At 38.0% G+C, this 72,089-nt stretch overlaps 4 protein-coding genes and 1 pseudogene across 4 annotated transcripts; 3 read left to right on the top strand and 2 right to left on the bottom strand.

Moving 5' to 3' along the window:
• The first annotated feature begins 1,400 nt into the window (after positions 1 to 1,400).
• Positions 1,401 to 8,867, top strand: LOC116112949 (receptor-like protein Cf-9 homolog). The gene is made up of 12 exons (XM_031399073.1): positions 1,401 to 3,857; positions 3,958 to 4,041; positions 4,938 to 5,189; positions 5,870 to 6,272; positions 6,474 to 6,610; positions 7,139 to 7,231; positions 7,409 to 7,542; positions 7,658 to 7,733; positions 7,826 to 7,902; positions 7,996 to 8,029; positions 8,465 to 8,614; positions 8,724 to 8,867. The coding sequence occupies exons 1-12, from the start codon at positions 1,428 to 1,430 to the stop codon at positions 8,865 to 8,867; spliced, it is 4,014 nt and encodes a 1,337-aa protein (XP_031254933.1). The 5' UTR covers positions 1,401 to 1,427.
• A 971-nt stretch (positions 8,868 to 9,838) lies between these two features.
• LOC116112975 (wall-associated receptor kinase-like 8) lies at positions 9,839 to 10,667 on the bottom strand. Its single transcript, XM_031399096.1, has one exon. The coding sequence runs from the start codon at positions 10,654 to 10,656 to the stop codon at positions 9,928 to 9,930; it is 729 nt and encodes a 242-aa protein (XP_031254956.1). The 5' UTR covers positions 10,657 to 10,667; the 3' UTR covers positions 9,839 to 9,927.
• Positions 10,668 to 18,171: 7,504 nt separating this feature from the next.
• Positions 18,172 to 18,777, top strand: LOC116112950 (probable E3 ubiquitin-protein ligase RHY1A). The gene has a single exon (XM_031399074.1). The coding sequence runs from the start codon at positions 18,172 to 18,174 to the stop codon at positions 18,775 to 18,777; it is 606 nt and encodes a 201-aa protein (XP_031254934.1).
• A 31,732-nt stretch (positions 18,778 to 50,509) lies between these two features.
• On the bottom strand, positions 50,510 to 51,079 carry LOC116112951 (secreted RxLR effector protein 161-like). The gene has a single exon (XM_031399075.1). It carries the CDS (start codon positions 51,077 to 51,079, stop codon positions 50,510 to 50,512), a length of 570 nt encoding a protein of 189 aa, XP_031254935.1.
• A 10,937-nt stretch (positions 51,080 to 62,016) lies between these two features.
• The window catches only part of LOC116112953, a 24,061-nt pseudogene continuing 13,988 nt past the window's right edge, over positions 62,017 to 72,089 (top strand).

The following is a 72,089-nucleotide window of genomic DNA, read 5'->3' on the forward strand; positions in this document are numbered from 1 at the left end:
CTGAAAGCTCCTGTCTGATGCTTGATAATAATAAAAACATCTTATTGGATTAACTAATTATAATTAAAACAATTAAAAAGTATTGATTCCTTTCTAACTTCAAAATTACATTTCTCTTCAAGGCCAAGAAGTATAAATAAAAAAGACGATAAGAGGATAATTCATTAAATAAAAAAAAGTTAGATAGTAGAGCATTGCCTTTCACTTTCAGTTAATAATTCAATACAAAAATACATCTTGATGAAAATTTTAAATTATTGCACTTATAATGGTGGGACTATATTGGAATGATGGAATCTTTTACGTAATAAATGTATCAAAACTTCTTGTAATACAACTACTAACCATTACCAAAAGGAAAAGTGTAACATCCTGACATTTCTAAGTTAAACTATTTTTATAAAAATAATTATCTATATATCTGAAAATCCATATTAATAATTATACTAATGAACCTGTTTAATTATATGCCTAATTTGGGAAACAAATCTCATATCTTCTCATAATTTAAGAGTCAATTACTACCTTTTTGGCTCAAGGAAATTTGCCCATTATTTTCCGTTCAGTTCAAACACTAAATTTCCATTTCTCTCTTTTTAAAATTTTTTTTTTTTCATTTAAATATATAATGGTTCCCATTCTATCCATATACGTTGTTTAATTATTATTTTAAATTAAAAAAGGGACTGTTCACACTTTAAGTGGGGATAAATAGCATCATTAGAACCAAAATATAATTAAATCCATCTTTAAAAAATAAACTAGCGTGGACCTTAAACAAATTAACAGCGCTTCACAAAGCTAATGCAAGCGCAGTAGGTCATGCGATGTTAACTACCAACAAAATCCTGAAGGCAAAATTTATCCTTATCCTTTCTTTTGTGACTGTGACGAGAAGACCTGACGTGGTTGCCCATTATAATTCTATATAAATTTCATGTCCATTGAATTAATTATCTTATCAAAAGGTTAATTCACACTAATTTCAAATCTTTTATTTTTAGAACCTGATCCTATCTTTCCACGCATATCTTCTTATTAAAGTCCTCTACTTTAAACTGTAATGTGATGGTATTTTAGAACCAAAAGGAACAACCTTGACAATTGTTTGTTTCCTCACAAATGCCACCAAAACTTTTACTGTAATGTGGGTTCAGATGGTTCACACTAACCCAACACAGAGTCCTTAAAATTTATTTCTTTAGTAGTCGTGAATCTTGAGTTGTAGAATTCGCCATTCAAAAAGTGCTAAATTATTGGAGGAGTCATCATACTGCATGACCAAATTAAAACTACTTTTGATTTTTTTTTGCTTTCTTACTTGTCTTCTTGTTAGTAAACCTGTTAGAATAGTTACAGAAGTGATCTACATTTTCTGGTCTATTTATAATCATCTCAGTTCTTCCAATTAATTACGGAAACACAAAATGGGTTGGTTAACTTTGTCTTGTCAATTAATTTTCTGTCTTCAGTTGTTGCTTTTGTATTCTCAAACTTCCGCAAAACTTTGCTCTCAGGATCAAAGTTTTGCACTACTACACTTCAAGCAACTCTTTTCCATCGAAAACAGTCGTTCTTCTTCCATCTGTGATGAGTACAAGACGCAGTCTTATCCAAAAATTCACTCATGGAAGGAGGATAGTGATTGCTGCTCGTGGGACGGAGTTGCATGTGACACAGAGACCGGTCATGTGATTGGCCTCGACCTCAGTTGTAGCTGGCTTCTTGGCGACATTCCTTCCAACAGCACTCTTTTTCACCTTTCTCACTTGCAAAGCCTAAACCTTTCTTATAATGATTTCAATTACTCCAAGATTTCCCCTGGTTTTAGTCAATTCCCTGATTTGACAGTCCTTAGACTTTCCTCCTCCAACTTTTCTGGCCAACTTCCATCAGAAATCTCCCGTTTGTCTAAATTAGTTTCGCTTGACCTTTCTAACAACCCTCAGGTGAGTCTTGGAACCCTTTCTTTGGAAGGGCTGGTTCACAATCTGACCAAGTTGGAGGAAATTTCACTTAATTACATAGACATGTCTACCACACTACCTTCTTCGTTGACCAATCTATCTTCTTCTTTGACATACATGAGTCTCATTGATTGTAGATTGCAAGGCTACTTTCCTGATAGTATCCTTCGCTTACCGAATCTACAAATCCTCTATTTACAGTTGAACCGCAACTTAACAGGCATCTTTCCGAATGTTAACTGGACCAGTCCCATTGAGATTTTGGACGTATCCATCACGAGTTTTTCAGGAGAATTACCCAACTCAATCGGCGATTTGATGTCGTTGAGGTACTTGAGTCTCTTTCGTTGCAAATTTGTTGGGTTAATTCCCCCATCACTTGGTAACCTTACACGACTTAACTTTTTGAGTCTTCCGGAAAACCATTTTTATGGCCACATCCCATATTCTCTTTCAAAGCTTGGGCAGCTCGATACTATGGATCTTTCATCCAACAATTTCACTGGTGAAATTCCATCTGATATTTTTGTCAACCTTACTCAACTTTCTTTTTCGTCTTTCCAAAGTAATAAACTACTTGGTCCAATCCCCTCTCATGCTAATAGACTTCAAAAGTTAGCTCATATTTCTTTCTTTGATAACATGCTCAACGGGTCTCTACCATCTTGGCTATTCAGTCTGCCACGGCCCACGGGTGGAATATATAGACCTTGGTTACAATCAACTAACCGGGCACATCGTTCAATTCCAAAGCCATTTCTTAAGTTTCTTTTTTTGGATCAAAATAGGTTTCATGGTTCAATTCCAGTTCTACCACATGACTTGAGATCCTTTTTGATCTCGAACAATAATTTGACCGGAGAGATATCTCATTTGATATGCAATATGAGCTCAATTGCAATTCTTGATCTTTATAATAACAGCTTGAGTGGCACCATTCCAAAATGCTTGGGAAACTTCAACAGTAGTCTTCAAGTGTTGGATCTGCAAAATAATATAATTTATGGAAGAATTCCTGATACATTTTCAAAAGACAATCATTTGAGGAAACTTTCCATCAACAACAATTGGCTGGAAGGGTCTGTCCCACGATCTTTGGTGAATTGTACGAGGCTTGAAGTTTTCAACATTGGAAACAACAACATAAAGGATACCTTCCCATATTTGTTGAGAAGTCTTCCAGAGTTGCAGGTTCTTGTTCTTCGTTCCAATAAATTTCACGGATTTATTCGAGTTTCTTCCGGCAAGGCCAATCATTCATTTGGTAAGTTAAGATTCTTTGATATTTCGAATAATAATTTTAGTGGTCCTTTGCCTGCAAAGTATTTTGAAAATATGAAAGCTATGATGAATGTTGGTAAAGCTGGAAAGAAGTTGCGATACTTGGGTGATGGGTACTATCAAGTTTCTGTGATAGTAACTCTAAAAGGGTCCGATTTTGAAATGATGAAAATTCTCAATCGGTTTACTATGATTGATTTTTCAAACAATAACTTCCATGGAGAGATTCCAAAACTAATCGGAAATCTTCATGCACTTGAGCTTCTCAACCTTTCTCTCAATAGTTTAACTCGTCATATCCCATCATCTTTCGGGAAATTGACAGCTCTTGAGTCATTAGACCTTTCTTCAAACAAGTTCGTCGGAGAAATTCCACGTCAGTTGACAAATTTGAACTTTCTTGAAGTTTTAAACTTGTCACATAACCATCTTACAGGTCCCATACCTCAAAATAATCAATTTAACACATTCCCAAATAATTCGTATAGTGGAAATTTGGGATTGTGTGGATTTCCATTGTCAAAGAAATGTGGTGATGACAGTGTGCCACAGCTCTTAGCATCAGAAAAAAATGACGTAGAGCCTGAAAATGGATTTGCTTGGCGAGTGGTGTTAATAGGGTATGGATGTGGGGTGGTGTTTGGATTAATTATGGGATCTTTTGTATTCGCAACTGGGAAGCCTCAATGGCTGGTTGTCATGATTGAAGGAAAACGTTATAGAAAGCTGCGAAGGTCCAATAACAATCGAGGAGGAAGAAGAAGGTAGTGCATGCATGCAAGAGGTCTGTTGGGTAAGTGTTGTAACAGATTTTGTATAATAAATAGTGTGGTGCTTGTTATTTTTCTGCCTTGTATCTCTTTAATGCAGTAATAGAATATCTCGCTACCATATATCTTTTGAATAATACCAATATGTCGACTAACTATACTTCCCCGTGCACTAAATTGAAGGATTAATTCATGCGGTGCATGGGTTGTATGCATGGATTAATTGATACTATGATGAAGACGATATAAATTGACTAATAGTACCCCCGGATAAATAATAATAATTTGGATTTTGGACTTAATACATCATTTACGACATTATTATATATTTCTTTTTAAAAATTGTGAATCAAAATTATGGTACTTGTTAAAAACTAATTCGTAAATTTGAAATAATATAATATTATCTAAGTAATTTTAGGAATAATAAATTAATACATTTAATCTGACTATAGTTATATCATAAAATCAATTTGTGTTTATCAAAACATTTGATCATAATAATTCCATTCTTGCAAACGTAAACTAGCTTAAACTTGAAACCAATAATCATAAAAAATAAAAAATAAAAACTACGGATCCCTGAATAAGCGTCACAGCCGGCAGACAAGGGTGGGCCCAACACAGTGTTACAGTTATCGTCTTTTTATAAACAGACGGATCAGATCACTCCTTCAAACACCAACGGCTGCGATGCATCCTTCTTCCTTTTAAACCAACACTTTTTCGCGCTCTTTAGTTCTTAAACTATTGCTCTATCAATCTCCCTCTAAAACCCTCCAAGAATCTTGAAATTGAAAGCGCCAATCTCAAATTAAGTAGTAATTATCCTCACGTTATCACAATTTCTTGATTTTCTTTTAACAACAACGCAATTCATCTATAACTGAAACCCTTTTTATTTTCTCTAATTTTGCAGAGAATTCTGGTTCTGGTTAGGGTTTGGCCCGAAATGTCGACGCGAAATCGTTACCAGTCAGTTTCTTCGTCGTCATCATCATCATCAATGGCCAGAAGGCTTCCATCTACAACGGAAGATTCCATCAAGAAAATTACTATATCGAAGCCGCAATTGGCCAAGAAGCGACCGGCTCTCAGTGATATTACGAACCAGAAAAATGGGTCTAAAGTCGGGTCGCGGGTCTTGGGGACCCTTCCTCCTAAGTCCATTGTGCGTAGTTTCTTTTTCTTTTTTTCTGGTTTGTGTATGTTTTTAATACTGGTCGATACTGGATTTACTTGTTTCGGATTAATTTTGCAAATCATTTTTTACTTGGTATTTTTTTTATTTTTTGGGTATTGTTTTGTTTATGTTAATCCTCATCTATTTCCTTGTAATTGTTAATTGTCTTTGTAAAGACAGATTAATTTATAAGGAATTGATAATCTTTTCAGATCATTTACTTGCTATAATTTGATCAATTTTATGGTGTTAAATATTGACACTTACGGTCGAATCAGTTGCATATTTTCCACATTAATAACATCTATGTTATTCTCTAGCTACTTTGTTCTTGATATATTTAATTATTTTGCCCATGAAGTATGAACAGTTGCATGTTTTGAAAATTATTTTGTGATTTATGACTGTCATGTTGTCATGAGGACATTGTAGATTTATTATTATGTCAATCTTTTCATAGAAAACTTGAACGTGTGCTTTGAGATGATATCTACCTTGTTTTCAAAGGATTAGGTTTCAATATGGCGCCCAAATGCCCCTAAATCATTGTGATAGTAATCATTCTGAGTGTTCAGAAGCTATTTTTTTTTTTAACTCACTCTTACTTTCAGTTCTGCATTTATTGATTTTGAACAATAATTGATCATTTTTTATAATTCAACCTAAAGGTGCCATGTTCAGCTAAGATTGCCAAGAAAAAGGAATCTTCTGCTCATGCTTATGATAAAGGGCTCTCTGGAAATACTTTGCCTGCAACCTCAAGTGTATCTTGTAATGATATATTTTCCCCCAGTAGTGATCAACCTACTTTTAGAGCCTTCTCTTCTCCAAATAGCAGTTTCATTATCCTTCCTGCTCCTGATAGTGCAGTTCTGGTACCCCGAAGCACAGATGTTTCTCCAAGCAAATCAGTTGTTGGTTCTGTTTCTTTGGATGAGACCATGTCTACTTGCGATTCATTGAGGAGTCCAGAATTTGAATATATAGATAATGAAGGTGATTCAACAATTAAATCCATTGAGATGAGGACTCATAGCTCTCTCAACATTTCAGATCATGCTGAAAGAGAAGGTTTTTTCTTTGAAAGAATTTGATTGCTATTAATCTAATTTATTTTTCTGTTGGGCTTCTTCATGTGTTCAATTCCTATCCCATGTGTGTTGCCAATGTGGGCTTTGATACTGTAGTTATTTCTCATATATTGCAATTGCAGATTGATAGAATTTTACTTTTATGGCCATCCTAATGCTGTTTTGGCTCTATGGATCGTAGGGATGTCTTGCAAGAGAGATATACTAGTGGAGATTGAATCGGTTGGTGATTTTGATGATATTGATTACAATGTCAAGGATCCCCAATTTTGTGCAACCATTGCTTCTGACATTTATAAGCATTTGCATGCATCTGAGGTTTGGCATCCTTATGATATTTAAATTGTACTTGCCTTTTGATTAACTTACCAAAAATGCTTAGTTGTTTTTCTTTTACTGGTCGGTTGAGTTTTCTGGCTTTTGCGATTTACTAATGTTAAAGTTCAGTAAATTCCCAATGGACCCATAAATGCTATTGTTCATTTATTTATTTATCTTCTAATTCTGTTTAAGGTTGGAATATGACACAGTTTTATATAATGTTTGAAAAACCGGTTTCAAGAGTAAGAAGGTTATATTAATATATTTCCATTAATTGTGATTTCCTGAGGTTAAGAATGTTATTAATGTTTTGGTAATTCTCTATCAATCATACTGCCATGTCAGTTTATAGCACAAACATAAGTGGTAATACTGGTTTTTTTAATTATGTAGTTTTTTGCAGTATGATAAGCATTCTCCAATAATAGATAGTTGGAATGGGAAATTGTCTTTGAGAAATATGGTCTGAAGTTATGTAATGTTCATCATTTTCTGCATCTAAGTTATTAAATTTCGAATTTTCAGGCAAAGAAACGGCCTTCAACGGATTTCTTGGAAAGGGTTCAGAAAGACATGAATGCCAGCATGCGTGCAATATTGATTGATTGGCTAGTGGAGGTAAATTGTTGTGGGCAATGATATTGGCAGGGCATTCATGACCCACTTCTCTGTTTCATGGTTGCATTTTTTAGGACAACTGCTTATTATGTTGATACCTGGGTTTTCTCTTGCATTATAAAATTTCTCTTTCTCTTATGAGATTTTTTATCCTGAACTTCAAATTTTTAATTGCAGGTTGCTGAAGAGTACAAACTTGTACCTGAGACTCTATTTTTGACAGTCAACTATGTAGATCGTTATCTTTCTGGCAATGTAATAAACCGGCAGAAGTTACAACTGCTTGGTGTTTCCTGCTTGATGATTGCAGCGTAAGTTTACGTACATTTTCTTGTTTCATATAACTTAGCAATCTCTATGTGCAAGTGCGTAAATATATATTATGATAAGACTATCGATAATAACTGAAAGTAATAATATTTGCAGAAAATATGAGGAAATATGTGCTCCCCAGGTGGAAGAATTCTGTTATGTTACTGATCATACATACTCCAAAGAGGAGGTTAGGATTCTATTTTCCAAAGTCTAGATTCTTATTTATATAGCTTTATTCCTCCTCACTTCAGAAGTGTTATGCAATATCCTTTGCTGCAGGTTCTCCAAATGGAATCTGCGGTACTGAATTACTTGAAGTTTGAAATGACAGTCCCTACAGCTAAATGTTTTCTGAGGTAAAGTTCATCTTTTATGTTCCTATTGAAATATTAAATGCTTTTCTTTTATACATCTGTGGAATTGACCTGCAATTTACAACAAATGTTCAGGCGCTTTGTCCATGCTGCTCAAGGAAGTAATGAGGTACCCTTTATTGGAATAGATTGTTTTAGAATTGCATTATCTTGTCTTCCCCCACTTATTTTCATTTCTTTTTCACTAAATGCATTAAAACACAGTGTGAATAATTACTTGTATCAGCTGTGGCGGATCCAGCCACTTTTTGGGTGGGCCATGAATTTTTTTTTTTAATATTAATATGTATAATTTATATATTTTGGCCCACCCTAACAAAAATATTAATGGGCAAAAATATTAATGTATAATTAATTTTTACTTTGGTCCACTCTAGCAGAAATTTTTGGATCCGTCCGCACCAGTAAACATTCTTGTTGTTGATGCCATCATGCTTTTGTTATCAACTTCCATATGTTACCACCCTTATATTTGTTTTTCCAATAATGGCTGTTGTTGGAACATTGTTTTTCAATGGTTTTAATATTTGCTTGCCTTTTGTAGGTCTCATCACTGCAGTTGGAGTGCTTGGCCAACTACATAGTGGAATTATCCCTTTTGGAATATAAGATGCTTTCATATGCCCCCTCAGTAGTAGCTGCATCAGCTACTTTCTTGGCCAATTTTATTATTTTTCCATCCAAGAAACCTTGGGTATGCATGAAAAATTATTAGTTTGATTTTGCCTGTTGCTAAGAGATCTCTATCTTCCCCGTTATTTTCAGCTAAAACATAGTAAAATTTTGCATTTCTTGTGATGCAGAATTCTACCCTGGGGCATTACACACTTTACCAACCCCCAGATTTGTGTGACTGTGTCAAGGCACTGCATCGTCTCTTTTGTAAGGGTGGTCACCCTAATTTGACTGCAATCAGGGAGAAGTACAGTCAGCATAAGGTGAGTTGAACCTCTCTTTTGAGGATAGGATGACTAACACAACTTTTATATACTTCTTTTCCGTTCGCACAACTTCCATGAACTTCTTTCCGTTCCACTTCNCAACTAATGAAAAAACGGGATGAATTTGCATGGTACTAACCCACTTATAGACGTGTAATCATTACCTTGAGTTCAGTGGGGTATAAATAGGTAGCTCTCCTTCACAAAACCGGGATTAGACATTCTAAATCCAACAAAAAAATATAACAAAAACACATTATGGGAAAGAGACTGTCTTAATATTCTTTAAGAACACTTAGAATATCAATTACATGTAACCCATATCGCAGTTCATAACCTCTTGTAATCTTGGCTAATAACCAAAAACACACTCATATAAAAGAAAACAGTGAATATAGGATTCGCTTTAAGCATCTGAACCACTATAAAAATATTTACTGTCTTATTTACTTTTACGTCTTTGCATATGTGAAAATAGTACCCCACCTATCCAACTCTCATAATTAATTATCTCACATGTAACTTCTTAGCATTTTACTACGTGCAAAGTTATTGATGTCAAAATCAAACATCAACACCGTGAAACACGTTTTGGATAATTTATAAGAATCTGCCTTTGATTAAGAAAAATAATCATACCAGAGCCATTAAAGCGCAGATTGCTATTTTCAGGGAAAAGATAAAGAAATTTTATTCAAAAAGATATTAAATTCTCCTTTTGTTTTCATATATAGCTAGTTCTCTTTTTTAATGCTAAACAAACTTAATTAAAAAATTTAATATCAGTTTTAAGGACAGGGATAACGATTCAATTTATTAATTAAAACGATGATTGTTACTATCAAAGTGAATATCAGCAAACGGGGATTGCCAGTGCCACTTTCACAAGATAAAAGATCAAAAGCCAGAACTTTGGTTTTAAAAACTCCAGGATGTTCACACTTGAAAATTATATAAATTCATGTAAAAAAAAAAAAAAACACAAGAAAAGATGAGTATTATTATTATATATACAAAACTCATCTTCATCAGTCTTACAAAGATAAACTCGTAGAAAATTAATGTTTTAGTTGCATACCGGAGGTGAATTTTGAATGCATTGCCATGTTCCGTATTCCAGTATTGCAGGAGCGGCCTTCTGATATTCTGTTTTTCTCAGAACAGTGCGGTCGTTTACGTAATTTGTCATGACCCAATTTTGGTCAAGAATGTAGGCAGATTTGCAATTCTGGGAGATCTTTGAATAAAGCTTTGATACGATTCCATAATCAAACGTAGTATTTGAAGGAACGGGGCATATGAAATCATAGCAACCTTCTGTGTTTCCTTTTAGAGGATCACAAGCAGAAATTGTCAGACACCCACCAGTTGTTGAACCACTCTCATCAGTTTTGTCGATCTTCGCATACTTTTTACAACCAGTGGCAATAAAGCTATTGTGCTTATTTGTAAAGAAAAATGGTGAGTCTGTAAGGTTAATACCTGTAGAGGTGTTTTTTAAAGAAATTGCAGGCATTTCGACGCCTATCCCGAAGCTCATAGCAGCGGTGTCTTCTGCTAGTTTCAGCTTCATCTTCGTCAAGAAAGGTTGTCCAGAGGGAGTAGAAGAGCTGTTGCAGGTTATTTCAAACCATTCATTGAAGAAGCAGCCTGCTCCAATTCCGAAGGGATAGTTTATTTGGACTTTACCACAACTCGTTGGACATGAAGCTTCTGATGCTTTGAAATTGATTGTCCAGAGTAACAAACTGATTATGATCTGCAACAACAACAAATGAGGATGATTAATGGCCATAATTAATTACTTTTGGCAGCCCCTCCTTTTCTTTGAGAATTGATATCGTGGAGATTCAACATAAACGATCGCTACATATAGAAATGGAAGAGTATGTAGACCACCCTTGAGGTTTTTCAACTTATTGTTTGGATGATAATTTTAACACTATTTACTAATGAAACCTTAAAGTTTGAAGAATGTATCTCTGATACCCCTTTATCTTGTCAAGTGGGCCCTCAAATTTTAAAAAACTTTATCAATGATACCCTTTTGCTCTGATTTCGTTACATTATAATTTGGTTTACAAAACACTTTCTTATAAGCTCAAAATTATATATAATATATATCTGTATTAAGTTCAATGTTTTAAAAAATAAAAATAAAGAATGTATTAATTTATACAATTAAATAATATATTGATAATTTAAAAAATTTCTATGGTTTAAAGGATATTAATTTATCCTATCTTAATTGTATATTAAAATGATAAACCTAGATTATAATTGACCAATAATTAAGGGTGGATTAAATCATTTTCTCTATAGAAATTTCAAATTCGTATTTTGATGCTCACATCACATCAAATGCATGGGGCCGTTCCACCATTAAAGTATGTGGGTCTCTGAATCCGGTCTCGACTCTTGAGAAGAAAAATAAACAAAGTAACAAATGCATGGGGCCGTTCCACCATTGAATAGATGATTTCATCCAAGTGATGTCATCCTTGTGACGTATGAATGGTTCTTGTGGACAAAGTTGAAAAAGACTGAACCATTGTCGGAGGCACTGTTTGCTTTTTCTTAGAAATTTCTGTTACTTTAGGGTTTTTTTAAGAATTTTGTGTATATGTATTTTTTATAATATTAAAAATGACTTGAAAAGATAAAAAATAAAAACATAGTATATTTTTCTGAAAATAAAATTTCAAAATGTGAAAAATAAAAATACATTCGACATACTTGTCTGAATATAAAGAAAAAAAATAAAATCTATCACTTATTTTATCCCTATCAAATAATTTATCTTAAATACACAAGTGTTTAATTTCTATTAGTAATTCCTTGTTGAACCGAAAGTTTTTACTTTAAGAGGGAAAAGAGTAAAATATAATATAAAAAAGAGAATATAACTTTTAATTGGAAAAAGTGTCATGAACTTTCTCTCTCTTCTGTCTTTCTTCCGATGTTTTTGGGTTGGATGTATTGAGCATTGTTTTTTACAATCTCAACAGGATAAGCCCGTGCTTGTTTAGGAACTCATATGGTGGGCTATGTTTGTTTCTGAAAAGTAATTATTGACTCTAACACAGTTTAATGGTCTAACTTTGATATCATAATAAAATTTGAGAAAGGTCTAATTCTTTATCCAATAAAATCTTATTAAATAAGAGAATTATCTCCTTTTATAAATCAGTAAATTTGAGCATGCTTAATCCGTGGTAGATCTGGCTGAAAAAGGTCATATCGACGTTATACCCGTCAGATCCGACCGATATGTATAATTATGTAATTTTTTTGCCAGATTCTGGTAGTGGTGGTCGGAATCTGGCACTGTGGATGATAGGGGTGTTTTTATGATTTTATAATTTTTTGCTATATTGGGGTGTTTATTAAATTAGTAAACCTAGGGGGTTTTTTTATAAATTTTTAAATTTTACCTCGTAATACTCTCCTATTCAACTACCCAATATTATTCTCAAAATACTATCGAAAATAATAAAACAAACGGACCCTTTTTATCAATTTACCCATCTAACACTAACGCAACATAACAAAGTTAGGGTAAAGGGGTATCAGTGATATAGTTTTCAAAATTTAAAGGTCCATGTGATTAAAAAAAAAAAAAAATTATCATTCAATTATAAATGTTCTCTTTATAGAAATAAATATTCTTAATATTGCTCAAATAACACATCCGTGGGTAGCCTAGACGGTTAGGGCGAATTGAGGATAGTGCAGATAGACACACAGTCTCAGGCTTGATTCCCCATTTGAGCATTCGCGATTTAAGTGGAAGGTCATGACGGTGGGTTGCTCCGTTAGTCTCTCACGAGGATTAGTCCAGGTGCTCGTAAGCTAGCTTGGACACCTTGGTTAAAAATAAATAAATAAATAATGCTCAAATAACAATACTGCGTCCACAATCAAGGGTACGTGAGTCTTTGGAAAAATACAATAATCATCAGGGCCCTTTAATAAAAAGAGTGAAACACAAATATTTGTTTAACAGAAACTAAAATGTATTTGTATAAAAGCTTCTATCTTTATTAGGTATGAACCTAACTTAATTTAGGTACATTTTATCATACACTTAGATTTTTATAAGTGTTAGTCGACAATTATTTTATTTTCTTTGGGCATGTTAATTTATGTTAATCGGATTTGAGGTGCATGAGACATTAACTAAAGGTTAATGCATTACATACTCTAATACAAACGATTTCTTGTTAAATAAAAACTAAATAGATATTCCTGTTGTACAAAGGTCACTAAGGCAAAAGGGTGTTATCTATAAGCAACTTCGAAACTATTGAAAGGGTGATATGATCCTTGTGATGTATCAATTGATCGTGTGAAGGTGTCTTGATTCTCCATTGGAAGACACCTGGAGGCTTCAAGAGGTGATTAATTTTCATGGAGGTGATTAATATATTACAATGCAAGACCTAGATTACAGTTGACAAAAAATTCAGGGTGGATTAAATCATTCTCAAATTAGTATTTTTGATGCTCAGTGCTCACATCACATGCATGGCGGCGTTCCACCATTAACGTATGTGGGTCTCTGAATCTCGGTCCCAAGAAGAAAGATACAAAAAAGTAACAAGTAATTGAGGTTGGTGTGTCAAAAAGCTTAGACAAAACTTTGTTTAACAGAAGAAAAGTATTGGAGAAGTAGCTTTGCTTAATTGGTTTTTTAGAATTTTCATTAACTTTACTAATGTTGATGCTGGATTCTTGCACCAACGAATTTATACGTGTACGACTTTGATTGGCAATTCAATACACATAAAAAGGGGATATCTGAGAATGGAATAAATGCAAGGAGAATTTTTTAAGTGGTTCGGATGCTAAGGTAGCAAATCCTACGTCCACTGATTTGTATTGAAATTAGTAGGTGTCAGGTCGCGGTCGCGAGCTGACTTACATCAGACGAAAAAGTCAAAAGAGAAAGTTACAAGAGAGAGAATGATTTCTATTGCCTCCTTGTAAAAAATGGTCGAATCCCCTTAATGAAGGGGTCTTCCCTATTTTATACTGAATCCGAAGTGTATAATCATCACTAAATCCGTGGTTTGGTGTGATTGTCAGTAGATAAATCTGGCTTTATGTCCCATTTCTCTTTTTCCCAGCTGACAGCGCACGACTTGTTGCAGGAGAATGGACGCGTGTGGGCTCCACATCACTTGGCAGGTATGACGTGCGCATGCTGCTCTGACGGGAGCAGGACGCCCATCACGTGACTTTCCCACGTCAGCCCTTTGTTTCCTTGGTCATAACAACTAAATATAAATTTGTTTGCACAATAAGTCTCCACGGTCAACCAATTATTCTCAGTAATGGTCATCATGTCCTGTGAATAGAAACTAAAGAGAGTTTGATTGAGAATAAAGTTATAAATAGAACAATTATATAAGAACAAACCATGAAACACGTTTTGGACAATTATGTNAAAAAAAAAAAAAAACTCAATTTTAACATAATTTTGAAATCATATATTATCTTTAGAAAAGTTTGTAAAATCCATCCTTTCTTTCAAATCAAGAGCATAACATGTGCTAAATTAACTTCCGGAATTAACAAATTAATACTAATAATAGCATAACATGCACCCATGCAAGGACATTTATTTCATACTTGTTATCTTACTTATACTAAGTTGACGATAATAATACTCGAAGCATATCAATATTAACCAGTTCTAGCTTTAACCTTCACTTCAATTTTGGAATGCTCCGAAATATTGTAAGCAGACAGAGTTAAATGATCTTTCATTTCCATGGGTAAACCACAGAAGAGGGTTGTATTCTCAATTGGAATCCCCCAGTGCCTTGCAATTTCAGCCCTCAAATCAGCAACTACTCTTGTTTCGTCCACCATGATATGAGTCTGTTCAGTGCCGAACTTCACCAAAATGTTGAATTTTGTTTTTCCAGTTGGTGCGATATCAAGAGCAAGTGTTGGAGATTGTCCAAACTCATAATCACCAATAATCTGATGGTCCATTAACTCTTCACCGTTAAACATCAGTGTTTGCCTCTCTATATCCACATTCATAAGCATTTTAAGCTGGCTCTTCAGATCAGAAATGGTTGCCGAAGCTTGCATTGCGATATCAGTGGTGAACCCTCCACCGATGATCTTAAGTAGCACAGTTTTGTTCATGTTAAAATCTCTCAAAAATGGTATTGACCTAATATCTTTCTAACTATTTTCTTTTACAAGCGTCAGGGCTTATAAAGTGAGAGTTCTGCTTCAACACATGCCCAAACTGAAACAAACAAATGCATGTTATCTTCATTCCACATACATTTCTATCTATCCATGCTTTGGCATGCATTTAGAGGATCCAAATACTTGATGAGTTTACCTACCACGCAATATATTTCAAATGTTAGAATTTTCATTTATCTCTAACAGCACTTGAAGAAATATTAATTAAATTTTTTATAACCAATTCGATTTTACCATTAAATATTAACTTAATTTGTTATTTTGTAGACACTAGCAAAATTTTCAATTATCTCCTGGGTTAGATTTCTTCTCATGATTTTCCAGCCATGGATTTCAAGTTTTAAATTTGTTATCATTCGTAGTCAATGTTTAATGTAGCATGCCAAATTCCAATAGTTCTGTGCTTACAATTGAGTACAAAGCGCTCCATTGTTTTGTGGTTTTTACTCCGCTCTAGGTTATAAATTATGGTAATATTACATTTGTAATTTAATCTCACAAACTTTTTCACACAATCTCAACGTGACAGTTCGTCAATGATTTCTAATGAATTTTCCTGTCTAATTAATTACAAACTGACCAATTTGTTAGAAAGAGTTTGTGAGATTAGATTTTGAGTCAATATTTATTAATTATTGTATATATTATATCAAAGTCTTTAATTAATAACATATATAATAACGGTAGAATTCAAATGCAAAATCTTTAAAAGTATAGGGTGATTTCGATTCGGTTTTAATTATTTTGAAGTTATTAATATTTCCTCCTAAAGGTTCCACTAATCATGCACAAATTTCTTCCTTCTAAATTATATGATTATCGTTTGATTAGCTGCTACATACTAATATTATTATAAATTCTTTCTTTTTCCTTTTCTATTGAACACTTGTTGAACCTTTTAATAATAGGAAACTTGCTTCTACTAAAACTATATATTATAAATTCTATATTCCTAATACTTTTAAATTAAACATTTCTTAAACCTTTTAACCATTGGAAACCTAAATCAAATCCATTTATGTTTATGACATTCATTAATATCTATATAAATACAGCTACCCTTTAGTATTTTCTCATTATCTCAAACTTGTTTCTATTTCTCTTTATAAGTTTCTTCTTAAGTTCTCTATATGGCTTCCAATTTTAGCATCACTTATAGCTATGAAATACATAAAGTCAACGAAATATTATTGGGAGACGGTGACTACTTCACCTCACCAGACGCTCTAAACAAGTTTCGTCAGGCCATGCCAGACGTCGACAATTACTTTGACTTATCATTTGTCCAACTTGTTGACTCTTTCATACAGAATATCTTCTACAAGAATATTGAACCTCCCGTCTTACTTTGCCGCAAGAGAGAATTCGAATCAGATAACTCATTCTCACTCTCCAAAATTGAAGCCCTGGAGGACCAAAAAAGCAGATTGCAACATGACATTACCAACTCTGTCAAGGCTGCCCTCATGGATGCCAAAGAACCGTGAAAATATTCAAATGCGAGTGATTTTGAAGGTTCGCAAGGTGGAAAAAATGCACCGTGAAAGGGAAAATGAGGAATCTGATTGTGCCATCTGCATCGAACCGTTGAAGGAGGAGGATGGCAGCGTTAAACTCCTTCCATGTCTTCATCTTTTCCATCAAAATTGCTATCGAAAGTGGTGGTGGAAGAGTCGTTTCTGTCCGTTATGTCGTTCCCCATTGCCTGTTAATTAATTTATTTAATCATTTGAAATTTATGTAAAGTAACTTTCAATTATTTATTAATATAATTTTGTTTCGATTTATGATATTATTTAATCTTTTCATCAATTTTCTGCCATCATATGTATAGAGTTAAAGCAGCTACTTTTAAGTTTCTATTTATTTATTTATTTATTTTCAACTAGAAGACAATATTTAATCTAATTCAAATAATATGTAAAAATAGTTAATAGTTTAGAAAACCAGTTGAACAAATTTGTAAGCCAAGAAATGAAACTATCCAGCAAATAAATCAATATGTTTCTTTCGATTTTTTTTTGGCTAAATTTTTCTTTCGAAAATCATTCTTGCATGGCTTTCTGTTTCCAGTTAACCAAACACAAACTGAATTACTCAACCTAAAAGTTTCCCATTTGGTTTCTTTTCGAGGAAAGTAAAAGAAAACAATACAGAACAAACTTTTAAATCCCGCAAACTAAAATACTACTGTTATTCCTAATCAAATGCTGTAAATTTTAAGAACCCTATTAACAAAAGGAAACTAAATCCTTTTATGTTCAGGACGATACGAATCATCTATATATACACTGTCTATGTTCTCTATTTTCACTCAACTAGTTTATTTCTTCCTCTTTCTTAAGTTTCTATAAAGTCTGCTTGTATGAGTAAAAAATCACCTTGGACCTTATTAGGCCCATGTAGGTATTTTCTACTACATGGGCCCAAGGCCACAGCCTAATTCTGGTTGGGGCCAGTATCAGAATTCATGGCATGGGTAAAAACAAATGGCTCAAATCCAATCTCTCTCCAAAATGGGCATCATGGGTAGCCCACCTAAGGTCAGACCTTCTAGACTAAGGTAATTAGGACTTTTCCTATTTGGGTTTCATCCTAATTTGCCCAAGATTCTGTATCTTCGATGAATTAGGACTCTTAGTACTAATGAGGCAAGTGAACCAGGATCTTTCCTATTCACTAAACGTCTACCATTATGGATTTAAAGATACGAAGACAACTGCTATATAATGAGGGGTTACTCCTCTGTTTAGGCATTCAATCTCAATAGCACCTACTTTAGACCCAAACTCTTATTCCTAAGAGTTAGACACCCATGCTGTACTTTTGATAACCCTTCCTTCCCTTAGCCTTCACTAAATTGTCTCATTCAACCTTATTGATTTGAGCGTCGGAGTGCCTATGGCAGACACTACCAGACACCACATCAGTGTTTACATAAGCTTCGAGCTTATTTGCTTTATGTGTAGGTACAATAGATTGTCAATGGCCTCAACCTTACAGGATCCATCATTCTTTCCGTAACCGTAGATTTTAGCATCTACACCGTTTCTTTCTCTTTTCTAAGCTCTCTCAATCAATGGCTTCCAATTCCAACATTGTTTACCGTTACCAGCTACATGAAGTTCATGATAAGGAAACATTATTGAATGATTCTGACCATTTCATTTCACCATATGCTTTCTACAAATTTCGCCATGCCATTCTTGACGTCAACAACAACTCCGACACATCAATTGATCATCTTATTTCCTCTTCCGTACAAAACATCTTCTACAAGAATATTGAACCCCCCATCATACTTGGTCGCGAGAAAGAATTTGAATCAGAAAACTCTTTCTTGCTTTCTAAAGTTGAACCGCCAGAGGACCTAAAACGCGAGCTGCAACTTGACATTATTGACTTTGTCCAGGTAGATGCTAATAGGCAAAACCGCCGAATTATTCAAACCCGTGTGATTTTGAATGTTCGAAAAAGGCAGGAAAAAAGAGATGGACGTGAAGGGACTGAGAAACGTGATTGTGTGATTTGTATAGATCCATTGAAGGAAGAGGATGGCAATGTTAATTATAAACTCCTCCCCTGTGGGCATTATTTTCACAAAGAATGCTATTATAAGTGGTGGTGGAAGAGTCGTTTTTGTCCAATGTGCCGCTCCAGGATACCTGTTAATTTATTTGTATAATTTTTTTCTTTTCTCCAATTACTTGTTTGTAAGGTTTTGGTTTAGGTATATAACTATTCGAAACTTCTTCTAGAATATAATATGAGTTTTTATTTTAATTATAAATTAGGATATTCCATTTTCTAACAATAGTTTTTGATCTTCTCAATTTGATTATTATTTCTAATGTATATATTATACTCTAAGGCCGAAATCTTTTAATTTCAAGTTTTAACTGAGCACATTCCACGGGACAATTAAACACACCACATACACTCACAAACAAGCATAGCGCAAACCCTGTCAGGATTGGGATACATCACTCGCGCTAAACAAACTTTCTTCTCCAATAAACTCCTACTACACCTACATCACTTAAGTTGCAGGGTTCACCCTAAAGAGAGGCTGTTACTGACATTTGAAAGGCCGCCCTGGAGGAATTGGAGACTTTGAGAATTGAGGGATTTTTAACTGAAAAAGAAGTGTTATATGGTTTGTAAAGTTGAAGTGTGAAGAGAAGAATAGGGGAATACCGTGTCATAGATGAAGTTCCCCACTCCAACGGGGATCGGAGAAGAAGCGGGTCGCAAAGCGCATCTGCGAATGCTACGTAAAAGCGGTACAGATGGCAGATAAGGGCATTTCGCGATGTGTGCCCCGCCAGGCTATGACGATCAGCTGGATCGAGCCACAGCCCGGTCGGGAGGATAACAAGATCGCGAATCCAAGAGATCCCCCCCAGCGGCCCGGTTGGGATCTGTCCGAGGTTTCGGTCGATCCGAAAGAGCCGAGCAGCGTGTAAGGATTGGAAGCTATCTCAACCCACAGCTGCTTCCGAGCTGGAAGCTTCTTAAAGGAGAACATGACGTGTTTGTGGGTCATACGCAGATATGGTCGGGATCAGCCGCGACATTATTTGCCATTCATTGAATGTCAGCAGTGAAGCCAAGCCAGTTCGACAAAAAGAAAGGGTGATGGATCCGGAGTCGTCGCGCACTAAAATCAGAGGTGGAGAACCTTCTCGGAATGGATCCATTCGCGAGGCTCTCTACTCGACCTGGGTTGCCAACCCGGTCCTGGTAAAGAAGCCGAATGGCAAGGGCGGACCTGCGTAGACTTCAGCGACCTCAAAAAGCTTGCCCGAAAGACAGCTTCCCCTGCCGAGAATCGATCAGCTCGTTGATGCCACCTCGGGGCACGAGCTGTTGAGCTTCATGGATGCGTACTCCGGATACAATCAAATCCTGATGTACAGACCGGATGAGGAGCATACGACCTTCATTACAGACCGGGGGTATACTGTTACAAAGTCATGCCTTCGGCTCAAGAAGTGGGTGCGACTATCAAAGGTTGGTCAAAGGATGTTTCTCCGACCAGATCGGGAGGACAATGGAGGTCTATGTGGACGACATGCTGGTCAAATCCCAGGTCGCCTAGAACATATTGCGCATCTCGCAGAGATGTTGACATACTCCGACTCTACAGATGAAGCTGAACCCTCTTAAAGTTTGTCAGGGTATGTCAGGAAAGTCCTGGGATATATGGTCAATCAGTGGGGCATAGAAATGAACCCCGAAAAGATTCAAGCACTGCTCGATATGAAGAGCCCGACCAGCAAAAAGCAGGTATGAGCCTGAACGGGCAGATAGCGGCACTTAGTCGCTTCATATCAGGCTAACAGACGCTGTTTACCATTCTTCAATGTTCTGAAGGCAATAAGAAATTCGAGTGCTCCCGAATGCGAGCAGGCATTCCAGAGTATAAAGAAAACACTTGGGAAGCCACCTCTCCTCTCTAAGCCTCTTCCACAGGAAATCCTGTCATCTACCTGTCCGTCTCCCAGTTCGCGGTCAGTTAGCTTTAATACGGGAAGAGGAAAGGGTTCAATGGCCAATATATTATGAAGTAAGCATTTGTCGGATGCCGAGATGGGGTATCCGGAAATGGAGCGACTAGCTTTTGCTCTACTGATCGCGGTCCAGAAAGCTGCAACCTTACTTCCATGCCTACAATCAATGTGATGACAAATTACCCCCTCAGGCAGGTCCTTCAGAAACAGAAGCCTGGGTAAACTCCTAAATGGGCCATGGAATTGAGTCAGTTCGACTAAAGTACAGCCAGGTCGACCATTAGGGCGGCTGTTGCGACTTCATTTCAGAATTTTCATCTCCAAGCGAGCAACAGCCTAGCGAAGCCGCCCAAGAAAGTATTCAGAACCTGTCGACTTGGAACCTTTACGTGACGGGTCATCAAACAGGAAAAGAGCCGGTGCGGGTCTTCTCCTTGTGAGCCCCGAGGGGCACCGAATTCATGGTATTCTCTGATCGGGTTTAAAGGACCAACAATGAGGCCGAGTACGAAGCTCTGCTCACCGGGTTGCGACTTGTCAAAGAAATGGGTGCAACCACGATCAACATTTACAGGACTCTATGCTGGTCGTCAACCAAATTCTAGGGGAAACCAAGCCCAGGAAGAGAACATAGTCCGCTACTTGAAAGAGGCTAAGACCGCACTGGGGACGTTTAAGCACTTTGAAATCACTCAGATCCCCAGAGACAACAATTCTATAGCGGACGCCTTGGCAAAGATAGCCTCCTCGCTGGATTCAGAGGCTCCGGACAACATTCCTGTTCGTTTCGTCGGTGCTCCGACTATCAGCTCGACCGGACAGGCCGTAAATGTGGTCAACCGGATTCTGGATGAACCATTATCCAGTACCTTAAGGATGGGACCTTGCCAAACCACAAGGTCGAGGCAAGGATCTGCGAGTAAGATCTGCTGTTCACACTTATCGGGACCAGCTGTACAGAAGAGGATTCAATGCCCCTTCCTCCGATGTGTAACCAGTGAAGAAGCAGATACATCATGAGGGAAATCCATGAAGGGATCTGCGGTAACCACACAGCTGCTCGATCCCTTGCGACAAGGTTGTTCGTCAGGGATATTATTGGCCTCGAATCCAGGAAGATACGCACAACTTCGTTAGAAAATGTGATAAGTGCCAGCGGTTCGCGAACATTTCGCGAGCCCCCTCGAGAACTGACTACAATGTCCAGCCCCTGGCCGTTTTCCATGTGGGGGATCGACCTTATCGGTCCCATGCCAGTTGGAAAGGGAGGGGTCAAGTATGCCGTGGTCGCGGTCGATTATTTCACAAAATGGGTAGAAGGAACCTCTGGCCTCGATCACGACCAGAAAGCTTAAGACTTCGTTTTCAAGAACATAGTGTGCCGCTACGGAATTCCCTACACCCTCATCTCGGACAATGGAAAGCAGTTCGACAACGAGGAGTCAAACAGTTCTGCGACGAGCTGGGCATCCAAAATTCGCTTCAGTCGCTAGACCGCAAGCAAATGGCCAAGTTCAAGTATCAACAAGACCATCAAGCACACTCTAAAGGCCAAATGGGGCAGCCAAGGGGAATTGGGCTGATGACCTCCCGAGGTTTATGGGCGTACAGGACAACTCCAAGAACTCCACCTCAGAGACCCCTTTTCGCTGATTGGTTGCGAAGCGATGATTCCTGTAGGGTGGGAACCGGTTCACTTCGGAGGGACTGTACGATGAGGTTGAAAACGAGCACTTATGAGGGCAAGTTTGGACCGTTGAAGAACGTCGAAGCAAGGCTTCGCTAAGGATAGCACGCCTACCAGCAGCGAGCAAAGAGGTTTTTTGATCAAAGGTCAAGCGAAGAGACTCCAGGTCGGTGACCTTGTGTTAAAGGAAGTTCTTCCGGAACCAGGAAACCAAGTGCGGGGGTTTAGGACCTAACTGGAAGGGTCCATATCGGGTCGTAAGGTGATCAGACCAGTGACTTATCATCTCAAGACTGAATGGTTCCAAAGTGCCCCGAGCTTGGAATGCCGAGCACCTTCGACCCTACTATCAGTAATCCCGAACTCATTCCTTGTTATAAGTTAGTTCGTTCTTGTTAAGTTCCCTGTATTTGTAAAGCATTATCTTGTTCGCTTAGCGGTTCGAGCTTACCTGTTCGCTTGTAATACACAAATGGCATTGCCTATGTATTTGAACTAAAATTGCGAACAAGTAACATATGTAGAAAAGCGAGTGTAATTAAAAAACAAAATGTATTTCCATTGTATGTACAAGCAAAAATTAAGCCACTTCCATGGAGCAAGGCCTATTACACTACGGCTGGTCGGGGGATCCTTCGAAGCAGAACCCGAACCCTGCTGCTGGACCCTTTGGCGGCCGCCGCTGCTGTGCTTCGTCCTCCTCTGCAAGAGCCGCAAGGTCTTTGCCAACTGGTGGGAGGACGGACACGTCAGACCGGGTTCATTGGTCGCAGTGTTAAAGGCCCGACGTCGCAGTCGGCGGCCTTTTCCTCGTTTCCTCCAACGAACCCGCACTTCCTCAGTCAGCAAAGCGACCTTTTCCTGACTCTCTTGGAGGTCGGCCTCGAGAGCTCGCCTCTCTGTTCGGAGGCCCCCCTTTCTTGCTGGCCTTCTGGGCCCATTTGGAGGTCGTTTGAATCACCTGATCCTTCTCCCGACCCTTTGGAGAGCCGGCGGTGTCCTTGCAGCACCTCGTCGGCGTCTGTCAGCTCCTTCACTTCTCCCGCGAGCTCATCCGCCTTCTGGAGTCCATGGTTCGCAAAGGGCATCCTTTGCATCAGGTACCTGTTCGCCGCATCGAATGCCCCTTCCTTTCAGCTTCGGCAGACTCCAGGCTTTTCTTAAGCTTGCGATTCCTCTTGATCGCTAGACTCCTTTGCGACCCCAGCGGGTCTTCTCATAGACCTCCTCATCGCAAGCAAAGCCTGCGAGCAAGAATGTGATAAAAAATAAGAACAGTTTTTAGAGTAGCCCGCTCACCTTAATTAGATGCAACTGCCTTACCTTGCCAAGAAGTGGAAAGACGTGGTCAACAGGTCATCGCCCGTGTCAGCGAACTCATCGTAAGACTCCGATAGTACACTCGAGCAGAGAATAGACTATTGGTTGCAGATACTCGGGCAGGCCCCAGTGAGTCGAGATGGTGAATCCTTTGCGATGCCTCGCCCGCAGGTTCCTTGCAACCTCCTTGAGTCCTGTCGCCATCAAGGGCTCCTCCTCGGACAGTCTCAGACTCGTCGGCCTGGACCTGTTTTCTCTTCTTCGACCTTTGAGCTGGAGCCTTCCGCTTTGGACGGGTCGGGGGCGCCTGAGCGACCTGCTCGCCTGGTCGCTCCTTGCAAGGGTTAGGGCCGTGAGGGCACGGCAGTTCGTGTTGGTTGTGCCGGGACGGGAGAGCAGCTTCGGTCGCCCTCTCACTCCTCGCGCGAGGAAAGACGAACGGTGCCCGACGAGACTGCCCGGACTCTTTCGGAGGATAGTTTCGCACGAACATGTGTTGGTAAACAAAACTATTCGGCGACCAGAAAGAAAACCAATGTAACTACCTTCGAGGGGTTCTAACGACGCGTTGCTATCGATAAAAACGTACTTCCGCAGGTTCGCGGTGGTCACCGCTTCCTCGCGTCTCGGCTTTCCTCAGGAAGCACTCCAAAGGATACAAGTCTGTCCGGGTCGTCGAGCAAGTCTTGGCTAGTCATTCTATTAACTGCAAAAGAAACAGGTCGTTATCATAAAGCACGCGAACAGACAATATACCTAACGAAGAAGGACCTACTTGGCGCCTGAAGTGGCAGTAGCCGTCGTAGCAGAAAAAGAAGAATTTGGTCTCGTAGGCTCCTAAGTTGCTTGGATAACTATGTATCCCCTCGGCAATGGTAGGTCGTCGGGACAAGTAGTACGAGTCCTTGTCCCTACTCTTTTTGAGATAGTAGGCGACGCCAAGCTCCATCGCGTTGGCTCGCCCAAGCCGCTCTCGCAGCACGCGATGTACATCGCTAAGACGATGACATACGCGTTCGGTGTGAGCTGCATCGGTGCGATCCCGAAGTGATCCAGGACGACCTGATGAAAGGATGGAAGGGAATCATCCCTCCACCCTGAAGATCTCTCGGAGATCGCAGCAAGGCCGTCGGCAGGATTTCGCAACGACCTGGTGTGGTCGAGGAACACCTTGCTGGACATATATTGCTTTTTAATCTATCAAAACTTTCTCGGGTGAGAACAGAGAAGACGTCAAGGGATGCGTCCGCGGGAACTTCTCGCGTGGACGAGTTGGTTCCTTCCTCGGGTCTGGACGTTGACGGATCCATTTGAGTCTGCAACATCGACAGACACGGTCATTTTCCTTCGTGTTTGCCCCATGCGGCGGCAAGGGACAAACTCCTAAAACCCTAATAGTAACTCGAGCCGCCACTCACGGCCGAGTCCGGCAACAGTGGCATGTCTCTGGTGAAACACCGAGAGACAACGTCGTTGCCACACAACCAAACAAATGCAAAAAAAAAAGAAAGAAAGAAAAGGACTCACTTTCTGGGATGCGTAATCGAGGCCGAAACTCGTTCCAATTGCCTGATAAGCGCCGATCGGGAAAGAAAGATCTCTGGTTTGCAAAGGTTTGTCACTCGAAGCAAAAGAAATGTCGGTGGCGTCATCTGAAAAACACGAGTTCTTATATGGGCAACGAATCGATGGTTGCAACCCTTCGGAACCGAGCGATAGCCTCTCTCTTCTCCCCGCATTTAATGCGCCCCACGTCGCATTAAATGCCATAATGAGGGCTGACGTTTCAGAGGCGTTGCGCAGTCAAAGACTGTCAATATGACGTCGAGTCAGCACACGCATTTAAGCACCTGACACATTACAGAGCGAGCAGAGTGCCCGACAGCACGGATGCAGGTTCATTGAATCTCTCCACAGCATAGAAAGGAACGCCCGACGAATTCAGGTCGGAGCATGATGGTCATCAGGTCGTTTGGACAAGGGTAGCTGGGGTCGTACTCGCGAGGGATTCTGCACCGAGCTTCCCGTTCAGGTCGAAACGACTAAAACCCATCACGGCACGAGTTAGTTTCCAAGGTTCGACCTCCAAACTTACAAACTATGGGGCTTCTGTTATGCCTGGGAAAGAAGGGTTGACGTGTGAGGGTCACGTGGAGGATGACCTGCTTCCGTCAGAACATCAAACACACGTCAGGTCTGCCAAACGATATGGAGCTCACGGTCCATTCCCTGCTATAAACCGTGCGAAGTCAGCTTAGGAAGAAGGTGATGGGACATAAAGCCGGTTATATCCTAACAATCACACCAACCCAAGGATTTAATGATGATTACACGCTTAGCTTGATATAAGAAGAGGAAGACCCTTCATTAAGGGGATTCGACAATTTTTACCAAAAAATCACTCTCTCTCTCGTAAACAACTCATTTATTTTCTAAACCTCTTGTAAGTCAGTCTGCTGTTGCGACTGACCCACACTCAATATCAATACAAATCAGTGGATTAGGATTGCTACTTATCATCCGAACCACTTTAAAAGTCCTTATAGCATTTATTTCTCTTTTATATCATTCTCACGTGTGCTTTTTGATCAATCAACGTTGCACACGTATTGATTAGTTGGTGCCCAAAATCTCGCATCAAACTCTCTTTATATATTCATTCTCACGTGTGCTTTTTGATCAATCAACGTTGCACACGTATTGATTAGTTGGTGCCCAAAATCTCGCATCAACAGTTTGGCGCTAGAAGGAGGGGCCTTGATTTAGTGTCTACCCTTCATCAGGAGAATCTTTGACCTACTGGTCCTGCAACAGCAGATGGCCCGCTAATCTGAGCCAGGGCAAGCAAATCAGCGTACTGAAGAAGTTCTAGTTTCACAAAATGCTGCGGGGGATGTCCCGGCAGCTCCACAACTTAACCTTGCCATCAGAAACTACCTGGAGAGGGTCGACAATACTCTCCAGACGGTCAACCAAAGGTTGGACCGTTTGGACCAAGGCATGTCATCTACCACAGCTAGGGCGGTGCAACCGCCAAAGACGCCTGCAGGTCGCGTGAAAGCGCGGCAAAGGGCAATAGCCCATGCCGCGAGCACTGCAGCGCGTAGGCGCAAGGGTAAGCAAGTGGCAAGAAGTAAGCCTGCGGGCTCCCAAGGACCAGCGAACACAAAAGGTGCCCCGAGCAGGGTATCGGCAAAGCTGAGACTCGGCGAAAGAGTGAATCCCGAGCTGTCCCATGCCACGTCGCAGGCAAACCCAAGTAAGAATGCTGGGCGTGGTGATTCTTATCACCACCAGCAGAACGACCCCGATCGTTATCAGGCGGGTGGCTCGCACACCTCGCGGGGCGGTTCGTACCACCGCGAGGGTCGTGAAAATGCCCCGCACAATCCACCACCTTCGCACGCCTCTAGTCAGCGTGTGTCGAGTGCGGCTGGAAACGCCGGCCGAGGCGAGGAGGAATCCGACCTCTGGACCTTCCTGAACCGCAATCGAGAAGGTCAAACTCGCACGGGTGAAAGCAATCCCCAATTGGCTCCGTTACCACAAATTGAGGAGCTACAACGAGCTCTGGACAGGTTGAGGGAGCAGCAAAATGAACAGGCGCAGGTCACCTCTGCGTCCCCTTTTTCTCCCGAAGTATTAGCTGCTCCACTTCCACCGGGGTTCAGAATGCCAGATATGCGGCCGTTTGATGGGAACTATAACCCTCAGGATCACTTATATGAGTTCAACGACCTGATGGAGCTCCACCAGGTTTCGGACCTTGCAAAATGCCGTTGTTTGGCCGTAACGCTGACTTCTCACGCCAAGCGGTGGTTAAGGTCGCTCCCGGCGGGATCGATCAGTTCGTGGCCTCAGATGAGCACGACGTTCCTGCGGCATTTCCAAGCCAATCGGAAGTTTTCGATGCCTTTGAGCTACCTCAGCAACATAAGGCAAGAAAGAGACGAATCCCTGCAATCTTACATTGATCGATTCCACAGAGAACTCAACAAGGTGGCCCACGCTCCAGAAGAATCCATCCGAACACTTATAATAGCTGGAGTTCGCCCGCAAACCGACATGTGGAAAGAACTGCAAGCTGAGGATGATATTTCCCTCACCAGATTCTACAACCTGGCAGAAAAGTATCTCCGAATAGAGAATTCGTTGGCAGCACTCCGCCGTCGCGATCACAGCACTTCCAGCAGTATGTCTGGTCGGGGAGATAATAGGAGAGCTGATTGCAAAGGAGACATTGACGATCAGCGAAAAGGGAAGAAACCCCGCTACGAGCAGAAAAAATCCTATGCTCCTGTTCCTCGTCGCGACCGCGACAGGACTCAATACACTCTGTTGAACGTGTCTATATCTGTAATCCTCGACAAATCTGAGGAGGCCAGCTTGCTCGGTGAGCCCGAACCAATGAAAACCCCTGCTACGGCCAGGAACAGCAAAAAATACTGCCGTTACCATCGGGATAACGGGCATCACACTGATGAATGCCGAGCTCTAAAGCAGGCTATCGAAGAGCTCATCAAGAAAGGGCACTTCAAGGAGTACATTGATGACTCCCCAAAAGAAAACCAAGGGGAGCAAAAGAAAAAGCGTCGTGATCGCAGCGGGTATAGCAATGTGAACCTAATTTTCGGAGGTCCGCACCTTGCTAGAAACACGCGAGGAGCGTAGGAAAGGTATGCTCGTGAAGCGCATCACGACCCGATCAGGGTAATGAGCACTTCGCAGCGACCTCAAAAAGCCAGGAAGGAGGAACCAATCACCTTTTGCGAGAAGGAGGCAGCTCGCTTGCACCATCCTCATGAGGATGCTTTGGTGATCACGCCCCTGATAGGGTGTCATAATGTCTACAGAATGCTTGTAGACAACGGAAGCACTGTGAACATCCTGTTCAAGTTAGCTTTCGATAGAATGAACCTAGTCGAGGTCGACCTGAAGCCAGCCTCGATGCCTCTGTACGATTTTACAGGGGATCACCTGATCCCCAAAGGGACGATCCAGCTACCGGTCACGCTTGACGACTACGACGAGGTGACTAGGGTTACTGAATTTTTGGTCGTGGACTGCCCGTCGGCCTTTAATGGAATCTTGGGGCGACCTCTGCTAAGAACCTTCAAGGCAGTCACTTCCATTTATCACCTCAAGATGAAGTTCCCCACTCCAACGGGGATCGGAGAAGTAAGCGGGTCGCAAAGCGCATCTCGCGAATGCTACGTAAAAGCGGTACAGATGGCAGATAAGGGCATTTCGCGATGTGTGCCCCGCCAGGCTATGACGATCAGCTGGATCGAGCCACAGCCCGGTCCCGCGGAGGATAACATAGATCCGCGAATCCAAGAGATCCCCCCCAGCGGCCCGGTTGAGGATCTGTCCGAGGTTTCGGTCGATCCGAAAGAGCCGAGCCGAGTGTTAAGGATTGGAAGCTATCTCAACCCACAGCTCGCTTCCGAGCTGGTAAGCTTCTTAAAGGAGAACATTGACGTGTTTGCCTGGTCATACGCAGATATGGTCGGGATCAGCGCGGACATTATTTGCCATTCATTGAATGTCAGCAGTGAAGCCAAGCCAGTTCGACAAAAAAGAAGGGTGATGGATCCGGAGCGGTACGCTGCACTAAAATCAGAGGTGGAGAACCTTCTCCGGAATGGATCCATTCGCGAGGCTCTCTACTCGACCTGGGTTGCCAACCCGGTCCTGGTAAAGAAGCCGAATGGCAAGTGGCGGACCTGCGTAGACTTCAGCGACCTCAACAAAGCTTGCCCGAAAGACAGCTTCCCCCTGCCGAGAATCGATCAGCTCGTTGATGCCACCTCGGGGCACGAGCTGTTGAGCTTCATGGATGCGTACTCAGGATACAATCAAATCCTGATGTACAGACCGGATGAGGAGCATACGACCTTCATTACAGACCGGGGGCTATACTGTTACAAAGTCATGCCCTTCGGCCTCAAGAATGCGGGTGCGACCTATCAAAGGTTGGTCAAACGAATGTTCTCCGACCAGATCGGGAGGACAATGGAGGTCTATGTGGACGACATGCTGGTCAAATCCCAGGTCGCCTCAGAACAAATTACGCATCTCGCAGAGATGTTTGACATACTCCGACTCTACAGAATGAAGCTGAACCCTCTTAAATGTTTGTTCAGGGTATCGTCAGGAAAGTTCCTGGGATATATGGTCAATCAGTGGGGCATAGAAATGAACCCCGAAAAGATTCAAGCACTGCTCGATATGAAGAGCCCGACCAGCAAAAAGCAGGTCATGAGCCTGAACGGGCAGATAGCGGCACTTAGTCGCTTCATATCAAGGCTAACAGACCGCTGTTTACCATTCTTCAATGTTCTGAAGGCCAATAAGAAATTCGAGTGGACTCCCGAATGCGAGCAGGCATTCCAGAGTATAAAAGAACACCTTGGGAAGCCACCTCTCCTCTCTAAGCCTCTTCCACAGGAAATCCTGCTCATCTACCTGTCCGTCTCCCAGTTCGCGGTCAGTTAGCTTTAATACGGGAAGAGGAAAGGGTTCAATGGCCAATATATTATGCAAGTAAGCATTTGTCGGATGCCGAGATGGGGTATCCGGAAATGGAGCGACTAGCTTTTGCTCTACTGATCGCGTCCAGAAAGCTGCAACCTTACTTCCATGCCTATACAATCAATGTGATGACAAATTACCCCCTCAGGCAGGTCCTTCAGAAACCAGAAGCCTCGGGTAAACTCCTCAAATGGGCCATGGAATTGAGTCAGTTCGACCTAAAGTACAGCCCCAGGTCGACCATTAAAGGGCAGGCTGTTGCCGACTTCATTTCAGAATTTTCTTATCTCCCAAGCGAGCAACAGCCTAGCGAAGCCGCCCAAGAAAGTATTCAGAACCTGTCGACTTGGAACCTTTACGTCGACGGGTCATCAAACAGGAAAAGAGCCGGTGCGGGTCTTCTCCTTGTGAGCCCCGAGGGGGCACGAATTCATGGTATTCTCTGATTCGGGTTTAAAGCGACCAACAATGAGGCCGAGTACGAAGCTCTGCTCACCGGGTTGCGACTTGTCAAAGAAATGGGTGCAACCACGATCAACATTTACAGCGACTCTATGCTGGTCGTCAACCAAATTCTAGGGGAATACCAAGCCAAGGAAGAGAACATAGTCCGCTACTTGAAAGAGGCTAAGACCGCACTGGGGACGTTTAAGCACTTTGAAATCACTCAGATCCCCAGAGACAACAATTCTATAGCGGACGCCTTGGCAAAGATAGCCTCCTCGCTGGATTCAGAGGCTCCGGACAACATTCCTGTTCGTTTCGTCGGTGCTCCGACTATCAGCTCGACCGGACAGGCCGTAAATGTGGTTCAACCGGATTCCTGGATGACTCCCATTATCCAGTACCTTAAGGATGGGACCTTGCCAAACCACAAGGTCGAGGCAAGGATCCTGCGAGTAAGATCTGCTCGCTTCACACTTATCGGGGACCAGCTGTACAGAAGAGGATTCAATGCCCCTCTCCTCCGATGTGTAACCAGTGAAGAAGCAGATTACATCATGAGGGAAATCCATGAAGGGATCTGCGGTAACCACACAGCTGCTCGATCCCTTGCGAACAAGGTTGTTCGTCAGGGATATTATTGGCCTCGAATCCAGGAAGATACGCACAACTTCGTTAGAAAATGTGATAAGTGCCAGCGGTTCGCGAACATTTCGCGAGCCCCCTCGCACGAACTGACTACAATGTCCAGCCCCTGGCCGTTTTCCATGTGGGGGATCGACCTTATCGGTCCCATGCCAGTTGGAAAGGGAGGGGTCAAGTATGCCGTGGTCGCGGTCGATTATTTCACAAAATGGGTAGAAGCCGAACCTCTGGCCTCGATCACGACCAGAAAGCTTAAAGACTTCGTTTTCAAGAACATAGTGTGCCGCTACGGAATTCCCTACACCCTCATCTCGGACAATGGAAAGCAGTTCGACAACGAGGAGTTCAAACAGTTCTGCGACGAGCTGGGCATCCATAAAAAATTCGCTTCAGTCGCTAGACCGCAAGCAAATGGCCAAGTTCAAGTAGTCAACAAGACCATCAAGCACACTCTAAAGGCCAAACTTGGGGCAGCCAAGGGGAATTGGGCTGATGACCTCCCCGAGGTCTTATGGGCGTACAGGACAACTCCAAGAACTTCCACCTCAGAGACCCCTTTTTCGCTAGCATATGGTTGCGAAGCGATGATTCCTGTAGAGGTGGGAACCGGTTCACTTCGGAGGGACTTGTACGATGAGGTTGAAAACGAAGCACTTATGAGGGCAAGTTTGGACCTCGTTGAAGAACGTCGAAGCAAGGCTTCGCTAAGGATAGCAGCCTACCAGCAGCGAGCAAAGAGGTTTTTTGATTCAAAGGTCAAGCGAAGAGACTTCCAGGTCGGTGACCTTGTGTTAAAGGAAGTTCTTCTCGGAACCAGGAAACCAAGTGCGGGGGTATTAGGACCTAACTGGAAGGGTCCATATCGGGTCGATAAGGTGATCAGACCAGTGACTTATCATCTCAAAAGACTGAATGGTTCCAAAGTGCCCCGAGCTTGGAATGCCGAGCACCTTCGACCCTACTATCAGTAATCCCGAACTCATTCCTTGTTATAAGTTAGTTCGTTCTTGTTAAGTTCCCTGTATTTGTAAAGCATTATCTTGTTCGCTTAGCGGTTCGAGCTTATCCTGTTCGCTTGTAATACACAAATGGCATTGCCTATGTATTTGAACTAAAATTGCGAACAAGTACATATGTATGAAAAAGCGAGTTGTAATTAAAAAACAAAATGTATTTCCATTGTATGTACAAGCAAAAATTAAGCCCACTTCCAATGGAGCAAGGCCTATTACACTACGGCTGGTCGGGGGATCCTTCGAAGCAGAACCCGAACCCTCTGCCTGCTCGGACCCTTTGGCGGCCGCCGCTGCTGCTGCTTCGTCCTCCTCTGCCAAGAGCCGCAAGGTCTCTTGCCAACCTGGTGGGAGGACGGACACGTCTAGACCCGGGTTCATTGGTCGCAGTGTGTAAATGGCCCCGATCGCCCAGTCGGCGGCCTTTTCCTCCGTTTCCTCCAACTGAACCCGCACTTCCTCAGTCAGCAAAGCGACCTTTTCCTGACTCTCTTGGAGCTCGGCCTCGAGAGCTCGCCTCTCCTGTTCGGAGGCCCCCCTTTCTTGCTCGGCCTTCTGGGCCCATTTGGAGGTCGTTTGAATCACCTGATCCTTCTCCCCGACCTCTTTGGAGAGCCTGGCGGTTGTCCTTTGCAGCTCCTTCACTTCCTCCGCGCGTCGCTCGAGCTCCGCCTTCTGGAAGTCCATGGTTCGCAAAGCGGCATCCTTTTGCATCAGGTACCTGTTCGCCGCATCGAATGCCTCCTTCCTTTCAGCTTCGGCAGACTCCAGGCTTTTCTTAAGCTTCGCGATCTCCTCTTGATCGCTAGACTCCTTTGCGACCCCCAGCCGGGTCTTCTCCATAGACATCCTCATCGCAAGCAAAGCCTGCGAGCAAGAATGTGATAAAAAATGAACCAGTTTTTAGAGTAGCCCGCTCACCTTAATTAGATGCAACTCGCTTACCTTGCTAAGATGCTGGAAAGACGTGGTCAACAGGTCATCGCCCGTGTCAGCGAACTCATCGTAAGACTCCGATAGTCCACACTCGAGCAGAGAATAGACTATTGGTTGCAGATACTCGGGCAGGCCCCCCAGTGAGTCGAGCACTGGTGAATCCTTTGCGATCGCCTCGCCCGCAGGTTCCTTGCCCAACCTCCTTGAGTCCTGTCGCGACCTCAAGGGCTCCTCCTCGGATTCAGTCTCAGACTCGTCGGCCTGGACCTGTTTTCTCTTCTTCGACCTTTGAGCTGGAGCCTTCCGCTTTGGACGGGTCGGGGGCGCCTGAGCGACCTGCTCCGCCCTGGTCGCTCCTTGCAAGGGTTAGGGCCGTGAGGGCACGGCAGTTCGTGTTGGTTGTGCCGGGACGGGACGAGCAGCTTCGGTCGCCCTCTCACTCCTCGATCGAGGAAAGACGAACGGTGCCCGACGAGACTGCCCGGACTCTTTCGGAGGCATAGTTTCTGCACGAACATGTGTTGGTAAACAAAACTATTCGGCGACCAGAAAGAAAACCAATGTAACTTACCTTCGAGGGGTTCTAACGACGCGTTGCTATCGATAAAACCGTACTTCCGCAGGTTAGCGATGGTCACTAGCTTCCTCGAGTCTCGGCTTTCCTCAGGAAGCACTCCAAAGGATACAAGTCTGTCCGGGTCGTCGAGCAAGTCTTGGCTAGTCATTCTATTAACTGCAAAAGAAAAAGGTCGTTATCATAAAGCACACGAACAGACAATATACCTAACGAAGAAGGACCTACTTGGCGCCTGAAAGTGGCAGTAGCCGTCGTAGCAGAAAAAGAAGAATTTGGTCTCGTAGGCTCCTAAGTTGCTGGGATAACTATGTATCCCCTCGGCAATGGTAGGTCGCCGGGACAAGTAGTACGAGTCCTTGTCCCTACTCTTTTTGAGATAGTAGGCGACGCCAAGCTCCATCGCCGTTGGCTCGCCCAAGCCGCTCTCGCAGCACGCGATGTACATCGCTACGACGATGACATACGCGTTCGGTGTGAGCTGCATCGGTGCGATCCCGAAGTGATCCAGGACCGACCTGATGAAAGGATGGAAGGGAATCATCCCTCCACCCCTGAAGATCTCTTCGGAGATCGCAGCAAGGCCGTCGGCAGGATTTCGCAACGACCTGGTGTGGTCGAGGAACACCTCTGCTCGGACATTATATTGCTTTTTAATCCTATCAAACTCTTCTCGGGTGAGAACAGAGAAGACGTCAAGGGATGCGTCCGCGGGAACTTCTCGCGTGGACGAGTTGGTTCCTTCCTCGGGTCTGGACGTTGACGGATCCATTCGAGTCTGCAACATCGACAGACACGGTCATTTAATCCTTCGTGTTTTGCCCCATGCGGCGGCAAGGGACAAACTCCTAAAACCCTAATAGTAACTCGAGCCGCCACTCACGGCTCGAGTCCGGCAACAGTGGCATGTCTCTGGTGAAACACCGAGAGACAACGTCGTTGCCCACCAACCAAACAAATGCAAAAAAGAAAAGAAAGAAAGAAAAGAGAAGCTCACTTTCTGGGATGCGTAATCGAGGCCGAAACTCGTTCCAATTGCCTGATAAGCGCCGATCGGGAAAGAAAGATCTCTGGTTTGCAAAGGTTTGTCACTCGAAGCAAAAGAAATGTCGGTGGCGTCATCTGAAAAACACGAGTTCTTATATGGGCAACGAATCGATGGTTGCAACCCTTCGGAACCGAAGCGATAGCCCTCTCTCTCCTCCCCGCATTTAATGCGCCCCACGTCGCATTAAATGCCATAATGAGGGCTGACGTTTCAGAGGCGTTGCGCAGTCAAAAGACTGTCAATATGACGTCGAGTCAGCACACGCATTTAATGCACCTGACACATTACAGAGCGAGCAGAGTGCCCGACAGCACGGATGCAGGTTCATTGAATCTCTCCACAGCATAGAAAGGAACGCCCGACGAATTCAGGTCGCTAGCATGATGGTCATCAGGTCGTTTGGACAAGGGTAGCTCGGGGTCGTACTCGCGAGGGATTCTGCACCGAGCTTCCCCCGTTCAGGTCGAAACGACTAAAACCCATCACGGCACGAGTTAGTTTCCAAGGTTCGACCCTCCAAACCTTACAAACTATGGGGCTTCTGTTATGCCTGGGAAAGTAAGGGTTGACGTGTGAGGGTCACGTGGAGGATGACCTGCTTCCGTCAGAACATCAAACACACGTCAGGTCTGCCAAACGATATGGAGCTCCCACGCGTCCATTTCCCTGCTATAAACCGTGCGAAGTCAGCTTAGGAAGAAGGTGATGGGACATAAAGCCGGATTATATCCTAACAATCACACCAACCCAAGGATTTAATGATGATTACACGCTTCAGCTTGATATAAGAAGAGGAAGACCCCTTCATTAAGGGGATTCGACAATTTTTACCAAAAAATCACTCTCTCTCTCCTGTAAACAACTCATTTACTTTTTCTAAACCTCTTGTAAGTCAGTCTGCTGTTGCGACCTGACCCACACTCAATATCAATACAAATCAGTGGATGTAGGACTTGCTATCTTATCATCCAAACCACTTTAAAAGTCCTTATAGCATTTATTTCTCTTTATATATTCATTCTCACGTGTGCTTTTTGATCAATCAACGTTGCACACGTATTGATTAGTTGGTGCCCAAAATCTCGCATCAACAGTTTTTGATCTTCTCAATTTGATTATTATTTCTAATGTATATATTATACTCTAAGGCCGAAATCTTTTAATTTCAAGTTTTAACTGAGCACATTCCACGGGATGAGATAACCTATCAAATCAAACACGCCACATAGGCTCACAAACAAGCATAGCGCTAATCCTGTCAGGATTCGGATACATCACTCGCGCTAAACAAACTTTCTTCTCCAATGAACTCCTACTACACCTACATCACTTAAGTTGTAGGGTTCACCCTTAAGAGAGGCTGTTACTGACATTTGAAAGGCCGCCCTGGAGGAATTGGAGACTTTGAGAATTGAGGGATTTTTAACCGAAAAAGAAGTGTTATATGATTTGTAAAGTTGAAGTCTGGAGAGAAAAATAGGGGAACACCGTGTCATCGTCTTTTTCAAGGAGATTGTATTTCCAAGTGGCTAAAGATGTTGTAGGGAAAATAGTATTAAATTAGGAGTTTAGTTGATTTAGGAAGTTTTAATTTAATTGAATTTTACTTTCTTATTTTATCATTAGTCAAAGGTTGAGATTTCTTGTTTTAATTAGTTTTCGTGTTTAAGTAAGATTTTATTCTCTTGTTTAATTACAATCTTGTTAGGGTTGGCTATAACTACCTTGTATAAACATATTATTTGTTTTGTTTGAGGAAATAGAATATTCAATGAATTATTTAGATTTATTTCAGATTTTAAGATGTAAGTTTCTGTGATTGAGACTTTTTATCAACACTAAAGGTATAGTCGAGTACTATCCTTATTTATCACACTAACACGCTGCATCAAAAGAGCACTATCACATGTCCGATTTGTCGATTTATGTTACTTGTTAATTAATTAATTGACTTTGTATTCTTATTCATTGTTTGTTAAATTAGGTTAGTCATAAGGATATACTTAGTGTAACATTAGAATCAAATGCAAGCTAATTTCAAATCTCTATATTATTGTAGTCCCTTATTTGATATATACAACTTTATGTCAAAAGAGTTATTAGGATTTAATCTTAAACTATAAAAGGTTATCAAATTCAATCTCATTATTTTGTATTATTTATATGTTCAAAACTATTATTTTTATTAGAATCATAATCATAATTTTCTAATTTAATTAATTTAGAGTTGAATTATTTGATGCAGTAGCTAGCTATATAGAAATCGCTTAGATCATAAGCGTAAACAATAAAAATACTATGATATTTAAGAGAGTAAACGACTTTGTCCCACCCAAGGTTTGCCTTAATGACAGTACTTTCCACTAAAAAAGTTTTAAAATACTACTTTTTTACCCAAAGTTTATATTATGTTACTACCCAAAGCCAATTCTAACCGATTCAGACAAAAATTCTCTCCGTCACCACCACTTGAACCTCTGGTCTTCTCTCTACAGAACCCTCTCACTTCGGCACTTGATTTCTTGTCGATTGCCTACCATCGCAAAGCTAAGGTTTCCTGTTATTAGTTGATTTCTGACTGATTCCGATAACAAATATTCAATCAATCACCACTATGTCAGAGTTTGAGATTGAAGGTGGCAAAAGAGGCAGAAGACTGCCGAAGAATGCCTACAAGAAGACTTGATAAAATGGCAGAAATGAAGACCAAAGAATATCAATTAGAGAGAGAGAGAATTGTATTTGTATTATATATTTTGTAATGTGTACATCAACCAATTTATAAAGTGGCTTTGAATACAATAAGGAAATAATACTGTAAGGAAATACAATAAACTCTTAATTACAAAATATTATAATGATCAATCAAATGATTTGAAAATCAATGACTGCTTGATTCTAGCATAGATATCCTCAGCATTCCATATTTCATCACTCCCCCTCAAGTTGGTGGTTTGTAGATATCGAAAACCTCAAGCTTGTGTAATAAATGAGAATGCTGTCGACTACATAAAGGCTTCGTGAATATGTCGCTGGTTGTTTTGATGTTCGTATGTGCCTAGTCCTGATAATCCCTTCCTGAATTTTCTCCCTGACGAAATGACAGTCAATTTCTATATATTTGGTTCTTCGTGGAAAACTGGATTTGCCGCGATATCATTGGTAGCTTTGTTATCGCAGTATAGAGTGACTGGTTTTTCTGTTTTTACTCCCAAGGCTTTGACTAATCCAATAATCCAGACAATCTCACAAGTTGTTTTTGCCATTGCTCTATATTCTGCTTCAGGTGAAGAAAGTGATATTGTTGATTGCCTTTTTGTTTTCCATGATATAAGAGATCCTCCAATTTTAATGCAAAATCTTGTAAGAGACTTTCTAGTCATAGGACAAGTACCCCAATCTGAATCACAGTATGCTGTGATGTCGAAATTCCCATCTCGAGGTAAGAGAAGTCCTAATCCAGGATATCCTTTTAAATATTTAAGCACCTTGACTGCTGTGTCCATATGAGATTGTTTGGGTTGATGCATGAACTGACTTAGTATATGGACTGCATAGCATATGTCAGGCCTTGTCATGGTGAGATAGATAAGTCTTCCTACGAGTCTCTGGTAAGGAGATGGGTCATGTAATAGAGGATCATTTTCTGAAGAGGTTGTCTCATGGTCATATTGCTGTGATGTGAGTTTGATGTTTTGATCCACAGGAATGATGCTGGGTTTGCATGCTGATAGACCAGAATTGGATACAAGTTCTAAAACATATTTCTGTTGACTTAGAGAAGTACCTACTGGAGATCGTGCAATCTCAATGCCCAAGAAATATTTTGGTTCCCCTAGATCTTTTATACGGAAATATTTGTTGAGATGATCTTTTAGGGTGCGAATGTCACTTTCATTATTCCCAGTGATCAAAATATCATCAACATAAATAATAAGAGCAATGACAGTAGTACCTTTGTGCCATGTGAAGAGAGAGTAGTCATGCTTGGATTGAATGAATCCTATGTTAGTTAGAGCCTCTGTGAATTTTGTGTTCCATTGACGTGATGCTTGCTTCAGACCATATAAGGACTTGCGTAGACGACATACCATATTCTCCACTGTCTACGAAGTTCGGGAGGAAGGTCCATATAGATTTCTTCATGAAGATCTCCGTGGAGAAATGCATTATGGACATCCATTTGATGAAGGGACCAATTACGGATGGCAGCAACGGCCAAGAAGGTCCGAACAGTGACATGCTTGGCTACTGGAGAAAAGGTGTCTTGATAATCAAAACCTTCTCTCTGAGTGAAACCTTTAGCAACGAGACGAGCCTTGTAACGCTCAATGGATCCATCATCACGATGCTTGATCTTGTAAACCCATTTGCAACCAATGGGTTTCCTATGAGAAGGACGAGGAACAAGATCCCAAGTATGATTCTGAGAGAGGGCATTGAGTTTATCGGCCATGGCTTGACGCCAATGTGAATGGGAAACAGCTTCAGAGTAGCAAGAAGGTTCCTGGTGTGCAGAAATCTGACTGATACAAATCCTGTGGGCAGGGGACAGGTGATCATAAGTAACACAGTTGGAAGTAGGGTAAGTAGCACCTACGGTAGTCTGGATGGTAGGACATACATAATCTTCTGTCCAAACGGGCAAGCGAGTGACCCTTGTGGAAAGTCTTTGAGGAGGAACAGGAACAACTGTAGTATTTTCCAGTGGAGGGGAATTAGGAAGCTGGTACTCTAGAGATGAATCAGGAGAAGGACTAGGAAGTTACGTCTCTGCAGAAACTGGTTCGGAAGATGACTTGGAGGTTCCCATGTCGGGAATGGGATGCATGGTATAATAGGATCTAGATAAGTCTGCTGCTGAAGGATCTTATAAAAAAATGGGAGACTGCGGGGAGTCATCAGAGGGGGACCTGTCTAAAAAAGGAAAAGAATGTTCATGAAAAACCACATCCCTAGAAACCAGGAATTTCTCTGCAGTGATATCATATAGGCGATAACCTTTCTGATGCATTGGGTAACCCATAAAAACACATGGAATAGCCCAAGGAGAAAATTTATCATGCCGTCTTAAATTTGTAGAGTAGCATAAACACCCAAATACTCTGAGATGATCAACTGTAGGTGGTTTGCCAAAAAGAACTTCATAAGGTGTCTTGCCATCTAGAGTCTGACTCGGCATCCTATTGATCAGGTAGGTGGCCGTGACCACACATTCGCCCCAAAGGGTAGTAGGGATGTTGGCTTGGTGTTTAAGGGCACGGGCGACCTCTAAAAGATGACGATGTTTCTGTTCAACTATGCCATTTTGTTGAGGGGTATAGACACAAGAGCTTTCATGGATAATACCAAGGGAGGAAAAAATTTCCAAACATTGGGTGTTGAAAAAATCCCTAGCATTGTCTGTCCGGATTCGTTGTACCGAAACATCAAATTAGGTTTTGACCATGGACAAAAAATGTTTGATATGAGTGAGTGTCTGCGTTTTAAAGTGCATGAGGTAGACCCAGGTTCCTCGAGAGTAATCATCTACGATGGTACGAAAATATCGTGAGCCATCGTGATTGGCTATGTGATATGGACCCCATATGTCCATATGGACTAAGGAAAATTTACGGTTGGTGGAAGGCGTGTGTTTAGGAAATTTTGTGTGGGATTGTTTTGCAAAGGGACAAATAGGACAGTGGGGTTGTGGAATAGATGCACTATAACCCAGACGTTGATGCAAAATAAAAGACGTTTTATTAATGGTTGTACTAAAAGTACTTTTATTTTCAGAAATACAAGACATTGAATCAGAAGCACCTATCCAATAATAAAGGCCTTGGTGAACTTTACCCGTGCCCATCAGTTTCCCAGTCAAACGATCTTGAAATTCACATCTGTTAGGAAAAAAATTTAAGATATAGACATTATCTTGACAAAGTTTTGAAACAGAGATGAGATTGAAATGGAAAGCAGGAACAAACAAGACATTATGAAGAATTAAATGTTTATTTAAATGAACGGTTCCTAATTTGGTGGCTGGTGCATGTGTACCATTTGGCATGCAGACTAATGTGTAGGGTATAGGAAATGTGTTGGAAAAATGTTTGGGATAGCAAACAATGTGGTCACTGGCCCCTGAATCAATTATCCAAATTTTTTTTTTTTTGTAATATTGGAACAAAAGGAGGTACCTGCATAGGATGTGGTATTGGGCTGCGGACTTGGATTCAGCAGTTGCAGGATCTGATGATATTGTTCGTGACTAAACATAGTAACCGTAGCGGTATGCTTAGAATTAACAGGGTGACTTACTTGATTGGCAATGGCAGATCCAGACTGTTGAGTTTGGTTACAGCCATGTAGTTTCCAACAAGTGTCTCGTGTGTGGTTTCTCCTCTTGCAAAAATCATAATAACGATTTTTATTGGACTTGAGAGGCCCATGGGAGGAATTAAAATTTGTGGAGTGGACTGGGTTATTGCCTGAGTTTGGGCTAGCTGCAAAAATTGGGCTATTTTTCGAATTTGGGCTAGTAACCAAGTTTGAGCCCAAACGATTATTATTAGGCCCAGTTGAGTGTGAGTCGTAGGATGAGGAGGTCAAATCTGGGTCGTTAAATCCTCCATATAAATTGTGACTTTCACCATCAGTTTGCCCTAGCCTCCCCTTGTCATTTCCAGTTTTCGTTTCAGAGTGTCCACTCTGCTGCCATTGGGGATTGACAGCGAAGGCAGCCACTTTAGTACTGGATTGGGTTTCAGACAAAGCTGATCTCTGGCTTTCATCTTAGACGGCCAGTAGGTAGGTCCGCTGGAGAGATGGCGCAGGGGACGTAGCAACATCTGCATTCAAAAAGCCAAAAATTGTCATTTAAACCAATTAAAAATTGTATTAACCTGTTTTGGTCTTTCAGGTGTTTGATATGGTGAAGAATCGCAGATGGCCCTTCAATCGGTTCTTCAACAGCATCGAGTTCGTTCCAAATCGCCGAAAGGCGATTGAAATAAACTGTGACTGGTAGATTGTGTTGTTTGATTTCAAGAAGGTTTTTACGCAAAGTAAAAATCTTTGCGAGATCGAGTTGACCATACATCTCTCGGATCTTCGTCCACATTTCATGAGCGTTTTCGATCTGAGGCAAGCCGGCGACAATCTCCTGGGTCAGGGAGTTGTTGATCCAGGCACGAACGAGGGTGTTGCATCGAATCCAGTGCTGGATCAGATGCGGTTCAGTGGGTTGGGGAAGGGTTCCATCGATGAACCCTTCCTTGTTTTTGGTTACCAGAGCGCGCAAGAAATCTCTAGCCCAAGTGGCATAATTTTGAGATCCGGCCAACGGTTGTTTGACGAGCACGAGTTCAGATCCATCGGAAATCGGTGAGAAAAGGGCATCCCCTGGTTCCGGTCGATCAGTGAAGGCTGGAAGAATTTGGAAAATCGGGTAGGGATTTTGACCTTTTGGGTTAGGGGTTTGACCAATAAACCCGAACGGGAATAAGTCGGGTTAAAAAGTGGATCCGGATTGATTTTGACTTGTTGGGTTAGGGTTTTGACCCATAAACTCGAATGGGTATGGGCCGGGTTGAAAAGGTTGTTGGTTGGGCTCTAGTGGAGAATTTTGACCAGTGTGTGGGTTTGGGCCTAGTGGAGTTTGGTTGTGTGGGCCTTCATTTGTGGCTGTGGATGCTGATTCTGGTTCAATTGGTATTTTGGTTGGGTCCATTTGTGATGTTTGGAAGAACTAATTCTATTGCCTTGTTTTGTAGGTTTAGAGAAACAATGGCTTTGTAGCGGAAGCAAAGGATTGCTCTGATACCATGTCAGAGTTTGAGATTGAAGGTGGCAAAAAAGGCAGAAGACTGCCGAAGAATGCCTACAAGAAGACTTGATAAAAGGGCAGAAATGAAGACCAAAGAATATCAAGTAGAGAAAGAGAGAATTGTATTTGTATTATATATTTTGTAATGTGTACATCAGCCAATTTATACAGTGACTTTGAATACAATAAGGAAAGGAAATAATACTGTATGGAAATATAATAAACTCTTAATTACAAAATATTACAATGATTAATCAAATGATTTGAGAATCAATGACTGCTTGATTCCAGCATAGATATTCTCAGCATTCCATATTTCATCACACTATTCGACCCACTAGCCTATATTCTACAAAACCTCTCTTACCTTGGCTCATGATAACTCGTCGAACGTTGACTGAGAAAGTGAAGTATATTTTGAGTATTAATAGAATATAAACTTTAGTGGGAAAGAGGTATTTTGAAACTTTTTGGTAGTAAACGACTTTTTCCCACCCAAGTGTAATTAGGTTTTACATATTCAAATTGAATAATAAGAAAAATGAGGTACTACTACTCTTGAGCTTCGGCATTTAAAATGATCCAAAATACGTGATGCATTTGCTAAAAAATTCCATTACAGTTAAATATTACACTAAATGAATATATATAAAAATATATATATATATATATTAAAAATATCATGATCTCGAAAATATAAGAGCCAGAGATAATATTGCCAATATTTCGGAACTTAAATTCTATTTAAACTAGTAAAGTAGTAATCTATCTTACCATATTTTGATCAAATAAAAACACTTAAATAATGACTTTAGACTCTTAATAAAACTAAAACTGATTAGCTTAATTCCTGATTTATTAGTTTGATTCGAATAAATAAATCTATACATAAAGCTAAATCACATTCTCAGCCTTCCTACTCTTTGACTCAATTAAGTTGGGGTTTTGGGCAAAAACTTTCTTCAATGGATTTTGAATGCACCTATTATTCTCGTGTATGGCGAGTTGGGGATCATAAGGAACGGGAAGACTACGCCGTCATTGCATTATTACCACACGAGATATTCCAAAAGACTTGCCACCTCATGTTTGACCTCCACCAATCCAATTCAGTTGACCACCTCGCTTCCTCGTTCACTCGTAAACTCTTCCATCACCATCAACAAAACTATTCATCACTCCAAGCACGAGTTCAGGAACAACTCACGGCCGTACCGCTTCAACAACAACTCACGGTGATCGACAAGATCAAGGACTTTGCCAACTCCCTGCTCCAGGACTCCGCTAACCCTAGACATAGGGCAATCCAAATCTGTATTTGTTTCGTAATTGAGCGGCGCATTAATATTTCAAAATCCACCTTTGAGGGATTGGAGAGAGTGAGAATTGAAGGGTGTTTAGTTGAAATAGAATGTGTTATATGCTTTGAAAAGTTTGATAATGGAGAGGAGATTACGAGGCTGCCATGCTGTCATCTTTTTCATGGAGATTGTATTTCCAAGTGGCTGCAGAGGAGTATCACGTGTCCTCTTTGTCGATATGGTTTGCCAGTTAATTAATAGAATCTCAATGCAAATATTGCATTTTCAAAATCTTAAGTGGATGAATAAAAAACCAAAAATCTTGAGAAAGTCTTTCAAATCTTTGTGTTTACTATTGTAATCCTATATAAATTAATTTTAAACTATGAAAATTTATTCCAACTGTTACAATACTAGCCATAGAAATCGCAGAAAGCGCATTCAGACCATATATGACAAAGAAAAACAGAAAATAATTGGGTAATAGTGAACTTCAAAAACTTGCCTCTGCGTCGTTTTACAAATTTATATCATGCCTCACAGACTCAAATTGAATAAGAATAAAAGCGGTACAGCTTTGTACACACACTTATGGGCAAGAAAGTTTATTGACTCTATCATAAATGCCTTCAATATTCAATATTACGTTTACAGTATGTACTAAATCCTCGTGTAAAATAGAAACCCAACTGGCTGATGATAGACATACAACATAAAAATGCTGTTTCTTAAATTGATTTGCCCCAAGAAACGTAGACAATATTATATGCGTTTCCCTCCTTTAATTAGCGATCAACATTGATTCTACATATAAAGCTGTCGATTTCATCCAAGCAAAAAATCACACACTTTTTGCCATTAAATTAAGATTCATATTCATACTCTTTAGGGTGTGTTTGATTCAGGGAATGTTAGATTACAAGAAAGTTAGATTACAGGAAAGTTAGATTACTGAAAATCTTTAAGAAAATGTGTTTGGTTAGTTGAAATAAATTAGTGGGTATATTTTATTAATATGTTTGGTTTGGAGAAATAAATTGGTGAGTATATTATTTAAATTACTGAATTGTTCTATAATTAAATATTATTTTTTAATATTGATTATTATTTGGATTATTATAACCCTCCTGCATTTAAAAACTTAGCAAAAACAACTCCATAATAAAAGTTTGAAAAATCAACAAAACACCCCCACAACCCAGCCACTGCCGGCCGCCGGCAACCTAACGGCGCACGAAAGGCAGGAAATGACCTCTGTGCACCATATGGCCATTTCCGGCTAGAGATATGGTCGGAAATGGCCAGATCATGACAGATCTAGTTGTTGACGGCCAGATCGTGATAGATTTGGCCATTGATGGCCAGATAGGTCACGATGTGGCCATTTCCGGACAGATATCTGGCTGGAAATGACCATATCGGCGCACAGCGACCATTTTGGCCTTCCATGCGCCTTTCCGGCTGCGGAAGGTGGGTGGGGGTGGTGGGTTAGATGAGCTGCAATTTGTTTTGAATTTAAAGGTAATTTTGTCCAAAAAGTTAATTAATTTGGTGAAATAGTAAAAGCAACATTTATGTAAATAAATTTAAAAATAAGGGCATTATTGTCTTAAAATTTTATTAATAATGGATAGAATTATAACCACAAAAAAAAAAGATTACACTGATAATCTTACAATACTTAAGAAAATGGAGGTAATCATATTACCTCTAATATTACCAATAGTAACTACTATTAGTATTTGAAGATTACCGAAATCTTATATTACTCCAGTAATCTCACGTTACCCCCAACCAAATGCCTCCTTAAGATAAGATATTGCTGAGCACTTACAATTAATAGAGAACTAGTGGATATCTCAATGTTGTTCTGAAACACTCACCACACGAAAAAGAAAAGGAATAGATGATTGGATGTCAGGCATCTCATCGGCCTCTTCCACGCTGCTTTCATCAATAACTTTCAAACCCTTTATGCATTGCTGTACCCTCAATCTCCTTAACTATAAAAAATAATAATAATAACAAAATTGAAAAAAAAAAAGAAAAAAAAAAAAAGACAATCTTGCATTAATTGAAATACAATTCAACAACGCTAAACCTATCTAATTTCCTCAAATCATAACCTATAAAACAGAACTAATACCCTTTGCCCTCTAATAATATAAATTGTAAAGACATAATTAAATTGAAAAGTAACGAAAGCCAACCTCTTCCATGAGAAGAAATACCTTATTGCGCCTACTCTTACGGGGCATTTGGTTGGAGGTAATGGAAGATTATTGGGGTTATGTCATCTTATATTACTTGATTATCATGTTGATTGTCAAGTAATATAAGATTCCAGTAATCTTGTATTACCAATAGTTGTTACTGTTGGTAATACTGGAGGTAATCTGATTACCTCAATTTTCTTAGGTATTGTAAGATTACCAAGGTAATCTTATTTTTGTTACAATTATATCCCTTATTAATAAAAATTTTAGACAATAATGCCCCTGTTTTAAAATAAATTTATGTTAATATACCATTTCAATTTTACCCTTGCTTAATTAAGTTTTTGGACAATAATGCCCATATATTTAAAACAAATTACAGACCACCACCACCGCTGCCACCCAGCCACCACCGCCGACGGCGGGCCAACCACCGCGGACCGCCGTTGAAAAGTTGTCGGAGTCCCTAAAAATGACTGAGATTCGCTGGGAGGCTTCGATATGGCCGTTTCCGGCCATATTAATGGCTGAAAATGACCATATCAGGCTAGATCTATTCCGGGCAAAATAGATCTGGCCGTTAACGGCCAGGTCCATGGCCGTTAACAGCCAAATCTCGCCTAGATCTGGCCGATAATGGCCAAGGATCTGGCTGTTAATGGCCATGTAACAACTGCTGTATACTAGTAAAATACATGTATAATAATAAAAGTAAATGGCTCAGAAATTTTCTTGTATTACTTATATACATTCTTTGTACAAAAAGAGTATCATTTACAAAATATCATTCATAAACAGGGGAACAGTGTAACTATTGCTCTTCGCTTGCCGACGCCCCTCCGACTGCATCATCACTTAGATCTTGCATCCACAAAAGAAAATAACGGGGTGAGCACAAAAATAATGCTCATTAAGTAAATCCGCTACTTGTCTATCCCCGTAACTCATTCTCTTAATTCTTCCCTTACACTTATTCTGTTTCTGTTTCTCTTTCACACAGCTTTCTTTTATTAACTTCTGTTATATGTCATGGCCTTATCTTACCGGAGGCACGGCCGGGTGGAGTTCACATAGCATCATCCCACTTTTCATGACTATCAAGTGGAGATCACAAAGCACCAACCCGTTCCTCATAACTATCGGGTGAAAATCACAAAGCACCAACCCGTTTCTCATAACTATCGGGTGGAGATCACAAAGCACCAACCCGTTTCTTAGTGTTCTTCTCACTCACTCTACTCTAGCACTTCTCATCCTCTCTACTCTTAGAGTAGTTCATTCACAAAGTTCTCTACTCTTAGAGCAAGTGCATTCACAATGTTATCTACTATTTCTTAAGTCACTTCTCAACGCACAATTAATGCATATGGATGGTTTATCTTCACTAATGCACTTATGAAATGCCAATATGTCATGATGCAAGAATTAAGGTTTACTACTCATACTAAAACCTCTCTTAGGCATTTCATCAAACAACTAAAGTGCATACAAAGACTCTACTATAACAATAGCTCTATTTCTTTCTCTAACCATCCCAAATGGGAGAAATTCCCTCACATAGCTATAAATCCTGCCAAGGAATAACACTTCTAAAAATGTTTACTCAAAACCTTCCAAACTTCATCTCAACTACATCTTCTCATCACATATCAACACTTCTCTTCAATGAAGTGTATTCAATCACAACATGGATCAATAATCTCAATTTCATAGCATATAACATGCACATAACATACATACATAATTGCTATTAAATCTCTACTCAAAAAGTTATCAAACCTCAACTTGGGTGGGGATTTACTTACCTTGAAATGGAGGGATCTGACTAGCATTTCCTTTCCTTTGGATTGCTTGACTTGTCTCTACCCTTTAAACAATAAAACCATGAGACTTCCACATACAAATATATCCAAAACCTCACAAAATCTTACATCCAAAGCAAGAATCCTTACCTTAGGATGCCTTAGATTGATTTTCTACCCCAATCACTCCCAAAAGCCCTTTAAAAAATCCTTGAACTAATGAAAAAGGAATTGAGAGGAAGTAAGAAAGGAGAATGGCGGTGGAGAAGAAGAATGAAGGGTTTGCAATGACTTAATTCCTTTTAACACAATTTATGCACAAGCATTCCCATTTTACCCTTACTCTTCCTTGGGAATTCCATCTATATCCTTTGATTCATTACAATCACACCCCCACACCAACATATTCTCCATGAATTTTCCTTATAGTTTACTCCCCACTTTTCCTACTAATTAGGGGTAGAATGGTCAAATTGTCCTTAGAGAATAAAATATCTAAAACTTAACAATATTTTCAGCCGACCCGTCGCCGCGGCGAAACTTTCCAGCAGCTCCTCCGTGGCTGCAACACATCTTCACCGCGGCGAAGATTATTCTTCGCCCCCGCGAAGCCTAGAACCCCAAAAAATCCTCTAACTCCAACCAATTTCAAGGCAATACTCAACATATCAGTACTACCAAAAGCCAACCAACCAATATTAATAATAAACTGACTCAAATAAGAGCAAATAAGAAACATTAGCTACGTACCTCAAGTAGGGTGTTACGTTACAGGCCACATCTGGCTTGATATGGTTGTTTTCGTCCATCAATATGACCAGAAACGGCCATATCGGAGCCTCGTGGTCACGGTGAGCTACTCACGGCAACTTTCGGAGACTTTCGACAGTGGTTTGCGGTGGCGGCAGGCGGCGGCAAGGGGTGGGGTTGATTTTGTCATAAATTAAAGTTTTATATAAGCGGGGGTGTTTGAGCTAAATCTGAAATATTGGGGGTTAAAAAAAATTATTCAAAAATTAATAATAAAAAAAATATTTTATTAATATTTAAAAAGAGGGCAATTTAGTAATTTAAATAACATACACACCAATTTATTCCCCCTAACCAAACATATTAATATAACATACCCACCAACTAACCAAACACATTTTCTTAAAGATTCTCAGTAATTTTCAACATAATATAAGATTCCAGTAATCCAACATTCCCTGAACTAAACGCACCCTTAATACTATCTTGGATTTCTTTGAGCTGCATTTGGACAAAATCTTGAACAGTCTCTGGACCTTTTATAATACAAAAGTTGTTGGCAAAAGAAACAACATAAGATTCCAATTATCTTAGGAATTTGCTAGATTAACATTCCCTACTATAAAAAATAAAGAAAGAAAATTCATAAGAAATTAAAAAAAAAAAAAAAAAAAACCAGTTAATGTTGACAGAGGAGGAGGGTTTGGAAGAAGACAAGATTGATGTACACGGGAAACGTTTGGATGAAGAGAAAGGTTGATGTTGAAGAAAAGAAAAGAAAGGGTTTTCGAGTTGGAGTTATGTGTTGGGTTTGATGGAGAAGGAGGAAGCAATGAATGGAAACAAAAGCAAAAATTATATAATAATACATTTTAAGAGGAATCAAATGCTTCAACCAATACAATCATAAATGAGAAAAGACATTGCCTTTTATAGGCTTATAGGCTATGTAAAGATCCAAGCCTAATAATCAATCTCCAATATCGATCAATCACACAGCCAAAACAATCCACACAAAAACACAATCAAGAATAGACACAAGGTTTTTACCGTGGTTCACCTATCCAAGATTGGATAAACTACATCCACGTTGAACTCCAGAATATTTGGGGCTTACTGCACTAATTAATCAAGAACTTACAGTTTACAAGAACAAAAATCAATCAATCTTTCACTCATTCACAACCAAAACTCACTTTGTAACTCCTAATCTAGAGAAACTCTTCCTGGTATCTCTAATCTTTGAGAGAACAAACAACCCTCACAGAATAGCTAAGAACTAATCACTCACTCACTGAAGCTACACTAATTTTGGACTGAAAAATGAAAAACTAAGAGATCACTAGCTTTCACCCGAAAGAGAGAAGAAGACTGATGTGAAAATTTGCATTTTGGGGTTGCTTATATAACGTTGACTTGAAGTGTAAATCTCAGCCATTGGATCACTCTTGCCATCAACAACTAGCATTCTCCCAAGTAGCTTAAAACGACAGCGCACTACTTATCCCATGCGACACCGTATCAAGGTTTCATATTTGACAATCTCCACCTTGAAGCCTTAGAATTCCCATCAATACAGAACCTTATTAGTGTAGCTTACCTTTAATATATTCTATCATAGCTCAGTTACTGCTGCCTATTTTATAAACAAGAAGTCCAACCAATGCTTGAACTTGGCAGCAGTAACAGTTTTGGAACCTTAATCTGACAGATTGTCTTCAGTCGCCACCTTTTTCAAATTAATCACTCCTCGTGCTACCAAGTCTCTGACAAAATGGAATCGAACATCCACATGCTTGGTCTTTTCATGGTAGACAAGATTTTTACTCAAGTGTATTGCACTTTGGTTGTTAGAGTATTGTCAGAGTATATTGTCACCACACCATCCATCAGTTCTACTTCTGATAGTATTCCTTGAAGCCACAAAGCTTCCTTGAACACATTTGCCACTGCTACATATTCTGCCTCAATTATGGATAGTTCTACAATTGGTTGTAGCCAAGACTTCCAACTCACACAATTTCCACCAAAAGTGAAGAAATAAGAGGTAGTTGACTTCCTAGTGTCCCTGTCTCCTGCAAAATCAGAATCTACATATCCCATAAGATCAAGTGCATTACCTCTCTTAAAATATTCTAAACCAACATGTGATGTACTATTAATATATCTCAACAACCATTTTAATGTAGACCAATGTTCAGTTCCAGGATTAGACGTGAACATACTAAGTAGAGAAATATCAAAGGACAGATCTAGTCTAGTACTAATCATAGCATACATATCTAAACCTATTACATTAGAATAGCGTACATTTCTCATTTTAATCAACTCAGAATTAGACTTGGGGCTTTGAGATTTACTTAACATAAAGTGATTAGCTAAAGGCATAGATGCCATCTTTGAACCAGACATCCCATATTTAGTAACCAATTTCTATAAGTATGACTCCTGCTGAATTTTAAGTTCGCAACCTACTCTGTTTCTATTTATTACCATTTTCTTAGTAACACCTAAGTCCTTCATATCAAATTCAGAACTAAGTTTCTGTTTTAAATCATTTATCCTAGATTTAGATTTGCTAATAAGTAAGATATCATCAACATACAGTAATAGATAAATTGGCATGTTATCACTTAATGCAAAATAGAAACAACTATCATACTTACTCCTTATAAACCCAACACTCACTATAAAGGAATCAAACCTTTTATATCACTACCTAGTTGATTGTTTTAGACTATACAAAGACTTATGCAGTAAACATACATGATTTGGTAGATTTTTATCTACAAAACCAGGAGATTGGCACATGAAAATCTCCTCTTCTAAGTTACCATGCAAAAATATTGTTTTTACATCTAATTGCTCTAATTCTAAGTCCTAATGATCAATTAAAGATAGCATAAGTCTGATGGTTTTATACTTAACTACCAGAGAGAAAATCTCCTTAAAGTATATGCCTTCTTTTTGGGTATAGCCCTTAGCTACTAATCTAGCTTTATATTTAAGAGAATTGTGCACAGACATGCCATCTTTAAGTTTAAACAGCCACCTACACTGTATTAGTATATGATCTTTGGGTTTAGGGACCAAAGACCATGTTCTATTTACCTTAAGTGAGTGCATCTCTTCTTTCATGGCAGCCCACCATTTGTCTTTGTCCTTGGACCTCATTGCTTCTTCAAAAGTATCAGGTTCTATCCTCTAGACTTCAGTACCTGCAAGCAAAGCAGTGTACGTTAAATCCGCATAAGAATATCTTGCAGGTAGTCTAATATCCCTTCTGCTTTTGTCCCTTGCTAATTGGTATTGTTGCAAGTCAACATGTTGATGTTCCTCAATCTCTCCAGTTACATCTTAAGCTTCTTAGGCAGGTTCAACAAGTTTTAGTGCAGTTTCAGGTTCAAATTCAGTCTTGGAATATGGCAGATTACGTTGCTGTATTGTTGGCTCCACCTTAATTGGAGTAACATCTGTTAGACTGGGATTTTCTTCATTATTACTAGAGGTACTTGTATCACTGTTAGCATATTTGCATGGAAACACATTTTCATTGAAGATCACATCTCTACTAACCATGATTTTTACCCTTGGTGACTCTTTGTGCCATTGCCTATACCCCTTGGTTCCTTCTTGGTATCCCAAGAAAACACACCTAATGGATCTAGGTTCTAACTTGCCTTCATTTGTGTGTGCATAGGCAGCACACCCAAACACTCTTAAATGGCTCAAGGCTGGCATCCTCCCCGACCATTTCTATTCAAGACACTTAAATTCTATGGCACTAGAGGGGTTTCTATTCACTAAGTAGGTTGTAGTAGTCAAAGCTTCTCCCCAAAAGGTTTTGGTAATCCTGAAGTAAATAGGAAGCATCTAACCTTCTCCAATAAGATCCTGCTCATCCTCTCAGCAACACCATTTTGCTGAGGAGTCATTCTAATAATCTTATGCCTAAGAATTCCTTGATCACTATAGAATTGATCAAATTTAGCATTACAAAATTCTAGGCCATTATCTATTCTTAATGCCTTCACCCTCTTATCTATTTGATTCTCCACTAACAACTTCTAGCTCTTAAACTTAGCTAAGGCCTCATCTTTAGATTTCAAAAGGTAAACCCACACTTTCCTATTGAAATCATCTACTATAGACATGAAATAATAATTTTCCCCGTGGGACCTGACCTTTTCGTGTCCCCACAGATCTGAATAGAGGTATTCCAAACAATTTGAGGCAAGGTGAGTTCCTTTTGTGAAACTCACCCTGTGTTGTTTAACCAACACGCAATTCTCACAAAAGTCAAGAGTAGTTGTAGTGTCCTTACCAAACAGTCCTTGCTAGTTGAGGATTTTCATCCCCTTTTGACTCATGTGGCCCATTTTGATGTATCACTTCTCTGTCACAGAAAGGTTAGTAGAAACAAGAGCAGAATTGAAACAGTCAAAATAATAGTTACCACAGAGAATATAGAGCCCATTCATTTTCACACCTTTCAAGATAAGGTTGTTATTTCTATACATATTCAGACAACCATGTTCAGCCCTATAACAACAGCCAAACTCGTCTAGAGTTCCGAAGGAGATCAGATTCCTTTTGAGTTCAAGGATAAACCTAACCTTAATCAGTTTAATTAGCTTCCCCTCATTCAACTTTAAGGTTATACTACCCATCCCTTTCACTTCACAAGCATTGTTATTACCCATGAAAATAGTCTCATGCTCACATGCTTCATAATCTTGAAACCACTTTCTATTTAGACTCATGTGAAAAGAACATCCTGAGTCTAATACCCAAACCTGTACACAGTCTGACTTAAACACTATAAGAACTTCAAACTCTTCAATGACATGTTTGGTTGAGGCTAAATTACTCTATATGTTTCCCTGTTTCTGTTTTTAATCCACTCAAAGCAGTTTTTCTTTAAGTGGCCTGTTTTGTTACAATAACAACATTTTCTTGTTTCTCCTTTAGGCTTATTATTCCCCTTTCCCTTCTTCTTATTCTTAGAACTAGGGTTATGCTAAGTACCTTTACTAGGTTGACCAAACTCAATTTTACCCTTTATAAACAGTGTATTACCATTTCATTTCGGACTTTTAGCTCTAATTCCCTAGCTTTTAAACTAGCTATAATTAGATCTAGACTAGGTACTGTACCAATATACTGCAAAGCATTCTTAACTACTTGATACTCTTCAGTTATTGAATTTAACAATATCATAGCAAGACTGATGTCCCGTAATTCTTGGTATGTACCTTTCAGTATCAAAGTCATTTTAAGGAATTCATCTAGATTATCATCAATAGACTTAGAACTATCCCTTTTACAGGAGAACAAAACACCCTTTAAAAATGCAAGATTTGGTGCAAATTGCAAAGAATATAGTGTTTCGAGTTTACCCCATAGTGCAAGAGGAGTCTCCAGGCCGTCTACCTTCCTTAGAACATTATCAGAAAGGTTCATCACGATCAGATTATACGCTTCCTCATCTATTTATGTCTTCTTCTTTAATTTTTCTTCTAGCCATTTCTCCGCATTCTTTTCTAGTGCAACAGCTACCTTGTTGTGGGAAAACAGCGCTTTCATCTTCTTCTTCCAGCTATTGAAGTCGATTTTATCGTCATATTGTGTAATCACCATCCGTGTGGCAGACATTGTGTGAAGTTTGGTAAAGATATCAAGAATTTACCTGACTAACCTTAGAAATCGAAATTGATCTCTAATTTCAGAGAATTGACAACTCAGTTTGACAAGATTAATGACTCTAGAGTACAACATGGCAGCAATGAACCCTAGATTTCAAGAAACCTACCTAATTGAACGATTAACACCTCAAATTTCAGATCTAAAAACTTTAGAGTATTAAGAGACTAATCAATTAAGAAACCCCCCAATTATTTATGAACCCCAGATTTCAAGAAACCTACAGATCGAAGAAAAATGAAGAACCCTAGACATTCTAGCTCTAATACCACTGTAAAGATCCAAGCCTAACAATCAATCTCCAATATCAATCAATCACACAGCCAAAACAATCCACACAAAAACACAATCAAGAAAAGACACAAGGTTTTTACCGTGGTTCACCTACCAAGATTGGATAGACTACATCCACATTGAGCTCCAGAATATTTGGGGCTCACTGCACTAATTAATCAAGTACTTACAGTTTACAAGAACAAAGATCAATCAATCTTTCACTCATTCACAACCAAAACTCACTTTGTAACTCCTAATCTAGAGAAACTCTTCCTGGTATCTCTTATCTTTGAGAGAACAAACAACCCTCACAGAATGACTAAGAACTAATCACTCACTCACTGAAGCTACACTGATTTTGGACTGAAAAATGAAAAATTAAGAGAGCACTAGCTTTCACCCGAAAGAGAAGAAAACTGATGTAAAAATCTTCATTTTGGGGTTGCTTATATAACATTGACTTAAGTGTAAATCTCAGCCATTGGATCACTCTTGCCATCTACGACCAGCATTCTCCCAAGCAACTTAAAACGGCAGCACACTACTTATCCAATGCGACACCGTATCAAGGTTTCATATTTAACAAGCTACATATGTAGCCATGACTCCTAATTTTTCTAAAGCACTGCATAAAATGGTGCATTTGATTTAGAGAATGTTTGATTACTAGAAAGTTAGATTACCTTAAAGATTATTGAAAATCTTTAGGAAAATGTGTTTGGTTAGCTAGAATAAATGGTGGGTATGCTATATTAATATGTTTGGCTAGGAGGAATAAATTGGTGGGTATGTTATTTAAATTACTAAATTGCCTTCTTTTTAAATATTAATATAATATTATTTTTATTATTAATTTTTGAATAATTTTTTTAACCCCCAACATTTCAAATTTAGCTAAAACACCCCCACTTATATAAAACTTTAATTTATAACAAAATCACCCCACCACCCCAAGCCATTGCCCACCACGGCCATCCGCTGTCAGAAGTCGCCATGAGTAGCTGAGAAACACCGAGAGGCTCTGATATGGCCGTTTCTAGCTATAGTGATGGTTGAAAATGCCATATCGGAGTAGATCTGGCCGTTCTCAACTACTCATGGCGACTCCAAACGACTTTTGGCGGCGGTTGGCGGTAGTTTGGCTGGCGGTAAGTGGCAACAGGTGGGTAGGGGTGGTGGCTTGGGTGGATTGCAATTTGTTTTGAATTCAAGGGTAATTTTATCCAAAAAGTTAATTAATGGGGTGAAATAGTAAAGGCCAGTTTCATGTAAATTAATTTAAAAATAAGGGTATTATTGTCCTAAAATTTTATTAATAAGAGATAAAATTATAACAAAAATAAGATTATCTTGATAATCTTACAATACCTAAGAAAATAGAGGTTATCAGATTATCTCCAATATTACCAACAGTAACTACTATTGGTATTGGAAGATTACCATAATATTATATTACTTGACAACCAAATGTGTTAATCAAGTAATATAAGATGACATAACCCCAGTAATCCTATATAACCCCAAACCAAACGCCCCCAAATAGTTACTTGCACCCTACTTCAATCATCACATCACCTAAATAATAGCCACTAAACATTGGACTCTTTCAACTCCAACAAAAGACTTATTTGCCCTTAAAGACTTTGAATCACTCTTCAATACTCCCCCTTGATTCAAATCTGCAAACACCCATGCGCAATCTGAAGTAATCATGCTTGGCCTGAGAGACAAACTTGGTTAGAACGTCTATGACCTATTCCTTTGTATCACTAGCCTTTAATGAAATCATTCCATTTGTTACCAGGCTTTGAATAAAGTGATAACAGAGGTCAATATGTTTGGTTCTACTGTGGAAGGCTGTATTTTTTGTCATTGCAATAGTTGCTCTGCTGTCACAAAAGATTTATGTTGCGCTAGCTTAATATTGATGAAAATCAACAAGAAGTCTTCTTAACCATACTGCTTGACCATATTAAATCTCTTTAAAAAAATCCGTTGCATATTTCCTTTGTGAAATAAAATTCCATCTACATTTTGTTTCAACTTAAGGCCAAGAAAATAATGCAATAGACCCAAATCTAACATCTCAAATTTCTTCATCATGCAAGATTTAAATTCAACAACAATAGACCCACATAATCCCATATATATATATTATATCATCAACATAAAGACACGCCACCAAAAAGTCATTTTTACCTTCCTTCTTCAAATAAAGAGTTGGCTCATTGTCACTCATTTCAAATCTATTTTCTTTGAAATAGGAGTCAATATTTGCATACCATGCCTGTGGAGCTTGCTTCAACCCGTAGAGTGTCTTTTTCAACCTGTAGACTTTATTTTCATTCCCACTAACTATAAAACCTTCAGGCTATGAGACATACACTTCTTCTTCTAATTCATCATTCAAAAAAGCAAACTTAACATCAAATTGATAGATAGGCCAATTAAGTTGAGCAGCCAAGGTTAAAAAGGTTCTCACGTTTCAAAGCATGCAACAGGGGAGAATGTTTCTTCAAAATCAATTCCTTGCTGTTGAGAATATCCCTTCTTAATCAGCCGAGCCTTGTGCTTTTGTATACTTCCATCTGCATGGTATTTAGTTTGATACACCTATTTGAGCCCAATGACATTTTTTTTTTCTTCAAGCAAATTCACCAAATCCCAAGTCTGATTTTTCTGAATTGCCAACAGCTCTTCTTCCATTGCATTACACCATTCTGACTTTTTCATAGATTCCTCAAAACATATAGGATTTGAAGCAAATAGAACAAATGTGCAGGTCTCATAAATCTCTCTCAAGGATTTGGTTTTTCTTGGAGTATTTTCATTGGAAGAGTCAAAGGATGAATCCAAATTTGTTAGTGTTGAACCCATTGGTGGATCATTAGAATTTTCTGGAACTTGAATCTACTACCTTTTATCTTCATTCTAGGCCCAACTTGCATCTTCATTAAACACCACATCCCTACTAATAATCATCTTGCCACTGACAGGATTACATAGTCTATATGCTTTGGATTGAGGACTATAGCTAATAAAAATGCATTTTTCGGATTTTTTATCAAGTTTTTTAGACTGTCATTTATCAAAGCATAAGCTATACAACCAAAAACCTTTAAATGACTTACCCGTGGCTTTCTACCTTTCCAAGCTTCATATGGTGTTTGGTTCAAGACATCTTTTGTAGGAGAAATATTGAGGATGTACACTGCAGTTGCAATTGCTTCTCCTCAAAAATTATTCGGAAGATTTTTTACTTTTAACATACTTTTGGCCATTTCAACCACTGTCCAGTTCTTCCTTTCAACAACACTATTTTGCTTTGGTGTGTGTGGTGCAGTATGTTCCCTATGAATTCCATTTTCCTCACAAAAAGCATTAAATTCAGTTGAAAGAAATTCACCTCCTTTGTCTATACAAAATGTCTTAATGAAACACTTGCCTTGCTTCTCAATAAGTGCTTTGAATTTCTTGAAATTATCAAAAGCTTCAGACTTAAATTTCAAGAAGAAAAAAAACCCAACTCATGCAACTGAAATCATCTGTGATCAGCAAAAAATATCGACTCCCACCAAAAGACTCAATACTCATAGACCCACATAAGTACATGCAATAACTCAAAACAACTAGAAGCTCTCTAAGATTTTCCTAAAGGAAAACTCTTTCTATTTTGCTTTTCATAGACACACCCTTAACAGAAGTCAAGATTATCAATTCTAGGCAACCCAAAAACCATTTCTTTTTTACTCAACAATTTCAACCCATTTATATTTAAGTGTCCATAACACAAATGCCACAATTTAGCCTTACCACATCCTTTAGCAATTAAAGCAGAATCTTCAACAATTGAAACTTCAAGTGGAAACATTTTATTACTAGCCATTTTAACAGTAGCAATAATCTGGCCTTATTTTTTAATCTTTAATAACACACGACCCATCATCAAACACAATACAATACTCACTAACCATTAATTGCCCAATACTCAACAGGTTATTAGTCAAACTAGGAACAAACAATACATCAGGCAATATGTTGACTTTACCATGGCTAGTGATGGAAATTGTACCTTTTCCTTCAACTTGAATCTGCTTGTTATCTCCTAACCTCACTTCTAACTTTTGTGACTCATCAAGTTCCTTGAACAATGATCTTGTTCCTGTCATATGATTAGAACATCCACTGTCCAAGAACCAAACATCATTAGAGACTACATTATTACAAAAATGGGCCATGAAAAGCTTGCTATCTTCATCTGCCTTCTCTGTGAAACTTGCTTGATTATTGGCATTCTTTTGCTTAGCCCAATAATCAGCTTCTTTGTGGCCAAGTTTGTTGCAATAGTGGCACCGAATTGAACTCTTATTCTACCTGTATTCACCAGATTGTCCTCTTCCTCTACCTCTACCTCTGCCTCTGCCTCTGTCACAACCTCTACCACGAAAATCACTATAATTATCGCCTCTACCTTGTTTCTTCTTAGGGAAATTTTTTGCCTTACCCTTCTAAGATAACTTTACCTTCACTTGAAATGCTTTTTCCTCATTTTTTTCATGCGATCTATTCAACCTTTCTTCATGAGCTTGCAAAGAACTCATTAATTCATCAAAAGAGAAATAAGATAAATCATGAGATTCCTCAATTGCAATAACCACATGTTCAAATTTTGGAGTGAGACTTCTTAAGATTTTTGCAACTACGATTTCATCAATGATTTTTTCACCATACGACTTCATTTTATTAACAATGGTAGACACACGAGACAAATAATCTTGCACAGATTCATTATTTTACATAAGAGAATTTTCAAAATTTCGACAGTAAGTTTACAATTTTACCGTAATTACCTTTGCAAACCCTTGATATTCCTTCTTTAAAATCTTCCAAGCCTTCGTTGTAGTTTCTGCTGCTGCAATTCTTGAAAAAATTGACTCATGTATCGCTTGTTGAATGAAGAACAAGGCTTTGGAGTCCCTTCTTGCGTTTAATTTTTTCTCTTCATCTGAAAGTGCTTCATCAGTAATCCCATGCTCAACCACGTCCCATAACTCTTGAGACTTGAACAAGGTTCTCATTTTGATGCTCCAAGACTCATACTTCTCACCGTTGAAGATGGGTATGAGTGGCTATGTGGAGGTTGAAAGCCCATTTGTTGCCATCTAGATCTCTCAAGTGTTTCACTCTTTCTCACTTTTTTGCGTTCGCCCAGTCAAAGACCAAAGCCTTGCTCTGATACCACAAATGTTGGGTTTGATGGAGAAAGACAAAGCACTGAATGGAAACAAGAGCAAAAATTATATAATAATACTTTTTAAGAGGAATTAAATACTTCAACCAATACAATCATAAATGAGAATATACATTGCCTTTTATAGGCTTATAGGCTACACACGTAGCCATGACTCCTAATTTTTCTAAGGGCATCTCCAACCCAACGCCAAAACACTAAAATGGTATGAAAAATGTGCTCCAACCCAATGCCAAACACTACACCAAATTGGTGTAAATGAATAGTGTCACGCCAAATTTGGTGTGACACTGTTCGCTTACACCAATTTGGTGTGGCATTGTTCATATATTATAAAATATTTTTTATTTTTGTTATTTGTATTTATGTTAATTTGATTATTATTTATAATAAGAAATTCATAATAATTATATAATTCAAAAAATGATGAAAAATCAAAAAATGATCTCAATATTGATGCATCGATTGAGAATCAGATGGAAGCGTTAACTCCTGAAGTTGAAATTGTCGTAGATGAAAATGTCCGATTTTAAAATTTTCTTGTTCGACATATACAACTCAAGGATACAAAGGCTCACCATGCTCTTTGAAATGCATTAATTGATCATTTGTGGAAACAATGTACTAATTTGGAAAATTAAATTACTATCAATATAGAATTTTACTTTTGTGTTTTTTTTTTTTTTTTTGGTGGCATTTTATATTAGATGTAATGTTTTTCTATATTAAATGTAATGTTTATTTAATTAAATAAATGCTTAATTTTATTAAATTAGTATAATTTTCAAAGTAATTATTATTTAATAAAAATATCATTCCTAATATTTAATTAATATATACAAAAATAATTAATGAAATTGATTAATTGTTGATTATTAATAGAAAGAAAAAGAAAGAGAATATTATAAGAAATATTATTTTCGGTGTAATATTTGGTGCAATGGGTTTTAGATGCAATAGTGAAATACACCAAAAATTACACCAATTTGGTATGAAACTTGCACCAATTTGGTGTTTGTGGTTGGAGATGGTCTAAAAGCACTACATATATAGTTACTTGCACCCTACTTCAATCATCACATCACCTAAATAATAGCTGCTAAACACTTGGACTCTCTCAACTCCAACAAAAGACTTATTTTCCCTTAAAGACTTTGAATCACTCTTCAATGTTATGGAGGTTTAAGTTTGGTGATAAAAAATTAGAGGAGAAGCAGAAGCTAGTAGCCATAGCCATTGTTGTTGGAGTTCATGAGGAAGTGGTGTAGAGAGCAAGTTGTTGATGGGGTTGGACATAAGATGACACTAGATGTCGAAAAGACAATTCTATTTAGGGCCGTTAGTTTAAACCCCCTAACATTTTCCTAAAACTCATAAACACTCTCAAATAATGGTAATTATGTTTAACCCCTTTCCGTCAGGACTTTTACCATTTTACATAGGATATAGGGTATAAGAGTAAAAGTCCCGACGAACTCAACCTCTTTTCTAGGAAACCTCCTTATCCTTGTCGAATTAGGAAAGCACTGGATTTTTATTATAAATGTTGTAAGCTACTAAGCTGGCCAATACAATTTCTTTTATCTTTTCTACTTTCTTTCCCTCTTCTCCTCTTTCCTTGTCATTCTTTCTTTGAAAGTAATCATCATGGAGATCACACAAGTTTGGAGAAGTAATTTTCATCAATAGATTTCTTCTTTCGATGGTGCACTACATCGATTTAGAGTAATTTGTTTGGACACTGAGTTTCTTGGCTTTCTTCGCAACACACCCAGACATTCCCCTGATCATATCCGTTATCATGATCTCAAGTATAATGTAGACAATACCAAGATCATTCAACTTGGTATCACGTTATCGGATGAAGACGGCAATGTGGGCAGTACTTGGGAGTTTAATCTCTCAGACTTTGACATGGAGAAAGACTCTTACATGGAGACGTCCATTCAACTTCTTGAAACGCATGGACTTGACTTAAATAAAATTAAGAAGAATGGGTTTCCCTTGAACATATTTATGCCTAGATTTTTTAGCAGTTTTGTGGAAGCATAACCCTAGTCTCTTCAAATGGGTTACCTTTCATGGCTTATACGATTTTGCGTACATGCTTAAATTGTTAACTAATAATCATCCTTTGCCAAGAACAGATAAAGCTTTTGATGAGATGGTTGCTACTTATTTTCAAAGGGTTCTCGACATTAAAGTTGTGGAGAAACACTGCGAAGGGCTACTAACGGCAGAGGTAAGTTTATCTAAACTTGCCAAGGTATTAGAAATCAAGAGGATAGGTGAACCTCACAACGTGGGTTCAGATAGTTTTTTAACAGCGACTATATATGTGAGAATGACAAAAAGTGTTGTGGGTTTAAAGTAGAAGTTTTTGATGGATTTCTTTATGGCATGAAGACAAGGTTCCAAAGGCCTGTAGCTAAAATTACAGTCCCACGTTTTAGTCAACCAGTATTGCTTCATGGACCACTAATGGTTCCCTATTATGGCGAACCATTTGAATATCATCATTCTCTTGGTGTTTTTGTTCCCATTCCGATGCAAATTATGCCTCCCATTCCTGTGCAATTTACACCTCATTGGTGTAATATTTATAATAGTATTTACTTTAATAAATTTTGGTTTGTTTTTCTGATTAATTTTGTCTTTTTATATTGATGTTAAACATTTTATTCGATCTTAAATTGCTTCACATCTATGCATAAATTAAATGGGTTCATAAATTACACGTTCATATCCACGATTATATTCATCAAACTGGATTTATAGTGGTGTGTAATGCTGGAATTCGCATTTAGAGTAAGGTAAATAATTCTTAATTAATTCCTGGCTAGACAAGTGGATTTAAAAGTAAATCAAATGGGAAACCAAAATATAGAATAAAACATATCAGTCTTTAGTGATCTAATTTAAGAAAAAATGCAGATTTTTTAAAAACTGGCAAGAAATTACGATGTTTATGATGGTTCTGAAAGTTGTTATTGTATTCTTCTCTAGCTATTAAACAACGAATTAAAATCCATTCTCTTCTTCAATATATAAAACAAAGAGGCTGAATAAAACAAATTGGTTAGATATTATATGTGGCACGGGTTGCTTATGATATTGGTTTTGACACCACGTTTGTTTAAATAATTGGATGTTTCAATTGGTTGATATCTACTATTGAGATATATACATTGTATAGGTCTATCAAATTAAATATTTTAATTATATATAGTTTTACATTATGATTTTATTATGTGGGGTTGTTTTTAACGTCAATGTCTAACATTTTAAAATGATGTCATTTCATACATTATTTTAAATAACTTGTCATTTCTTTTAAGTGTGGTTCAACCACAATTAGAAGGGTCTACAGTTATCCAAATTCATCGTATAATATATCACATTAAAGCCCTGTTTGCCTAGTTGTCAAAGATTCAAACCACTCATCAATTGAATTTTTATTGAGCAAGTTATGACCCATTTGTTACTGACTGTTCAATGGAAATTGAGAAAAGGGGAAACCAAATTGTGTGTGATGATAAAATGAATGGTTCGGCAGGGGGTACACAATTATCCAAATTCAGCGGATAGTAAAATAAAGTTCTGTCTGTTTAGTTTTCAAATGTTCAAACTCCTCATCAATTGGATTTTTATTGAGCAAGTTATGACCCATTTACTACTGACTGTCCAACAGGAACCAAGAAACAGGGGAAACCAAAATGTGTGTGATGATAAAATAAATGGTTCAGTAGGGAGTCTGAAATTATCCAAATTCATTGTATAATATATCAAATTAAAGCCTTGTCTATCTATTTTTCAAATATTCAAACTGTTCATCAATTGGAGTTTTATTGAACAAGTTATAGCAGATTTAATACTGACTGTTCAGTGAAAATCGAGAAACTGGGGAAACTGAAATGTCTGTGATGATAAAATGAATGGTTTGGCAATAGGTCTACAATTACCCAAATTCAGCGTATAATATACTTAAAGCCCTATTTGTCTAGTTTCCAAAGATTCAAACCGTTTGTCAATTGAATTTTCATTAGGTAAGTTATGGTCAATGTACTACTGACTGTTCAGTGGAAATTGAGAAACGGAGGAAACCATAATGTGTGTGATGATAAAATGAATGGTTTGGTAGGGGATCTACAGTTATCCAAATTTAACGTATAATATTCAATTAAATCCCTATCTATCTAGTTTCCAAAGGTTCAAACTATTCGTCAATTGGATTTTTATTGAGAAAGTTATGGTCAATTTACTACTGATTGTTCAATGGAAACCGAGAAATAAGGGAAATCAAAATATGTGTGATGATAAAATAAATGATTCAGCAAAGGGTCTACAGTTATCCAAATTCAGTGTATAATATATCAAATTAAAGCCCTGATTGTCTAGTTTCCAAATATTCAAACTATTTGCCAATTGGATTTTATCGAGAAACTTATGGCCAATTTACTACTGGTTGTTCAACGGAAACCGAGAAACGAGGGAAATCAAAACGTGTGTGATGATAAAATAAATAGTTCGGCAAAGGTTCTAAAGTTATCCAAATTAAGCATATAATATATCAAATTAAATCCATATCTGTCTAGTTTCCAAATATTCAAACCGTTTATCAATTGGATCTTTATTGAGCAAATAGAAAATTTACTACTGAATGTTCACTAGAAATCAAGAAACAGAGAAAACCAAAATGTGTGTAAGGATAAAATGAATGGTTTAACAGTGGGTCTACAGTTATCCAAATTCAGCGTATAATATATCCAATCAAAGCCTTGTCTGTCTAGTTTCCAAATATTCAAACCGTTTGTCAATTAAATTTTTATTGAGCAAGTTATGGTCAATTTACTATTGACTATACAATGGAAACTAAGAAACGAGGGAAACCAAAATGTGTGTGATGATAAAATGAATGGTTCAGCAATGGGTCTACAACTATCCAAATTCAACATAGAATATAACATACTAGAGCCCTCTCTTTCTAGTTTCCAAAGATTCATATTGTTCCTCAATTGGGTATTTATTAAGAAAGTTATGGCCAATTTGCTATTGACTGTTCAATGGAAACCAAGAAACGAGGGAAACTGAAATGTGTGTGATGATAAAATGAATGGTTCGGTAGGAGGTCTAAAGTTATCCAAATTTAGCGTATAATATATAAAATTAAATCCTTATTTGTCTAGTTTCTAAATATTTAAACCGTTCATCAATTGGATATTTATTGAGCAACTTATAACAGATTTACTATTGGCTATTCAGTGGAAATTGAGAAACAGGGAAACCGAAATGTGTGTGATGATAAAATGAATGTTTCAAAAGTGGGTCTACAGTTATTCAAATTCAACGTATTATGTATCAAATTAAAGCCTTGTTTGTCTAGTTTCCAGATATTCAAACCATTCATTAATTGAATTTTAATTAAGCAAGTTATGGTCAATGTACTACTGATTGTTCAGTGGAAACTGAGAAATGAGGGAAATTGAAATGTGTGTGATGATAAAATGAATGGTTCGGCAGTGAGTCTATAGTTATCCAAATTTAATGTATAATATACCAAATTAAAGCTCTATCTATCTAGTTTCTAACTATTGAACCCGTTTGTCAATTGTATTTTATTGAGAAAGTTATGGCCAATTTACTACCAATTGTTCAGTGGAAACCAAGAGACGAGGGAAACTAAAATGTGTGTGATGATAAAATAAATAGTTTGATAGGGGCTCTAAAGTTATCCAAATTTAGATTATAATATATCTATTTAAAGCATTGCTTGTCTAGTTTCCAAATATTCAAATCATTCGTCAATTGGATCTTTATTGAGCAAGTTATAGCAGATTTACTACTAACTGCTCAGTGGAAACTGAGAAACAGGGAAAACCAAAATGTGTGTAATGATAAAATAAATAGTTAAGCAGTGGTTCTAAAGTTATCCAAATTAAGCTTATAATATATCAAATTAAAGCCATGTCTGTCTAGTTTCCAAATATTCAAACTATTCATCAATTGGATCTTTATTGAGAAATTTATGATCAATTTACTACTTGTTGTTCAATAGAAACCGAGAAATGGGAGAAATCAAAATGTGTGTGATGATAAAATAAACGGTTTGGCAAGGGGTCTACAGTTATCCAAATTCAGCGTATAATATATCCAATTAAATTTTTGTCTGTCTAGTTTCCAAATATTCAAACTGTTCATCAATTGGGTTTTTATTGAGAAAGTTATGGCCAATTTACTACTGACTGTTTAGTGAAAACCGAGAAACGGGGGAAATCAGAATATGTGTGATGATTAAATGAATGATTCGACAATGGGTCTATAGTTATCAAAATATAGCATATAATATATCAACTTAATGCCCTATCCATCTAGTTCCTAAATATTCAAACCATTCGTCAAGTGGAGTTTTATTGAGCAAGTTATGGCTAATTTACAATTGACTGTTCAGTGAAAACTGAGAAATGGGAGAAATCGAAATATGTGTGATGATAAAATGAATGGTTTCGCAGTGGATCTACAATTATCCAAATTCAATGTATAATATATCAAATTAAAGTCTTGTTTGTCTAGTTTCCAAATATTTAAATCATTCATCAATTGGATATTTATTGAGCAACTTATAGCAGATTTACTATTGACTATTCAATGGAAATTAAGAAACGGGGAAAGCCAAAATGTGTGTGATGATAAAATGAATGGTTTGGCAGTGGGTCTACAGTTATCCAAATTCAGCGTATAATATATCAAATTAAAGCCCTGTTTGTCTAGTTTCCAAATATTCAAACTGTTCATCAATTGGATTTGTAAGCAAATTATTGCTAATTTATTACTGACTGTTACAATTCTATAATACAATAAATAATGGTTTGGCATTTGGTCTCTTGTAATTCTATAGTACAATCTTCCTTTGATATGTTTATTGATCGTATTTTATTCGACAACTTGCTTGCAACAATTATGATGAATCATGAAATAAACTTTTCATGTAGTATTAACTAAAAAAGACATTACAATATTACAATTGTTAATGGAAAATGTTCGGTAAATGGTCTATTGTAATTGTACTATACAATATAAATAGCTTTGCATCTCGACTCTTACAATTAAACATAATGGTTTGGCAAGTGACTACAATTATAGAGTACAATCGTCAACAACATTATGATAAAAATGGTTCGACACAGGCATCAGCAAATAGCAACAAAACCATTTATCATAATTACTTGCCAATAAAACCATTGATCATAATTGTTCGTCACATAGATTTTTTCAGTACAGTAGTTGACAAATAAATTGTTCGAAATGGTCCGCCTATATCTTTTTATAACTTGTTATAATTGAATAACAAAATTACTGGTTTGGCAAATTGATATGACAATTCTCTAGGAGGATGTACGATTCACCTTTTGGACTAAAGTAATGAAATAGTCAAAACCATACAATAACTTATATACCCTTAAAAAAAAAAAAAAAAAAAAAAAAAATAAATGCTTAATTTTATTAAATTAGTATAATTTTCAAAGTAATTATTATTTAATAAAAATATCATTCCCAATATTTAATTAATATATACAAAAATAATGAGTGAAATTGATTAATTGTTGATTATTACAATAAAATAAAAAGAAAGAGAATATTCTAAAGAATATTATTTTTGGTGTAATAGGTTGGAGATGGTCTAAGTTTAAAAATCAAATTCCAATGAGATATTTTCAAAACATTGGATTTGTTATTTGATTTGTTACCAAGAACAAATCCAATATTTTAATTTAATTATATTATAAGAGTTATTATACACTTAGACTCATGCCAAAAATTATAAGTTTAATTATAATCAAGACATTTGTGATAAAAATTCAATTTCAAACAATATCTTCATTGTTGTCGAAAAGTGCTTTCAAGTTTCAATACCGCGTTTAGCTCTCCAGATTCCATAGTTCCCTTCCAAATCGAACAATGAATAATGCTTTCCTTCCAACATGAAAATTAACAATTATTAATAAATAAAACCATACCAAACAAAAAATGAACACTTGGATTACAATTGTTGGCTTAATCGAATTTTAATTTGTCTGTGCATAGATAAAAAGATCTTTTGTACAAAATCAATGAACATTCTCTGAATATAGATCAATAAATATATGAACACTTGAATAATGAAGTGGTGGAGCAACGCATAGCCCTTAGACCACCATTGATTGCCTAGATACCTTCCACTATCTATGCAAAAGGATGTGTCACATTCTCTGAATAGAGATCAGTAAATATATTAATATTTTCGTTCATTTTTGAAATTAATACAACCTAATTTTATTAAACAAAACAGAGAAAATGACTTTTATCATAATGACATGACATACTCGTTCTATACGAGCCTTTATACTTGATTACCTTATAAATATATATTAAAACATTCTATATAGGGGCGGATCCAGCCCACTTTTGGCCCACCCTCAATTTTATTTAAAAAAATACTAATATATATAATTTTTGGATTTTGGCCTATCTTAACAAAAATATTAATGGATAAAAATATTAATGTGTAATTAGTTTTTATTTTGGCCCACCCTAATAAAAATTTCTGGATCCGCTACTGATTCTATACGAGACTTTATACACATAATATTGTATGTATAAATATATATAATCATGATTTATGGTGATTAAGAGTATTTAAGAAAAATATACTTTGTCATCAATATTCAGAATACATGTACATAAAACATTGATATACAGAAAACATTTTTTTTATAGCTCTCTTTATTTTATCCACACAACATTCTAACCAATATACAAAAAANTTTTTTTTCTTGTTATGAGTGTGATAACAATTATAAAATAGTTTATTTATTATAAACGAGGGAGATGAGACAGTACTATAATAATATTGACTCAATTAGGTATAGTATATATCAAATAAATATGAGCAAATTATGAATATTATGTGATTTGTTTGTCGGCTATATCAGTTTCATATTTAGTTCAACAATGACATCAGCGCGTTGAAACGCCCGTAATGTCTTCTAGGGCGGCAGTCAATTTTGTGTTTCTCCGGAATTTATATTTTTAAATTATATATATATTGAAACAAAAAAATACAAAATAGTTAGGTTTGACTGCGATTTCCCCAGAGTTTGGAAAAGCGAATAAGATCTTCACCCCATTCAATATTATATATTATTTGATTTATTTGTTTGCATATTTTCACCTCAAAATTTGATATGTTAGGATTTTTTCAGGAGAAAAAAATAAAAATAAAACAAGTATTATATTTTTCTATTAATTGTATTAAACTATTTCCGACCATAAACACCAAATTAGTGTAATTTTCACATCAAATTAGTGTAATTTTTGGTATATTTTACTATTGTATCTCTAACTTATTGCACTAAATATTACATCAAAAAGAATATTTCTTAGAATATTTTTTTTTATGTGATAATCAACAATTAATTTATTTCACTCATTATTTTTGTATATATTAATTAAATATTGAGAATGATATTTTTATTAAATAATAATTACTTTGAAAATTATACTAATTTAATAAAATTAAATATTTATTTAATCAAATAAACATTACATTTAATATAGAAAAATATTACATCTAATATAAAATGATACAAAAAAAAAAACAAAAGTAAAATTCCATATTGATAGTAATTTAATTTTTCGAGTTATTATAGTTTAATATTTGCATTGAATAAAATTTTAGTTTTAATTTTTCATCATTTTTTGAATTATATAATTATTATGAATTTATCATTATAAATATTAATATAAATAATAATCAAATTAATATAAATATAAATAAAAAAATAAAAAAATATTTTTTATAGTGTTTAAATAGTGTCACACCAATTTAGTGTAAGTGAACAGTATCACGTCAAATTTGATGTAATACTGTTTACTTATACTAATTTAGTGTAGTGTTTGGTGTTAGGTTGAAATATTTTTTTCATACTATTTGGGTGTTTTGACGTTGGGTTGGAGTTGTCTTTAACATTTTATTTATAATAAAATAAAATGAATGATAGTACACATATAAATTATTTAAATTATCATTTTCTGTTTTTGTATATTAGAACTTTTTAGGATTATATTTTTAATATAATTATTTGGATGACAGGATAGGTAGTTGACTGGATGTACCAAAGCACATGGGGGAACACATACTCAAAGGGATGTGACAATCTAATTAATACTAGAGTGCTAAATAATTGGTTACCAATAAAAAGATACATTAATTGATGTAATAAAAATCAATAGCCGGCAACAATTTAATAGCTAATATTATTGGAACATATTTATATTTTATAACACACGACATAATATAATTACCTATAATATTATTACTCTAATAGTTTAATATCCAAAGTAAAAGTAACTGACTTTTTCCCACCAGATTAATGGTATAACGACACTTTCCCAACCTCAAACCTTTTAAAGACTATTTTACTACCCAAACATTAAATTTTTTTAATAGTTTTGGTTAAAAATAGTAATATTCAGTATAAAGATAAAACTATCCTTAACTTTTTGAATTAAAAATTAACAGACTCAATTAACCATCTATCTCCGTTCCTCCAATCTTTCATATTCTTCATAAAACCTCCATTAATCACGCAAATCCAGACATCTACAAACCACACACCAATCTTTAAGACATTATGTCGTCATCATCATCATCATACTCATAAAATTAAGACCATTTCATCTTAATCTTTTTTTTTCCCGCATAATAGAGAAAAAGAAAAACATGGAGAGAAGGAGAGAAGAAAAAAGAAAAGAATAAGAATAAGAAGAGAAAGAAAGGAAAGAGGAGGAGAAAGGGAGGAGTTGACAGTTGACAGTTGAGGGAAAGAAATGAAGGTTCAGAAGAGAGAGAAGAAGTGAAGGTTCAGAAGAGAGAGAAGAAGTGAAAGAAAGGAAGAAGAGAGTGGAAACTGGAAAACAAAAAAGAATAACGTGAGGGGGAAAAAATTTAACTTTAGTGTTTTTAATTATTGAAAGATGAAATTAATTTTTAAGTTTGTCACGATTCTGCCCTCCTTTATAACTGTTTTTTTACCATCTTACCCTTTCTTACAACGTTAATTACTAACGGATTTATGTTTTGGATAATAAACGGTATTTTAAAAGTGTAAGGGTGAAAAAATATCATTAACCCATATTTTGGGTGAAAAAATGTTGTTATCTCTCCAAAGTAATATTATTACAAGGACGCACAATCCCATGTACCCACCATGCGGCTGCTTGCTGTCCACCAGTGGCATTGGCTCATAGGATGTGCAAGAAGACCGTACATAAATAGTATTTTAGGGGTATTTACCTATGTTTATGAAAATTAACTTATAAGCAACAAGTTAAAATTAATTTATAAGCATTTGAAATTTTAAGTAATTATGTATTTGGTTAAAATACTTATAAATTACTGATAAGTAATTGACGTGTTTGGTAAAATGTGGTTTATAAGTATATTTTATTATAAAATTACTAAAAAATGTATTATATTAAACAAGGGCATACTATGAAATTTTAAAATTAAATAAATATATTTGGTCAAACCTTTGCTTATAAGCAAAAAAAAAAAAAAAAAAAAAAATACACCCCCAACTTATTTTTTTTTGCTTATAAGCTCAACTTATAAGCTCAAAAAAATTATAAACAAACAAGTCAGCTTAATTTTAGAGCTTATAAGCAAGTTTGACCAGCTTATAAGCTAAGACAAACACCCCCTTAGTCTAGTTAAAATAGGACTTGTCATAGTTTCATAAAGTTTAGTACTAAAGTTTCTAGTTTAATTAGAAGGGCAAATGACTTGCGCATACCCAAAGTTTTTCGTAACGACAAAATGATACCTAAAAAGTTTGGAAACGACAAACAGGTACCTTCTATCATGTGCTGTTAGTGATTTCTATTTGTTAATAGTGAAAAGACTAAAATGCCCTTGAAAGTTTGATATTTTAGTTTTTTATAAATTTAAAAAACTTCTAAAAAACCCCCAGGTTTGCTAATTTAACTAAACACCCATATATATAAAAAGTTTGTTAAATGACAAAAACAGCCCCACCACCTGCACTGCAAGATTCTGGCCACCATCGTCAGAATCTGGCCAGAAATTGCGTTACGACACAGACCAGTCGGATTTGTGTCGTAATGCGTCAATCTGGCCTT

Source organism: Pistacia vera, unplaced genomic scaffold (genome assembly GCF_008641045.1).
Source record: "Pistacia vera cultivar Batoury unplaced genomic scaffold, PisVer_v2 Contig671, whole genome shotgun sequence".
NCBI classification, from domain to species: Eukaryota; Viridiplantae; Streptophyta; class Magnoliopsida; order Sapindales; family Anacardiaceae; genus Pistacia; species Pistacia vera.

Bases quoted from the DNA above. Each gene is read 5' to 3' on its own strand.
- LOC116112949 (XM_031399073.1), top strand. From the start codon at position 1,428: ATGGGTTGGTTAACTTTGTCTTGTCAATTAATTTTCTGTCTTCAGTTG. The intron at 3,858-3,957 runs GTGTTAATAGGG...TCATGATTGAAG, and splicing joins ATGGATTTGCTTGGCGAGTG to GAAAACGTTATAGAAAGCTG. The intron at 6,273-6,473 runs GTTTTTTCTTTG...TATGGATCGTAG, and splicing joins AGATCATGCTGAAAGAGAAG to GGATGTCTTGCAAGAGAGAT.
- LOC116112975 (XM_031399096.1), bottom strand. From the start codon at position 10,656: ATGGCCATTAATCATCCTCATTTGTTGTTGTTGCAGATCATAATCAGT.
- LOC116112950 (XM_031399074.1), top strand. From the start codon at position 18,172: ATGGCTTCCAATTCCAACATTGTTTACCGTTACCAGCTACATGAAGTT.
- LOC116112951 (XM_031399075.1), bottom strand. From the start codon at position 51,079: ATGGCATCTATGCCTTTAGCTAATCACTTTATGTTAAGTAAATCTCAA.